Raw genomic sequence first — 71,263 nt, forward strand, 5'->3', positions numbered from 1 at the left:
TCGGATAAAATTTTGAAAAGAATGGTGGTTGTTTATTCAATCTTTGAAAAAATGTTAAGGATGTTTCTTTTGTTTTTGTATATTTATCTTTGATTAATATTTTACTATTTAGTATGTTAATTGTTGGTATATACTTTGAAATAAATGGTATTCCAATGATATTATATTTAATATCGGTGATATGGAATATTTGTTTAAATGGCTTATTTAAAATTTTACTTTGTTCCATTGTTCTGGTAGGGAGGAGAAATAATTGGATTTTTCCGTAGTTTATCAATGTTGATCCTTGTGCTGTCGCTAGTTTGCTGGAGGTTTCAAGAGGTGTTAGCTTTGGGTGTAAGATTTTTATTTCATTCCATGTGGGAATGTTTATTATGTTTGATTCTGCTCCTGAATCAATTAAAAAATCTATTTCAAGGTCTGGTGGTTGAAATTCTTTATTTCTTGGGCTTTCTAAGAGAAATGGTATTGTCCAAATTTTTTCTTTGGGTTGTTCTTTTTGTATATTTTGATAAATGTGGTTTGTATTCAAGCATTTTGTTTTGGTATTTTTATTGGTTTGATTTGTAGTGTTTATCTCATTTGTTTCTTGCGTCGTTGGTGTGGAATTTATGGGTGTAGTGTAATGATTTTGAAGAATTTGTGATTGATTTTCATATATATGTGATGGAAAGGGTTGTTCATATATGACAGATTCATAGTCATTTTCGACTTTTATCATATTGATATCAAGAGTGTTTTCAGTATCACTTTCTGAATCTGATGATGTACAGTTTATTTGATTGAGTTGTAACGTATCAGTTACTGTGTCATCAATACCTGGAGGGTCTGATGTTGTTTCTGGGTTAGCTTGTACTTGATTGATTTGTCTTTGATGTTTAGGTGTACTGCTTCTGTGACGATTATTAGAGTTATTGTAGTGATTATTATTTCGGTGTGGTGATTGGGAATAATTTCGATAGCGATTATTATAACTTGGGTGTCGGTTTTGTGAATTATTTCGCGATCTGTTTTGGTAATTATTGTTTGGTCTGTTATAGTTCGATCTATTATATGAGTTATTCCTTGATCGGTTGTTCGGGTAATTCTGGTTTCGGTTGTTTGAATAACTTCTGTTTCGATTATAGGAGTAGTTTCTATTCCTATTGTATGATGAATTTCGTGATTGGTTGTTTGGATAATAGTTATTTCTTGATTGAGAATTAGATCTAGAAACAAATCGTTGTGTATTTGAATTTGATCTGGAGTAGTTATTTCGACTATTCGGTCTATTGTAGTGATTTTGTGATGAATTATACGTGTTTCTTCGTTCTGGTGATCTTCTTCTATAACTTGAGTTATATGGAGATTGATTTCTTGTATAGCTTGTATTGTTTGGGAGTGGTTTTCCTGAACTGTTGTTGCTGTATACATTTTTGTTTGGTAGGTTTTGATCTTTTTTCATGTATTGATAAAATGATTTATTTGGTTCTTTGTATTTTTGAGGTTTATTTTGACTATCTTGTTGTTTTTGTCTACATTCGGAAATACTATGTCCGTATCGTCGGCAATAATTACACCATTTTTTGAAAGATGGTTTGCCTTTAAAGTTCGGGTTCTTTTCGTAAATATTGAGTATTTCAGTGATTTTTTCAACGAGATCTGTTTCTGATTCTTGTATATTATTAATATTAGTGGGAGTCGTTTCAATTTTGTTAACGTATTGTAATTTCAGATTTTCCGTTTCTTCTAATTTCATTGTGATTTCTGCTTGTTCTAGTTTGTCTACTAGTTTTCTAAAATCTAAATCGGGTTCTCGAATTGAAGAAGGATGTGATGCTCTCTTTTTTATTGCTATTTTCCTTAATTGTGGTGTTAAGGTCATCATTAAGATTTCTGTCATCTTAGTGTTTTTATAGTCATGTGTATTTAGTGAATATGCTTTTCGAACTAGTGTTTCGATTCTTACTGCTATTTGCTTGATGGTTTCGTTTGGTAATCTGCGAATTTCATTACATAAAACTCTTTGTTGTTGTTTGTTTCTTTCGGAGTCAAACATTTTTGAAAATTCTTGTGTAAATCTTTTCCAGTTTGATTTTATTTCTTGAGGTAGTACTGAAAACCATTTTTGGGCTGCGCCATCTAAGGTTGTTTGTATCAACGCTGTGCGTCGATGTATCCAGTTTTGATGTAGTGGCGTGTTAATTGGTTCAGGTCCAATATTTAAAATTAAATTTGCTGTTACTGCATTTAAGTAATCTTCTACAGAGTATTCAGGGTCTGTTCCTGTGAAAACCATTAAGGGTTTATTTGATGTTATTGATGATCCACCCATAAGGTATGGATTCATTGTCATTTGTAATGATTCAGCTGCATTTGGCATTTGAGAAAAATTTGAAAGTTGGTTTCTTGTTATTTCATGTTGTTGAAGATAATACGGGAGTGGTATTTCATTTTGCATTTGTGATGGTTGATACGAGTGTGTAGTCATTGGATTTTGTTGTTGAATTGGTTGAAAAGATTGTATATTAATTGGATTTGGTTGTTGAATTGGTTGTTGATATTGTGCATCTATTGATTGTGGAGAAAAATTTCTATGGTTTGTACGTGTTTTCTGTATTCCTTGTCTACGATATTCTTGAGTATTTGGTGCAAATATATCTGGTTGTAAGAAATCTTCATCTGAGGATAAATAATCCATTTGATAAGATGTTTGTTTTTTATTTTTATTTTGTTGAAAAAATGGGTAATTTTCACTGCGATCCTGTGGAGGATTTGGTTGAAAATTTGTGGAATTATATTGGGCCGTTGGGTTATCCCAGTTTCGAGGTTTTGTATATTGATTAAAATTTCTTTGTGGTTTATAATTTGTTTTTGATGGATGTGTATAATTATAATTATGGTCTGCAAAGTTGTTTCTAGTGAATGTTTTGCGTGTTTTTGATGGTATTGTCATGGGTTTGTATGTTTGGTAATCCATATGTGAATATTTAGGGGCAACCGAAGGTTTAACGGTTGATTGTAAGGTTACCTGTGTTTGTGAAGGATTTGTATTTCTTGGTGTTGTTAAATTTGGGCGTATTGGTGAAATACTTTGTTGTGTAGTTGTTGTGTGTACAATTTCTTCATTTATGAAGTGTGATGGTGTCTGTATATCTTGTTGAGTAAGATTCCTAGTTCCATTGAGGTTTTCATTGTGTATGACTGTAGAGTTTAAACTATTATTTTGTGTATCGGGTAAAAATGTATTATAGTTTAATGGTGTTGCATCAATTGTTAATGGTATTACTCTTACATAATCTCTTATGTAAGATATTGTACCTATTGCTTGACTTGAGATTGATTGTGGAAAGTTTATAAATACGGGATGAGACCATTCGGGGTCCCAAACATAATCTGATTGTTCTGTGATAGCTGTATCATCGTTCGAGTTTTGGGGTCTAAAATTTTTTCTTGCTTGTGCAATTAAATCAATATTGTGTGTAAAATAATCTATTATGAACCATGCTAAAATTTTTTGTAAATCGTGTTTGGTATGTTGTGAAACGTCGTCTTTCGTGAAATTTTCTTTAATGATGTTTAAATAACTAGAGAGTAGTGTGATTTCATGTCGTACTCTTAAATGTTTAGATGTTTCTGTCGGTGAGACATTTGTTAATGGGAGTTCATTTTCTAATATCGAAATATAACTATATATTAGTGCGAAAACTTCATTGGTGAAAATGGAGTTTGCTCTTTGTGAGTTATGGTATTGTATGCTTTTTATATATTCTGAAAAAACTTTTGAAAATTCTAAATCAAGGTCGTCTGTTTGAATAGTGTATGTTCTATTATTATGGTTTGGGGAAGTGAATTCTATAGAGTAGATTCCATATTGTTGTGTTATGTTGCATATATCTTTTAGATAGTGATCTATGATTTGTCTTTTGATTTTTACATCGGGGAACTCTGTTTTACATGGACTGATTCCGGGTTCAAATAAATTTACGAGTAAATTTTGACAAAATATGTGTTGTCCTCTATCAGTATCTGCATCTACTATAAAAGGAAAGATTTCATCATCATCTGGAGTTTCGTCACCTGGGGTGTGCGTTGAACTCATTTTTTCGTTCGATGACTGTTAATATGTAATTATTAATGTGTCGAATTGGTTGATTCCAGTTGTATAGATGTACTGGTTTGTGTTTATACTGCTTTTTTATTCTTCTTTTTCCTCTTTGTGATGAATTTGAAGTTGTTTCTGAGTCAGAAAAATATAATTGATCGTGTTGTGGGTAATTTTTATCTATTGATTCTTTTAGTTTGTAGAGTTCGTCTAAACTGTTGGTTTCTGATTCTGAAAATGCGTTTCGATTTTTTGAAAATCTTTTTCGTGTTATTTGTCTTTGTTTAGTGATTATTTTTCTCTTTAGTGTTTGTCGTTTTGTTCGAATGTATCCAACTGTTTGTGTATGAGGTGTGATTACAAGGTCGTATTTTTTGTTATCTATTTCACAATTGTGTAAAACGATTGTTTGTTTATTCCCTAGGTTTTTAAATGACATAAGGTTTAGGATGACGGGTGCAAAAGGTTGTTAAATGATTTCTATTTTCCTAAACTGTTAGTTCTTACGATTTTTTGGTTAGCTTAACCTGGGTCTATTTGTTTAGGGTTGGAGAGAAAAGTATATCGATTCCGAAGAATGATTTTTACTTTCTCGTGACTAGTATAAGCTAAGGTGTTAACTTACTTAATCTTACTTAGGGGTAGTGATTGTGTTCAAGGGTTGGAGAATAGTAAATCGATCCACAAGGTTCAGGTATAATTAGAACGCGAGTAGTTCGTTAGATACTATTTTAAACTTACTAAGTCTAAGATTTATCCTGGGTCTGGTAAGAGGGGGGATCAAGTGAAGGATGAATAACCGAAGTTCTTCACTGTTTATCCTAATTTGAATGATTAGTTTTGTTTAAAAATTTCTATTAGTCTTGGGTCTTTAGAAAGGGTTGGGTAGTGAATCGACGTTTGAGGTCGTTAGACACTAATTAAGTGGGTGGGGGAGAACAAAGTTGTTCTGTTTGATCCAAGGATAAGCCTTGATGATCAAATTTAAAATGTAATGAAGTAGAAAATGATTTAAGATCCAAGGATAAGCCTTGATGATCTGGTTTTAAAATTAAGTGACTTTAAGTTTTAATGAGGTTTTAAATTTGTGTAAAGGAAAGATTTAGTATTTTATGATATTAGTGAGTTGATGATTGCTGTTATGTTTTAGGTGATGAAGCTGGAACAACAGGATGATTTATGATTACTAACCATTTATTGTCATGCTACTAATTTTTATTTTTATTTTCCAATAAATATTTTTCAAACATGTTTTGTATAATACTGCAGAATTTTAGGAAAACGATCTTAGATCTTTTTATCAATCGTTATTGTATAATATTAATTTTGTTTAGCGCCTGAAATGATTTTGAAGATTTACTTCAAGGTTTTATGTTTGCAAATGGAAATCTAAATTCATTGCAAGTAGTATTCGAAATATAAAAGTTTGTTCTGGCTTTTGCCGAACTATCATGTAACTATACGGCAAGTTTCTACTTTGTCGTATGTCGTCTTTGGTTCGATGTCTTCTTCCAATTCCGGGTAGTTCTATTATGGTTCGGAATATTGGCTCGGATCTATTGAGTCGGAGAGACATTTCAATTAAATTATTGTCGTATAACATTTTGTAAATGTTTTTGTCTAATTTCTAATCTAATTTTGGTTAATTCTAATCTAATAAGGTCTTGTTCGAGACTTATGGTCGCACCAGATGAGTTAGGACTGGAGTGTAACTCATAGAGTAATTTCGGATAGGGTACACCGTCTGCTCGTCACGCTATCTTATTTTCGGCCGGATAGATTCGTGCAACTTCTTAGTCTAATACCGATCCTAATCTTACTCTTATACTATCTAGTCTCAGGTTGTTTAACTAGTCTCTGCTAGGCTCAATAGATCTAGGGTATACTGGTTTATTGCGGCTGCTGAAGTGCTCGGGAGAGTCCAACTAATTTCTAAGTTAAATTCAAATCTCTCTGGTGCTGAAATTACAAGTAACTTCAGCACTTACAAATAAGTGGGTTGTTAGTTAGATGGATCATGATTGGTTAATATTAAATACTTTACATTGGTAAAACATTTAATTTATCCAATCATAAAATATAGTTTAGATCAGGTTCCAACCCTCGTCGGCAACATCATTAATGGCGAATCCTTTTGGCATGACAGCGGGACAGTTGCTGTTTTCAAGGAGCCTGGCGGGAGTGGCATTAGAAGCGTTGACTTCATACGAAAAACCCAGACTGGGCGATGCGGGTACGCGCGTGTACCAAATATTGGTGCAACCCATTGCTCGAGATAACTCGGGATTGAGCAAGCGAGGAGGAAAGATGCCACCTGCTTCTTGAGATGAACAATGTCAGTGATGTCTGACACCACCGTCCAGACAAGCCACCAAAGAGCGATACGAAGTAGGACGATGGAAAGGAGAGTCACCACCGTCATCCTCAATGTGTAACAGAGTACTGGAATCGCCAAGGGAAGGACTCAAGGCAGTCTCTAGAGAACCACGGAAAGCTTGATGAAATAAGGAGGTTCTCCAACAAGAAATTCGTGTACATCGCAACCTGGCTCTGACGGAAGATTACTCGAGGCCCACGAAACGGGGAGAATATCAATTTGTGCCTGGAGTGATGGGGATGGCATACAATCATTTCTTGGACTCAGAATCTGGAAATTTCGAAGTGGCAGAGTTTTTGATGTTCTGAACGGAGAAAATCATTGAGACTGACCCGACGGAAAGGAAAAGACAAAGCTTAGGTCTGCCACTTGAGAAGATGCCGGAAATTATCGGACAAAAAGGTCGAACTAAGACTGGGAAGCGGAAACGACGCGTTGTCTACGAATTTGGGGACCATTTGAAAGTTACTGAGACCATCTTGGTGCCCACATCCCTACGCGAACCTGATTGAGGAAGTTACGGAGCGGGTGAGATTGTCGTCAGCCAAAGATGAAGATCTGGGAAATTTGAATATAGTTCACAAAATAGTCCTGGTGAAGCAAGCTGGCAAAGAAGATGCGGGCAGCTGTCTGGACCTGGCATGTGGAGGCGGAGAGTATTTTTGGGATGGGCGGTCCTGTATCAGAATATAATCCTTCCAGAGGGGGATTTAGCCACTTGGTTCGAAGACATAACGGAGAAGGAGAAGAGCGAGGTGCAGATAATGGCTGAGTGCTACACGAGCACCATTGTAAATGTAGCGACGGCATTGGGATTTTTCTCGATAATGTGCAGTTTACAATCTCTAGAGATGCTGGAGTCCGATCACCATTTGGTGACGGCGTTAAGCGTGGAGTCTTGGCCAGGAGTGTCGCAAATGATCCAGAAGCACTTCAGAGGATGGAAAATTGGTCTTGAGGCGGAGATGGGATTTACTGTGAGCGAGGCCTACAATCTACCCACGAATGCGAAGTCTCTGGTAGGATCAGTCATGGCCAATCTATGCGGAAGCCATTATCCACTACACATGTCGATGGTGAAAGCATCTAGTCAGAGGGTGTTAATCGACAAGGCTTTCGCGGGGCCCAAATGTGTACGACTGGCACGAAAGTCGCACCACTCTCACTAGTTGTTGCGGAAGATACAATAAGCAGTGCCGGGAGATCGAAGAAGGGACGTGAGTGAGATCTGTCTGGAAAGAGCTCTGGAGTCTGGAAAAAAAGAACACGAGCGACTTTGAAAGACAGAATACGATTGGAAAAGCAATGAACAGTGCCCCAGCCATGGACGAAAACTACGTTACTCATGAGAAATTGATGGAGTTTGAACCCTTGTTGGAAGTTTCGGGAGAACCCAACCTCCGGAGCATGAACCTGACACACGGGGAATGCCCATGCCATTGTCTAGCACAGACAGTTTGGTATCCGGAGCACTCGAAGGTCTGCTTGATATGGGACGTGGAAGAAATTCGTTCAATAGGGCTAGCCAGTCACCAGCAGAAGGTCACTCTTTTTGTGTTGAGCACTATGCTGGCGTTGCGACGGATCGAGGAGAATGTGACGAAATATCGAGAGTCGAGAGCACCAACAGTGGAGTCAAAACATGCCTTTGACTACAGCCGGAGGCTTGAGTTGTTCGAGACTGCGTGTAAAGTATTCGCTGTGCCCAAAGAAGTGAGGCACGTGTAGAGTCGCATAAGATTCTTTTCATGGTTTCGAGCGCCGCTGTTGTCGTGGCTGTATACGGTGACGAAGAATCACATGAAGAAGCATAAGAAAGAATATCGACTGTTCCTGGCCGAGATCGGGCCCGAGGCCTTCAAGAGACCCTTGCTAATTCATCGTAATGCGATAACCACGGGTTGGAAAAGGGTTGGTAGAGGGTCTCGAGATAACACCAAAGCGAGGGAATCGATATTGGAGGAGGACTTGGCGAAAAACGTGAGCCTGAATTTGCACAACTCCTTTTGCTTGAATAGGGAGTCTAAAGTGAAGGGTCTACCGAATCAGGCGAAAAGACTATAAGAGCAAAAGGAATGGATGTGGGCCTACGAACACCTGAAGGCATGGGAAGAGATCGTAATCAGTTCCGATGACGAAGAAGAACTGGCAAGGCAGATTACAATGTCGAGCGAGTCAGGAACCAGTACCTCGAAGACATGGGGCACGAAGTGAAGAGGGTGATCAGGAATTGGTTCTTGAGTCGTGAGAAGAGGAAAAAAAGGGGGCTTGAGTGGGAACTCAGGTGAAATTTGAGGGCACGGAAAAGAAAATTTAATAAAAAATTAATGTTATTAGTATACTATATCTACTATGTAAATAAAAATGCTGCATGACATTTTCCTGAATGGGCAAAACAAAAGAAAATTTAATGATAGCTTACAAAGCGGAAAATCAGGGTGCAGATGTATGCAGATTTTGATTGCTGTTTAGCGATAGTGTGACACTTTTTCATGGCTGTGAATTTGGGGTGTAGATAACGTTAAATCTGCTGCAAACTTCTGTAAATGACCACTGGCACGTTATAAGATCGTGATATTCGCAATTTCACCGTGTAAATCGAACGAGAGTAGAGCTGTCTAATTCCTAGAGAAAGAACAAGTCGTGACGAAAAGAGACAAAGAAGAATTGAAGTGGACCAGAGTGAACCTTTGGTGGAAAGGTGGACAGCTGAAGCTGCCCAATGGTCGAAAAAGAAAACTTGTGTCTTGAGGTAAAACTTATTCATTCCATTTTCTCGAGGTAAACTTGATTACTGGATTAATTCTAGAGACGCTTATTAATTTAGTTACGCGATTATAGAAGTCGTGTCGGTATGTAAATACCCAATTTAAATTTCTTGAGTGTGTTTTACATTGTTATGTTGAGTTACGGAAATTTTTATGTTGATCCATCTGAAATGGATCAAATTTCCACTGTCTAATAAAAAGTAACTATATACGTAAGGTTCCGACCCTGTTTCTAAAGGCGTTCGTGTGTTTTGGGTATTTTCAGACCTAAGCATGTGGGCGTTCTTACTTCTAGAAAGGAGGGGGGTTTGGTGGTAGCCTTTAAGCTGTAACGCGGTTTGTAGTCTAATGTCGCAAGTGAACCGAATTGGCTCAGACCGTCTGAGGTAGAGAAACACAAGAGATAGTGTCCCTGACTCTTAAGCCAGTGGTTGTAGGGCCTATTTTTCTTTAACCTCATATGTGACTTAAGTAGGCGACTGTTACAACATTCCTGGTCATTCTCAAGAAATAAAAACCACCGCTTTTCTCGATCTTTGAAAACAGCACACGCAAAACTATAAAAAAAAGTTTTTTCCCATTCATCAAGCCTTGAATTTTTCCAAAGTTTTTTTGTAATTTTAATCAATTTTTCTTCTGAACAGAGAAAAAGGTTTGTAGCAAAACACAAGCGGGAAATTGTAGCTCGATGAAAACTACAGTTTTGTGAGCAGAAACAATAAATATCTCGCGATTTTGTCTGCAGTGTTATAATTAAACGGCTATTTGTACAGTGAAAATATTGCAATATCACTCGAACTTATTTCAATAGAGGTATTCGTTTTTCTCAGCAAATGTTTGATTTCTTTCGGGAAAATACATTCTGTTGGTAACAAACTAATTTGATCTGACATATCGTGAGCAAAAAAAATCGATAAATTTCAGACTGAAAAGTGTGAGTTGTAGGCAGGTTAAGCCTACACCACCGTCTAAAACAAGGGATGTTATAAAACTTCTTTCCTTATGTCGAGTCTGCTTGACTTTTTCACTTCTGCGTTTAATAATTCCTGGCATTTATTAACAGTATCCAAGTTAACTGTAGTATGACGAGCCAAATGAAAAAATTCAGGGAGAACACAAACTGATAGTGTTAATGACTTGGCCCTCGAAAAGTTACCTAGTGAAATTAACCCTCAATGTTTTTGAATTTGAGAACTCAACAATAGTTCAATAATTTCAACTTTTTGGGAAGTGTAAAACAAGACACCAAGTATGGTTGTTTCCTTGACTGTTTTACAGGGTGATAAATCAGGTCCAGAAAGCACTCCACTTTTACTTATGTTAATCATCATATGAGTTTGTTTGCAAAAAATCGATTAAGCGAAACAACCTTTCAAAATCTCGGATTTTGATAAGGCAAATTATGTCGTCTGCATATGAAATTAGTTACATTAACCCGAAACCTTCAATTGCTTCTGTAGATTCAATTGCTTGAAGAAGGGTTTCGATAAAAGCTATGAATAAAAAAGCGGAAATGGGACAACGTTGTCTCACACCGCGATGAATTTTGAAGCCGGCTGAGAAAAAAACACTAATTTAATTGCTGCTTTTGAGTCTAAATCTAAAGTTTCAATAGCTCTAACGGAAAACTCATCAAGGTTTAACCCTCTCAAAATTTTGATGAGAAGTCTTGTTACAACTCTGTCAAATGCTTTAGAAAAGTTCAATTTTACAGCATTGCAGCTAAAAATGAGCACGCAGAAGCTGCTCTGATTGACTTCTAGAACTCTCTGTTGGTATTTTGAGTTTTTGAGTGATTCGTGGTACTTAAAGACATCTTTCATTAATCTTCGTGAAGTTTTTGCGTGCGGGTTGAGGACTTTATTATCAAAGAAGATTCGGCTGAACCAAGAGCCCCATAATCGGTTTGATTTTACATCTAGTCAAGCGTCGTCATGAGTTGTAGTTGAATTGTTGTAAAAGCTCTAGCCTTGCAACGACTCTAGTTTCGGCCCGATTTCAACATCAAAGCAAACCTCGCTCATGAGGTTGGCGAAGGTATCTCTGATGTCGTCATGCCTCATGTGGTTGTATCCACCCTTCGCATATTGAAGGGCGTGGGTAAGGTCGAAAGATAGACCACATGCATGTGTGAGTGGAGTTTTGGGTGGTTCCCATCCATACCTGACCTTTTTGATCGTCTTGCTGAATAATTTGTCAAAATTAACTGGCTAAAAGGAGTTTTTCTTCTTTCATGGTATGTAAGTTATTTATCTGTTTTAGAGCAATGAAATTGGTCTCAACTTATGAAAGCGAGTTTGTTCAAACTCTTTGTTTTTGCTTTTTGATGCTCTACTCTTCAGGGTTATACAGTATTGGGTTTTTCCCTCCGAAACCGCCGAATTACATCAGGAGCGAATGGCACCATCTTTCTACTGTGACCGAAAAATCAACAGCAAGAGAGGAGTTTTCAAACCAACCTAAGTATCGAAAGCTCGTCTCGAAGTTGGTTTTAATGGTCGTCGATGGAATGAGAAATGACATGGCCCAAAATTTGTCCACATTCAAAATGGTGAAACAAAAAAACATAGCTAGTGCCGGGATTATGAAGTTCGTTGCAAAGGCAGAGACTCCGACCGTGACCATGCCCAGAATTAAAGCCATAGTTACAGGTAAGATCTCTTTAAGACCACTCTTTCTTGATGAATACTCTACGGTCCGACCATTTCACGAAGTGGGAAGGAACTATGGCGTAGATTCTATTTTTTTTCCAGCAGATTTCGACTATACTTCGAAGACAGCTCGTAGGGGGTTAGATGAGGTATTATATTTTCAGTCGTGATTTGGATTCATGATTTTTTTAAGAGTTCCGAGTGTCGAGGAAAATTGGTCTGACTTTTTTTGATAATAATAAAGATTCTTAGGAAATTTCCAGGGGAAGTGACTCCCTTTCAAGTCTTACATCAAATCAAAAATTTATTTTTCTAATTCTTATACTGTTTGTGCAATAGCATTCAATCGTCATGATTTCCTTCATTTCAGATTCAACCCTCGGATTTCCTTCATTGAATTTCTCTTTGAAAAATCTCCATGATAAACTCGTAAGGATGTCTTTGAGTATTTTATTAAGATAGCAAGTTCGAGAAACCAATTGGACTTGTTTAGTGTGGGTGAAACGTAATAAGCAATGGGTTAGTTTTTGGTAGGAGCTGATTTCCTAAATTTAGTTCAAGTTAGCTATCGGACTTTCATAACTCGGCTTTTTTGTCGGCGTACTTTGTCCTAAGCTGTCAATGTTCCTCTAGCTGAAGCTAGATTTTATAGAATCGAAAGGCGTTCGGAATTGGTCTTATAAGCTAAATTTTAGGGACCTCTGATTTGGCATGATTTATTTTTTTTCTTATGAACGTTATTTTTTTTTGCTGAAAAGGTTTAATCGGCTCAAGTGGTTTCATTACGTCGTTTCAAGGAGAATAAATGTTTATGCATTAGTCTATTAAGGAGAGGGTAAATGTTCGAGTTGCAAAACTTGATATTTCAAAGTTTTTGGTAATTTTAATTTCGGTTGAAATATCGTCTACTTAAGTTTTGTCGGATTTCAATAAATTGCGCTCAACAGATTTTTCTGATTGTTTATTTAACGCAGCTGACTCTTTATCTCCAATTGGTAGTCTAAAATTTAAAATCATTTGAGACAAACCTATGAAGTCTTCATAGAAGTAATATTTTTAAATGTAGATTTTTTTCGACTTAATTGCCTTCGCCTCGTTTTCTTCGTTTAAGTTGCATCGCAAGTGTAGCAAATGTCAGTTTAATCTCTGTGTGTAACAAACTCACATTAATCGTTGGTAACAGCACGTATGCTATATTGACGTGCTCTTTTTTCTCAATTTCTTGAAAGTCAAATAAAACTACTGGAAATCTGATTGCTGGAACAGCGCAATTCACTATTTGTATTAACACTTTTGACGAAGGAGTTTTTTCTGGAAAAAATAATTTTATTGGTCTTTTATCTGTCTGCTTAGGTTTTGTCGGCTCAGGCTTAACAGTGATATTTTAATACTGATTCCTATTTTTTGTTACTCAAGTTGATAGTTTTGATTGATCCTTGTTAATTGTAAAATTAATGGCTCCGATTTTGTATAGTTTAGTTTTTTTTGTTAAAATATTTGAATAAAATAGTGATGACTCATTTAGCGTCAAATGGAGATTGATTATAGGTTTTAAAAGAGTTATTTGCTTCGGAGTAAACACTTTGGGGCCATGTAAAAAAACTTCGGTATTCGCTTTGGGGCTATGTAAAAACATCATCGCGTTTCAAAATTTCTTTGGTGACAAATTATTTTTCGGCGTCTATCTAATTATTGTCGCGGTGATTATCGCTCGACATATGTTCTTCAATTTGAACAAAATATCGGACGAATATTTCATTTTTCGTAATTGTTTTCTTTAATCCTTGCGACAAGCAAGGGTAGTGCAATCGGGTACTGGACTTTTTTTACCGTAAAAAAGTTTATGGCACAGACTGGTCAAATGTGTAGGAATGGTAAATTTCAGACATGCTCAATTTCTTGAAATTTGGAATAAAACTACCTTCATTTACGTTGTAAATAGGTGTAGTCCGTTTCCGTTTTTAGTTTGTTTTCAAATAAATTTCTTGAAAAAATGATTTTTTTTTTAAAAACGGTTTCGTGGTTTTCGGCCTAGTTTCCCTCGGTTCATTTCCCGTTTTTTAAGTGAAGTTTTTTTTATTCTGTTTTTTCGGCCTTTTTGTTAAGCATGTATTTTTTTTGATTTTGACTTTTTTACTCTCGTTGAAAGTTTGTAACTTGTCATTACCAAGTCTGATTTTTAATAATTTTGTTTTTTTCATAGTTTTTTTTCGATTTAACGGTTTTAGTTTATATTTTATGGCATAATGCTGTAGGCAACTTCCTTTGCACTTGAAAGTGCAAGTGTTGTTCATTCTAGTCTCAGGTGGGACTTAAAGCTGTAAAAAAAAATTTATGAAATCATGTTTTTGTTCTGTCTGCTCAAAGTGCCGGCTTTATTTCCTCTTTGTTAGTTTTGTTCAGTTGCTAATTTAATTTTTTAAATTTCTGGCATGTTAGCTTAGAATAAATTTCTATTGAGACATACGAAAATTTGATTTTTGTTAGAACTAAATTTTTTCTAGGTTTTCCAGTTTTTCCGACTTATGTTTGTGTTTAATCGCAAGTTCAAATTTTTCGACTTTTTGGCTTCAGCATCATTTTCTGCGAGCTAGCTCATAATGTTTTGTTTGTGTAGTATGAAAAGTGGTGCGGTGCGTAGCTCCGACTGCTTTCGCCTCTGTTATTACCAATTCAATCATGAACACTCACTAAGTGCTAAAAAACAACTGAGTTTTATTGCAAAGATCAGCTCGGAAAATTTTGGGCTTTTTAACCGCTAGCGGCTGTCCTTATTAGTTTGATTTTTTTGAGTATTTCGTCATTTTTTAACCTGTTTGTTGTATCTTATGTTTATTTCTTTACCCTTAATGTTTTATATATTTAAATGCAGGCTTCACTATCTCGCCATGTTCAAGTTTTTTCAACGTATTATTTTATGTTTAACAAAAGAATTTTTTTTCACCTTTAAGCTATATCGTATATTGCAACGGTTAAGGTTTTTTTTTTCAATTTTCCCGTTTAAATTCGATGTTTATTTCATCAAGTTTGAAATAGCAACCAAATAGTAGGATATTGTCAGAGTTTTCCCAGGTTTTGCGATTCTAATAACCAAATCATTTTAGTTTACGAGATAGGCAATTTTCGAGATTTTTCAAAAATTTCAAAAAAAATTTAATTCTAAAAAATTTTAAAAATTTTTGAAATTCTCAGCCTGTAGTTGGGTGCTGTCAGGGTTTTCTCAGGGGTTGCGAATCTTGTCTCCAAGTCTTTTTTCAAAAAGTTTTCAAAAAAACGTAAATGTTAAAAAAATTCCAAAACTTTCAAGATCTCAATCCTGTTATTGGAATCTGTGAGGGTACACTCAGTAGATTGCCAATCTTGCCTCTGAATATGGCTGCTGAAATCTTTGTAGTTTTCGAGATATAACTTTTTTTTTTAGGTTCTTTCCAAATTTTTCAGAAAACTTAATTATAAAAAATTTCGCAAAACTTGAAATTATTATCTCTGTAGTGAGGATCTGTCAGGATACTTTCAGGAGTTGCGAATTTTTGCTCCCAGTATGACTGCTCAAATCCTTGTTATTTTCGAGATATGACGTTTTTTTTAGGATTTTAAAATTTTTTCAGAAACTTATTTATAAAAAATTTCGCAAAACTTGAAATTATCATCTCTGTAGTGAGGCTCTAACAAAATAATTCGTTAAAATGAAATTCCCAACCCTGGAGTTGTGTACTTTCAAAGATTGCGAATATTGCCATCAAAAAAGACTGCTCAAATTTCAGTAGTTTTCGAGATGTGAATTTTTTCTGGTTTTCAAGAAAATACCTCTCTTAGAAAACTTTTCTCAAAATTTGATTTTCCCTACGTTGTAGTTGGGTGCTGTAAGAGTACTCTCAGGAGTTGCAAATCTTGCATTCAAATGCGACTGCTCAATTGCTTTCAGTTTCCCAGATGTGACGTTTCTGAATTCATTATAAACTTAGATATAAAAACAATGTCACAAATTTTTATGGTTTTTCAAAATTTGAATTAAAAAAACGAATGAAAAACTTTACAAAATTTGAAGTTACTCTCAGGAGTTGCAAATCTTGCGTCCAATTGCTACTGCTCAATTGCTTTCAGTTTTCCTGATGTGACGTTTCTTAGTTCATTTTAAATTTTTCGAAGAACTTATATAAAACTTCATCAAATTTTATGGTTCTTCAAAATTTATTTAAAAAACTTGATTAAAAAAATTTGCAAAATGTTTAATACGAACCCTGTAATTGGGTGCTGTCAGAGTACACTCGAAGAATAGTTGTTTTTGAGTTGTTGAAAATTCGAAGCACCGGAGGTGCGGTACACGCTAGTAAGAATTGATTGAAATCTAATTGATTGATTTTTATCGGCACGGTGCAATAGGTCACTTCAGGGGCGGATGTAGGTTTTTCTCGAGGGGGCGGATTTTCAAAAAGTTTTCGAAAATTTTGACGACTTTTTTTTAGGTCGACCAAATTGATTTTCCGAGCTCTCCTAAAGCAATAAAAAAAGACGCTGTTTTGGCCAAAGTTTCTGCGCCGCAGGCAATTTTGTAAAAAATAATAAGTCAAAAAAGCCGTTTTTGGGCACTTTTTGGAATTTTTTTTGGCGTTTTTTTTGGCGCGCGCTCCCCTCAAAGTTAGTATATATTGGCGCCAAAGGCGCCTTTAGAAAAATTTTAGGGTCGGTCGGCCAAAAATGGATTTCTTAAAAAGTACCAAAGGGGGGTCGAATCCCGAAGGGGGGGGGCGTCCCCCCTAAATCCGCCCTTGGGTCACTTATAGAATGTTCGTTTGTATAGATTTTGTTTTTATTACATTTGTGATAGCCAGAGTAGTTTGGGTACCGTTGTTTTTTTCCTGGAAACAACAAGTTTTTGTGACACTAGTTCCGTTGCATGTATTCTCTTTGCAATATGGCGAGATCAAAATAGCCTGGAAAAAGCTGCGATCCTATTTTTATTTTGAATGGAATATTTGTATAGGTGACGTCCCTGCGTTTGTGGATGTGTTCGGAAACATGGACGCTAGCCGCTTTGAGGGCGATAGTCTAATTGACCAGTGGTTCGATAGAGGATACAAAGTTACCATGTTTGGAGATGAAACGTGGCACCGTCTATGGGGAGACAAGTTTGTCAGAAGTGATCCTGTGACCTTTTTTGTCAACGAATACGTCCAGGTTGATCTCAACGTTAGTCGCCATTTGGAAAAAGAACTTAAACGTGATGATTGGCAGGTCATGATCCTGCATTTTGGAGGTTTAGATCACATTGGACATCTTTATGGAGCTTTTAGCTCTCTGAGCCCAGGGAAGTTAGAAGAGATGGATAGGTATATAACGCAAATACTGGACGGTCTGAAGAAGAATGACAAAGGAGATAATGATTGGATGTTGGCGGTGACCTCTGACCACGGGCAAGCAGATGCGGGGGGTCACGGAGGGCCAACAGAAAATGAAGTATTGACTCCACTGTTGATTGCATCTCCTTTGATAAAGAGAGTATCAAGTCATCCTAAGGAGACACTGGTTAAGCAAATTGATATAACCAGCACCTTAGCCTATCTTACTGGTGTTCCAGTTCCTGCAAAGAATTCCGGTGAGATGATATTAACAATGAAATTAATAGCTTGATTTTGCTTCGCATACAGTTTTGTGCACCAAATTGTTTCAGGAATGGTTATAATAGATTTAATTGAATCAATTGTCTCTTCGAGGGAAGCTATACTACGCTACCTGAACTACAACAGTCAGCAGTTGAAAAAACTACTGGAAGAAGTTAGTAGTTCGGCTAAGCTGGAAGTGCTAGGTCTTGAACAGGCTATTCAGAGGCACCATTTATGGCTGAGGAATTATCCATCTATCGACGAATCACAGGTGGTGCGTATTGATGTTTATAGTGTCGAACGAAGTGAAGGTAGTTTGTTAAGTTTTTTTTTTCTCGTTCATTCAGGAAAAGGTCATAATGATTCATTCAGGCTCAAGTTTGGTTTTTATTGTTTTTTTTTAGTTCAATTTATATTCGTTTGCCTAAAGAAAGTCAAATTACGCTCTACACTAGCCAAAGTGCAAATGGTGCGAAAAAACGTGAAAAGTTTAGTTCCTGAAGCGGATTTTACTTTTCAGATTTTCCAGCTATTGATACATTCTTGTAAACGTGGGCTATTTAAAAAAAGTGTCAAATCATAAAAGCTTCTGGTAATTTAGAAGAGTCGTGACTTTAGTGTTAATGGAACTTCCACAGATAAAAGAGTTTTTAATCAATTCTTAATTATTCAGGTTGACGAAGTGAGGCAAAATGCTTTTAATAAAGTTCGCTCTGAATATATCTCGGCTCTCAAGGAAGCATCAGATGCTATCGCAAGCCACCTGACAAAATTCGAGCCTTTTTTCATCTATGTTTCTTTATTCACAATTTGGACTTTGCTGATGTTTCTGATCTTGAGAATTTCGACGGCTATCTATGAAGACAATCGAAAGCGAAAAAGAAGCGGAATTTTCTTCAACATCGTAGCGTCAACGCCACATATTTTGACCATAAGTGTGTTTATGGTTTCGTCATCAATATTCGTTACTCTTATTACCGTATCAGGAGTTCGAATCCCGCTGGGCTCAATAATTTTCTTCGGATCATCATTTTTTGCGATACTTTCATTTGCATTTCTCCTTGTTGTGCTAGTGATTATTTTTGTCACAAAGAATGCGGTAGACATCAGGTAAATTGTTCAACCAACAGTTAAATCATATCGTATTAATAGCAAGTTTCCTGGTTATTTTTGTAATTTCTTTTTTTCAGAATTCATCGGTTGATAATCTGGGTAGCTATTCACAGTGTTCTAATGACATCTTCGAGTTTCATCGAAGAGGAGCATCAAATTGTGTATTTTGTGGGAACATCAGCGTTAATCATAATCATCATACAGAGATTAAGTCAGCATAACATAGTTCTTTATATGAAAAAGCTGGAGGATTCGACAAATCCACGAACCATAAATGCAGAAAACAGTACTCGAACCATCGCTTGGGTAAGCAAATCTCGTTAAAATGTATTTGATTATGGACATTTTATATGTGCTGAGTTTAAAGTAGATCCAATGTTTAACTTACTAAGAACGATTTAATTTCTTCGAAGCTTGATAATGTGCGCACAAGATATTGCATCGAAAGCATTTGTAAACGAAATATGTTCTTGCAACGCGGCAAAGATACTACTAAGACTGCTGGTATCAGGGCGAGGCCCTGAATGACCCGACTGCCTCTTAAGGTCTATGGAGCAGTAATAACATGAAAAAAAAATAAATGTAACAAATAAAATTGATTTTTTTAAATTTGAGATTTTATGTGAAATTCATCACCCCACACGCCATATTAAGTACAAAGTGATAGATTTCGCTCCTAATAACAAATCAATTATGGCAAATACGCTTTCTTTAACCAATTTAGAACGATTTCTAATACGGATTTAATCTCCGCTTAATCCCAAATTGGCCATCTTTAAACTCCCATAACTTTACAAAAAATGATCACAGGTAAAATATCTTTTCAAATTTAAGCTCAGGGCAACAATATCTTTTGAATGATATAAAAAATCTTGTAAAAAATGGCTAGTTAAAAAGTCGAAATTTGTCTGAAGAAAAAAAAACCTACCGCGAGCACAAATATTCCGTTACTTTCGTTACAAAAGTCGGAACAATAATTGCTCAGAATATTAAAATCATCTAATTTTTGAAGGTTATCCGATCGAAAGTTGCTTCTGTTTTAGGCTGTTGTCATTATCAACCGTAAATTTGAACTGTTAGCTCTATATAGCCGTTTAATGCTAGCTCATTTTAGGTGGTGCCTAGGGATGTCGTATCAGCAGTAGCTGCTCTCTGTCTGTTTCGACTTATCCGTAAGTTCAACCAGACAGGTGACAAGTGGCTCAGCTATCCTGATATTGGCGATTGGCTTCTGCAAGATGGCAATCAACTATTCTTAGGCTCTCTATATTGCGGCGCGTGCGTTGCTGTGCCTGTTTTGCTGCTCATTGCCTTCAGAAGTATCGCAGTGATGCTGCTGTCTTCACTTGGTTTTGTGTTGGTAGTTGGATACCACGCATCTGCATACAAAATTGGTGAGTGTAAAAGTTGCTCGTATATACAATTGCTATCATAAAAAATTGCTGTCATTCATTCTAATTAACCATCTGAACCGAATAGATTACATAATTCACCTTGATGTTAAAATAGAGCTGCATCATATATTTATTTAACTATGTAAACATTGATGGTAATTAATACCAATCATTGGAGATTTATACCGAGCTACGAATCAATTGAATAGAGATCAACTTAATAAACTATTCCAATCATGCCCTTACTTGCGCCGATCGACTTGCGAAATATCAGAAGCTAGGAATCGGAACCAGCATCCTTTAAAGCAAGATAGGTCTTTACCGCTCGAGACATATCTAAATAATGAATCCAATCTAAATACAATTGATAGCCAGTAGTGCTAAATAAAATTACCAATTGAACAGCTCGCATAACAGTAGACGACAGTATACCCGTATTATCCATCCGCCAGATACGGTATATTATATGGTGATAGGAGTGGGATACTGTCGTCTACTGTTATGCGAGCTGTTGCATACAAATGCCTAGCTCAAGGTCTAAGCAAATCAGTCACGGGCTTTAGTTCATTCATACGGCACTATCTTGACCCATGCTTAGCAGCCGACTTATGTACACAGTTCATGGATGACATAGGAAGTGCAGTGAATAATTTTGATGAACTAATACCGACCCTCTCAAAAATTTTCGAATGTGTAAGGAAATCGGGATTAAAATTATCACCGAACAAATGTGAAATAGGAACACAACGAATGAAATTCCTTGGTAATATAATTACACCAGCAGGAATATCACCTGAACAAGAGAAAATTTCGACGTTCCTTAAGAAAATTAAAATGCCGCAAACTGTAAAACAAGTTAAAAGACTAATCGGATTTGTTCAATTCTTCCGGAATTATATGCCAAGCTTAGGTGAAAAACTGATACCTTTCTATCGCCTACTCAGAAAAGATATAGCATTTCAAACAAATGAAGAGCATCAGAAAAGTCTCGAAGTGCTAAAACATGATCTAATTCAGGCAACGGACATAACGCTCCGCTTACCAAAACCAGGATTACAATATGTAATACTATGTGATGCAAGCTATCATGGAACAGGTTTCGTGCTAATGGTTGAAGACTATGTGAAAACTGACAACAAAGGTGAAATGAAAACGTATGCACCAGTGTCATTTGGTTCAAGACTCTTCAACACAGCACAACTGAAGTTCTCCATCTACTATAAAGAGTTCTTAGCACTATATTTTGCCCTCGATCATTTTTCTCATTTCATCTGGGGATCATCAAAACCAGTGATAATACTGACTGACAATCGAAGCTTAACACAATTTTTCCAAGCGAAGACTATTCCACCCTCGGTTTGGAATTTCTTGGACCGCGTCATGTCATTCAACATCATTATCGCTCATATACCTGGAAAAGCAAACTATGCAGCAGATTTTTTGTCACGAATGCAAACTGACCCATCAGCTTCATTATCACTGAAATTGACGGACAAAATACCAGTGCGTGAGATACAAATCGACACGACAGCGAAAGTACCGGATGCATCTCTCAACCTGATCCACTCAATGGATGATGCATTTCCTGAAAAGAAGAAGATCGACGACAACCTCAGAGCACAACTGCTTGAACTCGGACTGTATGAAAACGTCATGAGAGAGCTAAGCTCACAGGAAGCTAGTGCAACCATTCAACCACAAAACTTTGTCCGAATAACGAGACCAATCATCGCAGCAGTACAACACCCTGATCCTGCTGATGTTTTCAGTGACCTGAATATGAGTCACGAAGTACTCGACTTGAAAAATGAACAAGACAAAGATAATGATATAGTAGAAGTTAAGGATTGGAAACGAAACGAACAAGTTCCCAATCTGACATACGAAAATAGCCGCAAGAAAAAATATGCTAAACAATTCAATAGACTGATAATCGACGACGAAGTACTGTATCGAAACTTCTACGATGACACGGGACACGTAAAACATAAGCAATACTGCCTACCAAAACATCTTTGGAACGAGGTCGTGTACCGACTACACAACTCGCGAACCGGTGGACATCTGGGAATGACAAGGACCACAGAAGAGTTCAGAAAACGATTCTACCTTCCAGGATTCACCGAATTTTTAACTAACACAATCAAAAATTGCTTAACATGCTTGCAACTCAAAAGAGCATCTGCAAAATATCAAATTCCGCCATTGCAACCAATCTCGTCATTGCAATGTTTTCCTGGAGACATGATGCAAATCGATATCGTTGGACCACTGAAGTCACCAGTGTACAAATTTGTATTAACTGGAATCGATGTCTTCTCGAAATACTTGTTTGCAGCACCATTGACAAACGCTAGCGCTGATACAGTAGCAAGGGAACTCACGAAAATATTTTTCATGCACAGCTACATACCGAAAAAGATCATAGCAGATCTCGGAACGACATTCACGTCAGAACTAATGCATGAATTGACAACTCTATTAGAAGTTCAAATCAACCACGCAACGCTGAAACATCCACAATCAATTGGTCTTGTCGAGCGATCTCATGGACCTCTAAAAAGGATCTTGAAGCTGAATACTAATGAACAATGGTCAGACTGGCACAAATATGTCCCATTGGCAACATTCATTCACAATACGTCGTACTCTTCATCAATTGGATGCTGCCCTAGCTCCATTTTTCATGGAAGAGAACCAACAAAACCACTTGATCTTCGCTTTTCGACGAAAGCAATGGAATCAGTAACAGCAGAATCAGACTTCGTTACGGCAATGCAAGACGCGATGCTAGAAAAGTTCAAAGAAACAAAAAAGAACTTGATTTCTTCGTACCACAAGTATCGAGGATATTACGATCAAAAGGCACTTGCGCAGCCTCTCACAGTCGAATCATTTTGTTTACTACTAAATCCTCTGCTGACTACACAGTCAGACTTTGGAAGCAAATCAATGCAAGTCTGGATACCCCTGTACAGAGTTGAGAAAGTGTTAACAAATTCGAACTATATAATTCGGAAAGTTGGAACTAACTACACCCAATGTGTGCACCGAATTCGTCTCAGACCAGTTGATCCACAGCATCAACCAGAAGATCTCAATCCAATAGATCCAACGAAGTTTCAAACGGATCCTTCACTCGGAAAATACCGAAGCGAACCAGGACTTTTCGACGAAAACTTGCCGAAACTCTTAGATGAGATCCAACCTGATAATCCTGACGAAACCGATCAACCAGCCGCACCAGCTAGAATCAGACTATCAGTGCCCTTTGGAGCGCCAGCAGTTGCAGCAGCACCTGCACCGATGCCAATTCCAGCAGCACCAATAGTGGTACCATTACCGGTCCCAGTACCAGTAATACCACCACCGCCGGATCCACCCCCAATCCCAGGAGCAGTACATGTGCATGAATTACCACTCGCTGAACTACCAGCAGCGCCACCAATGGATATCATTGATGAACAGGTCACTGACAGATTAACCAGCAACAACTCTGATCCTGAGGGATACAACCTCGACGAATTGTTTCGCGAACCACAGCCAGTTGTCAGACGAAAAGCAGCAGCTGAAGCTAGAGACCGAATTCACGCCCAAATTCGGTTTAGTAATGATGTTCGATATCACCCAATACCCAGCCGCCCAAAACAACCGCGAAAGTATGGACTCCGAACCGTTGACGGACACGAAGTGGCCCCAGTTACATTCATTCCACGATCAACGCAAAAGGACAATAAAGCAAACATACGAAAGAAAGCGGAGGCGGCGAATGAAGACTTTCCTTCACGGGATTCGAAAAGGAACATTATTATGGACAGCGTTAAACGAGCGAAACAATTCACTAAACAAAAAGATGGACCTGGAAGCAGCAAAGACTCGGTAAATGCAATATATGAACCAAATATCTTTGTGGGATCAGGTGATGTCCTACAGTTCCCTGGCTCTATAGCTCACTGCGTCTCAAGTGACTTTCAAATGGCAAAAGGAGTAGCACAGCAGATCAGCAGCGCCTACCCATGCATCAAACCGACCCTAAAAAGCATTGAAACACCGATAGTTGGATCATCAGTTTCAGTTTCTTTGCCTTGGGAAAACAAGTCAATTTTCAATTTAGTCACAAAACCACAATTTTTTTGACAAGCCAACATACTACGATTTGTCAAGAAGCCTCAACTGCATGAAGCAGCAGCTACTGCAGAAGGGAATAAACGCTATAGCCATGCCGAAAATCGGATGTGGACTCGACAAATTGAAAGAAAGCAGAGTTTTCAGCCTAATTTGCGACATTTTCGAAAAAACGAACATCAAAATCTTTATTTATGTGTGACGAAAAATCACGATATCAGCTAGTAACGTTCATGCATGCATTCTTAACAATGTAAGCTCCAAAACCACCCAATCGATACAATTGAAGTCACGAAAAAACCAAAATAAAACAGAAAAAGTATAAAATTTCGAGAAAACTCTCATTTCCTCAAGTTGAGCTTTTCTGAAAAACTGACACCCAAGTCGAAATATACGTAATGCAACCGCTTTGAACCCGTGGAATACCTTCAAGGCCCAACTAGGACTCAGGCAGGAAGTCGGCTCACTAGGAGAAGTCAACTTCGCGAGATCTCGAAAAATCCACCTGTTGCCCATGTTTAAACATTACGAATAAAAAGATTCTGCTCCCCCCAAAAATATTAGCTAGAGAAGAAAGAAATTTTTTGGGCTCAGTAATCATTAGACCACCAATAAGGAACAGGCAGGAAGTCGATCCACTAACAGATCAAAATTTGGAGAAATACATCAATTTACACTATTCCCACGTATTATGATAGGCAAAACAAGAAAAAATATAAAATTCGAGGGATATCTTCGCAGAAATTCAGAAAGAAAGCGTTCAAATGAGCCAACAAACATCCAATGTGCTTGTTAGGCAACCCTAAAAGGTTGTCAGTGATACTGAAGAACAACACGCGAATCTTGAATGCCAAGAAGATATCAAAAAAAGATAAACGAAATTAATGGAAAAAAAAAAAAAAGTAATTTATCAACTACTCTAACTGACGCCAAATTTTGCTCAGGCGAACCAGCAAATTGTCTGAATAGCCTATAGGAGTGAAGTGCAGCTACAGTAGATGAAAAGAACTGAAAAAAAAAAACAAAAAGCCAGACACTACACACAATACGATGATCGCGATCAATGCAAAAACATCGTAGAAATGTGTAATTTTGACTTTTTCAAAGAAAAAAGTCGATCACCTTCATTCAGGGAGTAAGGCCAATAAAGGCACAAAACGCCCATACGATGAAGACCAGAAGACTTCTGAAAAATAGACAACGAACAGTAAATGAAATATCAACCTTTTAGCAAGTAATATAAAGTACTAATTGCTAAGCTAGTTGAAAATTTTCAAAAGAAATCGTGAAGAAATCAACAAAACATATCACTGTTAAGTTGTTGATAATCAATTCACAATCTATGAGGCAACGATTGGAACCACACCGCCTCATATCAAAAAGACTTCAGCATCAAACGAGCACAAAAAGAATGAAAGGCAACAACGAACGAAGACAGCGATATCAAAAATTAAAACGAAACGACGACCAAAACTATTCAGCTACTCCACACGACAGTTCTTGCCGTGGAAATTTAGTTACAGTTGACAACTGAATACATCATGATATCATTAATTTATCCTTATCATCTATCACTTTAACTCCCATACCCCGACTCAAGGTGGCTTGCTTAAAAATTATCTCCCATTTAAGTTTAAAATAATTTATCTTCTCTCGTTTTATTAATTGAATTAATAAACTGTGCTTCTAATACTATGAGTTTATTAAATTATTGCGATATAACTTTTGATAGACCCATACCATATTGATACTTGTACATATTCTTAATCAAAGCAGTCTTAAATTATTATGTGAATTATTGTAAATGTATCTGATGAAACACTTCAACCACCCGGGAAGACTTCCTCTTGTGAGGTTGTGTGACATCATCCCTTCATGATGTCATTCATTCTAATTAACCATCTGAACCGAATAGATTACATAATTCACCTTGATGTTAAAATAGAGCTGCATCATATATTTATTTAACTATGTAAACATTGATGGTAATTAATACCAATCATTGGAGATTTATACCGAGCTACGAATCAATTGAATAGAGATCAACTTAATAAACTATTCCAATCATGCCCTTACTTGCGCCGATCGACTTGCGAAATATCAGAAGCTAGGAATCGGAACCAGCATCCTTTAAAGCAAGATAGGTCTTTACCGCTCGAGACATATCTAAATAATGAATCCAATCTAAATACAATTGATAGCCAGTAGTGCTAAATAAAATTGCCAATTGAACAGCTCGCATAACAGTAGACGACAGTATACCCGTATTATCCATCCGCCAGATACGGTATATTATAAAATGCTTTGAAAGTATTTCAAAAATTGTATTCTACCGGATCTATCGAAGTAAACGCAATAAAGATAACGCGTGTTTAGTCTTTAAAAAATCTTTAAAAGTCTTTAATATGTAAATTTAACATGGTAATGCAGTGCTCCAAGACATCAAGCTCTCCCAAAGCACTGTTTTGCCCGTATTTTGGCAAAATTTTCTGCGCCGCAGGCAAATTTTTGAAAAAACAGTCAAAAAAGCCGTTTTTGGGCACTTTGAAAAATTTTGACAAAAAAATTGCTTTTTTTTGGCGCGCGCTCCCCCTCAAAGTTAGTATATATTGGCGCCCAAGGCGCCTTTAGAAAAATTTTAGGGTCGTTCGGCCAAAAATGTATTCAAAGGGGGGACCCTTTGGGTCGGCAGAGGGTCGAATCCCTGAGGGGGGGGGGGGGGGGGGGGGGGAGCGTCCGCCCCCCCCCTAAATCCGCCCCTGGAAAGCAGATGTTGTTTTTCTGTTTTCACAGCGAAATAAAAATGTTATTTTTTTAATTCAGTTTTCTCAAATATTGTAAATTTTACCAAAAAAATCATATTGATTTTTTCTTCATTTTTGTGTAATTTACTATTTATTTTGTAAATGCTCTTATTTCCAAAGCAGATGGTTTTTTTTCTGTTTTCACAGCAAAATAAAAATGTTATTTCTTTGATCCAGTTTTCTCAAATAGTGTAAATTTAACCAAAAAAATGCAAATTGTTAATTTTTCTTGAAACTCAGAGAACTTCACATGCACATATTTTTTTGAACTTCAAAAGTTGAAATTTTTCAAAAACGAGTCAGTATTTTTTCTGTTTCCTTTCCTTGATTGGCTCTTTACCAACTATCTGTTGGCTATGTTTTTAGATTAAGTTGCTCCTCACTTTCAATGGTCGGAACACAAACGTATTTTATTAAAGTAAATTAGTGAATTTGTTCCCCACGTGATAATGGCATATTTGTGTTCCAGATTTGATAGATTACATGGCTATGGACGATCACGGCCTGTTTTATGCGAGTTGCCTGCGATGTTACTTTGCGGTTTTGATTGTGTCACAGCTTCTCTCAAACCTGGCAGCGCTTATCACCACCTCTCCAAAGATTGTCGACACCAAAAAGTCACTGAGCGCAATGCTATTTATCTACTCTCTGCTTTTACAGGTTCCCCAAGACTTCTTCGTATTAATTCTTCTTGTGCTATTTACATATCTTCTCAATCCGGTTCTCAGTGCAACAAAATTAGAAAATGTTGATCAATTTTTTATCTGTAACATGTTTGCGAGAAGTGCATTTTTCGTCCTTGGTAATTGTAACTCTTTTACAACTATTGACATACAGGCTGCGTATACTGGTCTCAGTGACCATAACCTGGCAATGGTGGCTTTCCAGTTGTTTTTGGTTATGTTCTCTGGGCCTCTTATAATCTACTCTCAAATGAATGCAAATCCTGTCTTGATAAACATAGACAATAATACAAATACATCTTCAAATTGTGTGCTATTTTTGCTAACTTACCGATGTTGTACATGTGCTGTTGTGTTAACATGTAGCTGGTTTTTAAGATTTCACATAATGACTTGGACTGTCTTTTCGCCCAAAGTCATTTTTGAAATCGGCTGGGCTATTTTTGATTGTTTATTGGCCATAGTTTTTGCAGCGACGGCTGTAATAAAGTCTTTGTGAAGAATGAATGAAAGGCAACAAGTCCTTTTGAAGGCGAAACTATGCAGAACCTATTTAAAACTCTCACAAGGAATATCGAATTTTTAATTCAAAATTTTCCAAATAGTTATTGAACTGAACTTTTGAGAGGCATTTTGTCAAAATAGAGCAGTCTTCAATTTTAAGACATAACCCACATAACTTCAAGTCTTCAAGTTATGTGGGTGAGTTATTTAGAAAAAATGAACGATTTGGCTGATATTTCAGATGTCTTTGAAAGTGTTCTTTTACAATTTGCCTCGTACCACTGGAATCGGCCAGCTGCATCAACATTTTTCCAAATTTGGGCGAATGAATCAAATCAAGCTAAGATATAGAAAAGACACAGGTCTGCCCGAATCCTATGGATTTATTTCAGTTTTACAAAGATCTACATTGAATAAAATCTTAGAGCACGGACACCATGAAATAGATGGTACTAAAATTGGCTTGCGTTTTGAAAACCCTAAGTTGGAGCAAGTCTACAAATCATGGCAAAGTAGAGTAAGAAGCAACTTCTACCAAGGCAAGATTGATGAGCCGGTGAGCGGACCAATAGCGCCTGCGTTCAGAGTAAGCGGCATGGGCTCCTTCAAAGACATGTATTTCAAGATCACAGGCGATCAATTTGTACCAGGTGAGATTCAAGAGAGAAATAACTTCGAACGTTCTTTAAAGCAGAGTTATAAAACTTGACTCTTAATTGCGAAAAAGTAGTTGATATTTGCGCATATCTGGGGCATTCCTTTTTTTTTTAAATTCGACGTAGTGAAGACTTTTACGTATGTCTCGATAATTTTTTAAATTTTTTTTAGGAAAAGTCTTAGAACTTTTCGCGCTCAAATTTGTTTTTTCAATGTTTGACTTTGATTTCTTACTTCAGTTCATTTCCCTTGTCAAACTCCACTATCGAACAGCAAAAAAGGATAGTTCACAAAAAAGTGATCGAATTCTTATTGCGAAAGTGGATTTTAATAGCGGAATTAAATCTTTACCTATTAATCCATGTTTCTAAATTCGAGTGACTTAAACGCTTCCGATTAGGAAGCGTTAGCAAATGGGAATATAGATTTTTATCGGGTTAACAACTAGAGGCTGTTTCAAAGAAACAGTTCTTTTTGAAAACGCTTTAACGGAAGATAAAGAGACAATTTTTCTGCAAATGAAAGACATCAGTAGGAATCTTTTATAACTGCTGAAATTGTAAAATTGGAAATCTGCGCCATTTTTTGCGACACAAACTTTTGATCTTTTATTCAAGTTTTTCAATGAATCCTTAACAATTTTGGGCCGTTATCGTACTGCTAGCATCTTCGACTGTTTGAAGAGTTCCTGAACGCTTCGTCGGTTAGCGCATTGTACGTGTTTCATCAAGTGATCACATATCTAAAAATCGAGGGGTTTAAGATCCGGAATTTGGGGTGGCCAGGGTATACGGGCTTCGCCGACTTATAATTCTGTCGTCTCTTACGGGCTTCAGTTGGGCTTAGATAAATTGAGAATAAACAAATTACCTATTTTTTTCTTCAACTGGGAAACCTTTTCGCTGTTTTCATTAGCGTACGAAAATTTTTTAAAAGAAATGTGTAGCTTGAAAACGTGAAGCAGTTGGAAAAATGCGGGTATTTTTAATCACGTTGATTTCACCAATGCAGCTTTTAAATCACATTTTCGTCAGTTTTGCAGGTTTTTTCCAATTTTTGAAGTCACGGATCAACGGTTATGAATTGACAAGCTTTTATAAAATTGAAGTTTATTTGAAACACCTTGTAGTAATACAAAATCAGTTGAAAAACTTACGATGCTGCTAAGCTCCTGACATGCTCAATTTCATGAAAATTTAGTTTCAACTGTTGAGTACTGGTTACTACTGGTACATTTTATATCTAGAACTCAAAACATTGTGTGTATAATTATAGAGCTTCGATATTAATTTTTTGCGGATGGTCATTGCGGCTTCGTGGTTGTCGATGATGCTCTGTCGGTTTGTTTTCCAAATTATGCAGTTCGCTCTGCATACGGTACTTATTAGCTATCGTGGATCTTATATGGCTGTTACATCCGATTTTTTCAATGTGATTTTTGAAAACTGAAAATTTTGGGCTGAGTTTCACCTTATTGGCTGTCGGCTTTAATTCTGTCGGCTTATTTACAGAATTTTTTTTCTTTAAAGGGCCAATAGTACTTGTGATCGCCCATTTTTTTATTAACTCTGGTGCCAACTTCGAATGACTAGTGTTAGCTTGGACCTTCTTCTAAAAATAAGTGAATTCAAACACAACAAAAAATAATTGTTTTTTGAATTTTTTTACCACTGCGTAACAGCATTCGAAGGTCTGTTTGCTAATTTTAGAGTCTCATGGTGCTGTCATCCCATAATTGTTGTATCGCAAGTGGTGCGAAGCCCAGCCTCGCCTCCGTGTCATAAAAGTGTCAGTCATAACGTTACGTGGAAACTAAAAGCGCTTTAGGGCTACATATTTTTACTTTGAAGTTCGAAAGTCAATTTTTTCTTCAAAATAAGCTTTTCTGTTGCATTCACTGACTCTTTTTCAATTGTCTGTTGGCTATATTTGATTGTCTAAGTGTTATTGATTGTAGTGAGTTTTCATTAATCAAGGACGCGTCGTTTCTTTGTTTCTCGAAAATGTCTTAAATTTTATTCATGCCCAATTTATACTCTGGCGGCTTCGTAAAAGTACACTCAAAAAAGAAATATCTTGAGATTTCATGTAATTGATTCTTTCAAAGCAGCTTGTTCCTAAAACCGTGGATGGGTTTAAAAATCTATGTATGCGAAAATTTTTGATTAATTATCTTCTATCCTTCTTTTTTATTCTGGTTAGTGTGCTACGATATCGGAAAAAATTTTGGGACAATTCTACGCCTGGGTCTTAGAATTGTTTTTTTCCCCAATTGTCCAAAACGCTCTTAGCGAAGTTTTTTTGCCTCCACTTGCTTTTTTCTGACTAAAGATCTGGTACCAGATGCCTATGGCGTGGACCATAATATCATGGGCTTTATGAAAATATATTTTTGCAGTGTTAATGATGATTTTACTCGTTCGTTTTTAACGTCTAACTACTAGTCTAGAAATTTTGCATTGGCCGTATTCGTGCTTGCAAGGTTTCTTTTGCTTCAAGCGAGTGCGTACATTGATAAAGTTACCCTATGTCCAATCAAAATGTGTTGTTGATAAAGTTACCCTTTATCAACACAAGCAATGGCAAGACGGAGACCTGGATGGCCTATGTAAGAAAGGGAAAGCGCTGCAAATGCGCATGACAAAAGGAAATAGAAGAAAAACTGAAACTGAAGCACAACAGTTCAATAAACTAATGAATACTGGTAAAATATGAAGCGCAATAGCAAAATTAACGGACACATCCAAAGGCGTTCTGTCGCTCGACGAGATCGTCAAAGGTAAGACAGTAGAACAGGCTCTTATAGAGAAGCACCCACCATCTGAACCAAATGATTAGAACTATATTACACCAGTCTCAAATGAAACAATTCCCTTCCATCGATATTTGATCAGATAAACGGTCAACATATCAAGAAAGCAGCCATGAGAATGCATGGATCTCATGGACCATCTAGCCTTGATGCAAATGAATGGAGACGAGTTTTAACACAATTCGGGCAACAATTAATGGAGATTTCAAAAACAATTGCTAAATTTGTTAGAAAATTGGCTACCGAAGAACTAAATCCAGAACTAACGGAACCATATAACGCATGAAGAGTAATCCACTTAGATAAAAATCCAGGAGTAAGACCCAGTAGATTAATCCCCTTAGATAAAAATCCAGGAGTAAGACCCATAGGCATAGGAGACGTTATGCGTAGGATAATAGGACGAACAATAACCAAATGCCTAAAAAACGAACTCATGTCTCTCGGTTTAAACTATCATTTCTGTCTTGGACAAAAATGTGGCATTGAATATGCGATTCAAACGCTAAGAGATCAATACAGAAAAACCTCCGCCGATGCTGTTTTATTGATAGATGCCGAAAACGCTTTCAACTCGCTAAATCGAAAGCTGGCATTCAAAAACATCGAAAATACCTGCCCATCTCTTTTAACCGCGATTAAAAACTCCTACTCCAATCCATTTAAACTGTTCGTTAACAAAAAAACCATCTACTCTCAAGAAGGGACAACCCAGGGGGACCCACTAGCAATGGCCATGTACGGTCTAGCCATAATACCCCTCGTAAAATTTTTATCAGTAGACAACGTAACCCAGAAATGGTACACAGACGACGGAAACGCAGTCGGTAATTCAAGCAATCTACGAACCGTCCTCGATAAAATTGTATCACTAGGTAAATTTTTTGGCTACCATGTTAAAGCATCCAAATGCCAACTCATTGTCAAAGATGAAAACCTCGGTGAAGCTCAGAAAATCTTCGAAAATACAGGAATCACTATAAAGGCAGGCGCCCGAGTGCTTTGTTCAGTTATAGGAACAGAATCTGAATGTAAAAAGTTCCTCGAATTTCAACAGACTGAGCAAATCAAAATTAAAAAAAAAAAATTAACGAAAATCGCTTAAACTTCCCCCCAAAATGTTTATGCCTGCTATACTAAAGGAGTTCAAGAAAAACTTTCATTTCTTACCAGGACAGCGCCTAACACTTTGGAAAACTTAGAAGTATGTGAAAAGATTATCAAAGAACAATTAATACCTAACCTAATCGGTAAAGACACATTGAACCCCCAGTTCCGTGAGATATCTTCCTTACTCCTTAAATTGGGCGGCCTTAACATCAAGCTGCCATCTGATCATGAAAGCTATATAGAATGGTCTAAGGAAACATCACTAGCACTGGAATCTCAAGATCCTGTTACAGCCATAACACAGCAAGAAAAAATATGTACGAAAGTTAAAAAATTGAAAACTGATAGAACAAACCGGAAGAAAACAAACCTCATGAATTCCTTAGATGAAACAGATAAATACGCAATCGACCTGGCCTCTGAAAAGGAAGCCTCTAACTGGCTCAACGCTTTACCATTGAACAGATATAACTTCAACCTGAATAAATCAGAATTCAGAGGTGGTATTTACTTAAGATACGTATGGGAACCGACCAAAACCCCACTCACATGTGCATATGGTGCTAATTTTAACTTGAAACATGAGCTACACTATGCAAAAGGCGGTTACACACACATAAGACACAATGAAATCAGAGAGACATTCGCCAAGCTCATGAACGAGGTTTGCCATGACGTCGAGATTGAGCCGAAACTTGAGCCGTTGCAAGGCGAAAGCTTTGTCAACAATTCAACTACAACTGAAGATGAGGCACGACTTGACATTAAGGCAAACAGACTCGGGAGTTCACGATTTAGCCGCGCTTTCTTTGATGTGAAAATTTTCAACCCCCATGCCAAAACATCGCGAAAACTGCATAAAGACGCATATAAATATCACGAAACGCCGAAGAACTCCAAATATCAGCAAAGAATTTTAAACGTGGAGCAGAGTAGCTTTTGCACGTTAATTTTTGGATGCACCGGTGGCGCTGCTCCAAAGACACGCGGACGATGCAACGATTAGCCGAAAAAGTAAGTGAAAAAAGACAAGAAAGCTACCTACAATCGATAAATTACATAAGAACTAAAATAAGCTTCGCGCTCCTGAGGAGCTCTATACTATTTATAATGGGGTGCAGATCGCTGCGCAAAGTTCAATTTATTGACAACTCTATTAGCACTATTGTAGAGGAAGGAAGGCTAAGATAAATTAACTTTACGATTGCAATTTGTCAGAGTAAAATTATCTGTCGAATTCTGGTGAACCGAGCGAGTACAGAGGCATGTGAGAGGCAAGTATAGCTTTTTTCGTTGTTTCTCTTGTAGCAATTTAGAAAAGGCCTATGTGATCAATCCCTGTGTTTTGAACGGGACTGAATCATCAGATGGATCGTCGAATCGATTTGGCGGCAAGTCAGCCGTTACTAGATGTAACCCTCTGCAGAAAGCAATCGTTCTGAGTGGATAACGGAGCCCAATGATGACAAAACTTTTTTGCATTTAGTTGCGAACATACTGTGCCGTGATGCATAAAATGGCATTGAGCGCTCTCGATCATCATGCGCACAATAGGTTCTTATGCGTTCAGGATTTTTGGATGCTTTGTTGCGTTTGATAGAGGTGAGTTCCTTAGTCGTCATCGCGCGCGAATAATATTGTTTTCGAGAAAAGACGAGAACTGTTTTAGTCTGTATTTGTTGTCAATTTTCTTTTCTGTCGTCGAGAAAAGGGGGAACTGTTGTTGTATGTTTTTTTTGTCAACTTGCTGCTTGGTTTGTGGGTTGCTAATAAAGGATAAGCTTGTCTTATTCCTGGTCTTCCATAGTTGCTGAACGTTTCCCGTTTCCTTTAACGCATGGTTTAAAATTACAACGCGAGCCTTGATCAAAACTAATCGAAACCCTCTGAAAACCGGGAAGAATCGATTAGTTGAGCAGTCGGGGGGCTAGTTGTTGTAGCTTTATTTTGTTCCATTTTCTTTTTGATCCCCCGAGTAGCCTCATTGTGGCGTAGAAAATCTCGTGCAGCCAACCAGTGCTTCGTTACGTCTTTGAGTATAATTCCCCTAGTAGCGTTGACTACTGGGCTGAGTTTATTTTTGTGAAGTAAATTGTGTCTGAATTGTCTCTTTGGCTCAGAAGTCAACTTTTTAAAGCTCGCGTAAATCAGGATAATATTTTAATATTTTACAGTTTTTTTTGATAGTTCATTTGAAAGACAATTTGAGTTTGAGTTTATCATAGCAACCTCATTTTGCTTCGTTTTCTGGGCGGAAAAATTTTTGTGATTCGAAAGGCATTTTCATTCTTTTGAAAACATTTTTTTCGGTTCCACAGTTGTCTGCTCGAGTTTTGTCTGCTTTGTTAAGGCTTCTTAACTTTATTTTGATGCACAGTTTTATATTCAATTGTTTCAATTGACATATTTGTCTCGAAATGAGTTAAGTTCAAGTCAATTCGAAACAAATATATCAAAGTTTCTGTAGTTCTAGCTTTTTGAGCCATTTTTTCGACGGAGTTGCTTTCGCCTATTTTTCTGTCGACTGGTTTGCCGTGCTATCTTTGAACGGTATCGCAAGCGGTGCGAAACTTCGCTCTGCTCCTGTCTGGAAACATGATGACCTTGTTATGAAACTTAGAAGTTTGCGGGAGATAATTCAATTCAACCAGAAGAGAATTTCTAAAACTGTAGTATGAATGCGAGGAGGCGTGACTGCAAAGCTTCAGGTCGAGGAATCGATTACAGCTGGAGACAAAAGGATCAATGAATGTAATGAGCATTTTATACGTATTGTTTTTTTTTCCAGGATTAAGTTTTTTTTTAATTGTTAGCTCTCAATTGTATCTTTTTGCGGTTTGAGTTCGGATTCCTTAAGTTCACTATTTTACCTTTGTGTAACGGAAAGCAGACTCCACATCAAAAGCACACATAAACAGCAGTAGTGGTCATGAAAAACGTGATCGAGTTGTACTTTCGAAAATGGAATTTACTTATCAGGTTTTCCAGTGAAATAAAAAATTTTACCTATTGATCCAGTTTTCTCAATTGAATTAATTTTATCTAAAAAAAGCATCACTCTTAAATTGTTAGTGGAATTCATTGACGTTTAAGGGTATTTATTATTTTTTTAAATTCGGAAGTTTTTTCCTGTTTCCTGGCGTTTATTACTCTTTTCATTAATCTTTACTTTTGTCAGTTGGCTATGTTTTATTTTTCTTTTTTCATACGTTACTTTTTTAAACGATTTTTCCGCCTCTTATTGCTTGTGTGTTGCGACGCGCAGCTCAATTTTTTCTCATTTTTTGACCTCAGTTTTTGCAAAGTGTTTTTCCGGCTCTTTGTTTATCTTAGTGTCCGATTTAAAATGAGGTGACCTTCCGTAACAGTCGACATTTTGCAGAAGCATACCGAAGTACAAAAGCATTTTCGCGGCAGTAACCACGTCATGCCTCACGGCATGGCTCAAATCTCGTAGAAATCTTCTTCAAAAGGAACATCGTTGCCCAATTCGTGTTTTTATTCTGGGAACGGAAAAAACCAGCGACTACGTTCACCTACCATACTGAAACCGGGCAAAAGCAAAGATGAAGCAAAAAATTACTGACCCATAGGCCTCTTATCCCCAGTAGCGAAATTAATTAAAAGAATCTTACTGGATAACTTCAACATCCCACTAGCAGGTCACCAGCCCGGATTTCGAAAACAGGTCAACAAACACTGCCTTACACTGCATAGCCACTGATTTAAGAAACGGATTCAATCAACCTCGTCCTCCACACAGGACACTCCTAGTCGCTTTTGATCTTACTGCAGCTTTCGACACAGTGGATCACGGTATCTTGCTGCACGATCTTGAAAAGTCGTCTCCTCCAAACAACACAAATAGATGGATAACATAATTTACAAGTCAGGGCAACTTATGTTGATTTTAGAAACAAAAAATCATAAATGCGACGAATGAAACCAGGTGTACCTCAAGAAGGAGTCTTACCGCCTATTCTGTTCAGTATTTAGATGTCATCAATGCCCCTTCGATCTGCCAAAAACATCAAAGTAACAAGATACACAGATGACTTCTCTATCGCCACCACTGGTCCGAAAACCACTGAATCTGAACTAGAGGTACAGCCCTATCTAAGTACTCTGTGCACTTGGCTTCAGAAACGCAATTTAGCAAACCTGGAACAACGAACTGAAGCAAACTAATGTGATCATTGAAAGCAACCCACTACCCACCATTCAAAAACCTTAAATTCTAGGAGTCACTTTTGATAACCTCTTTACTTTCACTGAACACATTACCACAATGGTAAACAAACTCCAAACACGCAATAACACACTGAAGAAGCTGTTAGGCACAAGCTGGGGATGCAGCAAAGAAACTCGAAGTATCACATGTAAGGCCATTGGACGTAGTGTTTTGAATTGCGCAGTTCCTGTAATGACACCTTCAGTAAAAAATTCTCGTTGGAAAGACCTTCAAACTCGAAGAAACACAGCTTTTAGAATTGTAATCGGCTGCACATAAATGGCCTCATTGAGCACGTTCATTGTGAAACTCAGATAGTGCCAGCAAAAGAACACTTAAGCAAACAATTTCTAACTGACTCATCAACAAGAACGATGTGACCACCACACAACTAAACACAACCCGATATCGAGACTAATAAAACCAACCCTTGCCGAAAAATACTATGGCAACATCAAAAAACATCTTGATGAAAATGATTGCGTAACGCCAGATCAATACAAAGTCGCTCAGAAACCAAACATCCCGCTAAACTGGCGCGCTCTCAAACTCCACAAATAGCTTCGGAAACAAAACAGCCGTCCCAGAAGTTCACGAAGTTCACGACGAGTTATGAAATTGTTAATGAAAGTTTTTAGAATTTGTGTTTTCTTTTTTTATTCATTTTTTGGACACAACTCTTGTCTAATATGTCTAATTCTATTTTGTTCTAATATTCTTCGAACTCGTACAAATCTCTCATCACAACAGGCACAGAAAACGACACGCACTTCAAAAAGAAATTACCTTTTTCTGTAGATTTTTATGAATGTAGTCGGATTATTTTGTGCTACTGGAACAGCAACGGGCTATCCCTGTTGTGAATCGTCGATTGTTGCAAATTTTCAACTGTAACGAATTCTTTCTCCAACCCATTACGAAAGCTCTGTCGGATGCAGATTCCAGAAATAGTTCATTCCATGCATATTTCTGTTTTCGAAAAATTCAACATAGACCGTAATGGATGAAAATGAATCTTCATTTTATCTTTTGTTCATTTTAACAACATAAACATTTGATTAGTAGGCCTACAAAAAGCTTAATTTTTTGCAAAGATATGTTTGGAACATTCTGTGCTATAAACAGCACTCTTCTTGGATTTGCTTTGCGGGCGTTGCACTCAATGCTTACAAGTACACGATCAGAGACAATCATGTAATTGTTTTAGAAGCCGTGAAAGCCCCTGAGCCGAAAGTGGATCCTTCTGCTACATCTGGAACGGTCGAAAAAGTCGACCTTGATGAAGTAATAGAAACGTTTAGTGAACCTACTAGCAGTGAAGAGGATGGTTCTACAATTGAATTGGAGGTCGAAGAAGCGACTGAATCAGAAGATACCGAGTTAATTGACGAAGAAGAGATCTTAGAACCAGGAAAATCAACAGCGTAGAAAATCGGAGCCAATTTTGTTGTTCAATTATTCTTTTTTTTTGTATAAAAATGTGCTGAGCACAGCTGCTAAATTCAAAGTTGAAATTCTGCTGTTTTAATTCTGCAGTATTGATTATTGAGCTCAATTTTTTAAAATCAAAAACACGGATTCTCTTCTAATGAGAAGGAAGCTTCGAAAGCAAGGGTAGAAAAGTTTACGCTTTTGTGAGATGGTATGTCTATTATATGGGGTTGAATTTGTTGACTCGCCCTTAAGTAACGAGCGCGGATCATGGGGAGCCTAGACGACTTATCTTTAAATTGAAACATTTTGGCACTAACTAGGCCTTTGCCTTACTATCCGGTACTTACATTTCTAAGAAATGTTTTGTGTTTGCATTTCAGAGCTAATATGTACAGTTGTTCGTCTGAATCATTATTAAAAATGACTCGCCTCTCGCTTTTTCTGCTGAATGAATGACAGTGAGGGGTTGTCAGTTTGGCCTTTCAAAGGCAAACTCCCCTCCGGTCTCCCATGCATCCCATCAACCGACTTGTTCTATTCCAAAAGTCTTCCTACCTTGCAGACGTCTATCTCTTTTCGTAGTATCAGTTCTTACGCTAGTAGCGTCATCACGAAGTGCAATTCCTTCTCAATACTCAACTGTGCACGTAGCTGACATTCGAGTGCAATCACTTCCATATGAGGAAACTGTCAGACATCGTGCTTACAGGTCAACTATCTACTTGAACAATAACCGCCTTAAAGAACCCCAGTGGACTAACGAATCAGTTAAACATATCTCATTTGAAGCCTTGAACCGAACATTCAATTTAAAAGTGTGGCCGAAAGATCAGTCGGCCGAACATCCAGAACTTAAAATTGATATTTTGAACCAATCAAATCATGTTTTCCAACAAAACAGTCTTCATCATGTTTCTTCAATCTTTCTCGTAGGAATAGATATCAGTCAACCAAAAAACAGTTCAGTATCATTATACATGGACGATTCAAAGTTTCTGACTGGATATATTAGTTACAATGATGGCCTTGAAAATATCTTCATTGAACCGGCGTGGAGACACAAACACAGTGACAGCATAGGAGTGAAAGAGTCTTGCTCCATGTTGGTGTATTATGAGTCGGGACTGGATAGTGAAAAAATGCGGTTCAGTGATCCGCCGTCTGAGGGGGAAAAGTCTGGCCATAGAAGATCTCAACAAAAAGGAGGCGGTCGAGGTTTGTGACAAAAATTAAAACTTTAGTATTAACCCCATCCCCTCAAGTATTTTTGGGTTCCATGTCTTTTTACCCTATTCCATTGTACCCTATACTATCCTACCCTATGTTCCTATCCTACGCAATTTTACTTCATAATTAAAGCAATTCAAACTTACTCCGTCTCTTTGAAGAATCCGAAACAGAAAAGCTGTATCAGTTTCAATTTATTTAATTAATCAATACTAAGACCATTGCTGTCAAAATGTGAACAGTTATATCTGGATTATATTGGTCAAAGAATACATGTTTCAGTATCGCGATCGTCTGATGCATATATGGGCGAACATACAATCATCTCGGACGTAAGGTGTCCCCTTCTGCTTGTGGCTGACTTCAAATTCTTCCGCAAAATGGGAAATTCGAATTGGGAGACAACGGCGTCTTACCTCATTGGGCTCATAGACAGAATCAACCAGATATACTTGAATACAGACTTTAGTTACACTGAGCGGAACGGACGCAAGCATGATATAAAGCGAGTCGGATTCCAGATCAAGAGGATCATAATTCACAGTGGGCCTTCTCTCACGCCTGGACACTACAATGCAGACGAAGTGTGGCGCGTCCAGGACCTACTTGGTGCTTTCAGGTAATTTTTCTCCCTGGGCAACTTTTGAACTAGTAATTGTAAACAGGCCGCGTCCAGATATGTAAATCAGGTATTTACTGTCGTGGTAAATTATATTCTTAAGACCAAGTGTAAATTTAGTAAACTTATTTCGTAAGATCAATGGTAAATTTGGAACCGATATGAATTTAAATGAATTAAACTTTTGAGTTGTTCCTCTCTTTAATGAGTACACAGTCTGAAAACTTATTGTTTTCTTGCTGCTTTGAGAGTAGTAACTTGAAAATTACTGTCACATTTATTGGTGTTGTATTTGTTTATTTTGCACTTAATAACTTTTCTGCAGCATGGTGCGTTCTCCTGACTCGGGACAGCATGAAAGCAAAAGGGACACCTACTTTTCCCACGACCACTTCTGTCTCTGCCACCTGTTCACCTATGAAGACTTAGACGACGGAGTGATGGGCATGGCTTACAGGGCAGAAGAGAATCTGGGTCATGGCATCTGTGCGGGTAGCGGACGCCCGGCACACTTTGAAAAGAGGTTTTACACTCCTGATCCTTTTGCCATGTTAGATTTATTCATACACTCCATTAACTTTTTAACTGTTTTAAAACTACGTTTTTAAAGATGTGAAAGTGTCCTGTAATCGGGAACTAGACTTTTTTTCCCGTAAACAGCTTTTCTTGCATCTGAAGTGAAAAGTGAAGTTTTTTATTAGTGAACCTTAGCAACTGCGAGACTGCTTCCCACTTGGCCTAGAGGTAACGCGGATTTCCCTGTACCCTAAAGGTCCTTGTTTGTTTTTCAGTATCTATGAAGTTATAGAAGAAAACATATTTTCCCCTCACCTTGCATATTTTTTTTGTTTTTAATTCGCTTAAAAGCTTCTTCGGCCTTAATGTTTTCGGTTTATGTTTTATTGGCTTAGTTACCATGATTTGTGCCAATTTAAGGACAAAAATGGTTGATTAAAATTCAAAGTTATAAACCTTAATACTCAAAAAAATGTTCTGTCAACACTTGCTTATGGCATTTTTTTGTTTTCGGATCAATGAGCGGCTTGGCTTTTTTTGGGCTCAATGAACGAATTTTTGGATTAGTTGCCAATAGTTAAAAAATTGAAGACTTGTTCAGTGCTGTTTGTTGTGTTTCTTGACTATTTTTACACTCGCGATCAGCGTAGTGTATTTCTACGAACCTTCTTTTTTTCTAAACTAACTCGCAAATAAAAGTGTTCGTTCAAAGTGCTCACTTATTTGTAAATTTTAGTGTAACATTGGAAGTTCATAGCATCTGTTCTCTGCTTTATTTGTGGCTAGTGTTTGATGCCTATTAAGCGTCCATGGTTTCGTGGTTACTGTGTGAGTCTCTAGGTAGCAAGTTGGAACCCGCCGAGACTAGCTGAATTTTTATTAATTCGAGGCTTATTTCTAATTTTTCATTTTGACTGTATAGAGCTGCTTTTTGTTGTTTTCTCGCTAGTGTTTGTGAAGCGAAGCTTCGCCTCTGAGTTTGAAGTTTTTGACAAAATAGTTTTTTCTATTTTGTTATTTCCGTCTTGTTTTCTTAACGCTAGCTTGCTATGCTGTACTTGCGGTGTATCGCAAGTAATGTGAAACTCCGCTTCGTCTCTGTGTTTTAGCTTTTCTTGGCATTTTTCGCTAATTGAACATTTTTTTACCAAAGTTTTAAGCAAAGATCGACTCATAGATAAATTTCAAAATTCGAATGCATATGCGAATCCAAGGAATCTGCCATTTCATGCATCTACGTAATTTATGTAAACTAGGAAACAATTTAGTTCTCTGAGAACTATTCTGTTTTTAGAACTCGCCGTAACACTGGGCTCACAACGATGTTTAACTGGGGTTCAGCAATTCTGACTCAGGCGGCGGACTTAGTTACAGGACATGAACTCGGGCACAACTTCGGAAGCAATCATGATCCCCCTGAGTGCATTCCGTCTTCTAACCGAGGGGGTGCTTACTTGATGAATGCCAGGGCTGTCAGCGGTTTGCAAAGGAACAACAGATTGTTTTCTCCCTGCAGTCGAGCCTCTATTGGAAGAATTTTAGGTCAGTTGAACACGAGTAGACTATCAGCAGTCCGCTACGATGAGTATCGATTCGGATTGGGCTCGATTATAATAGATACTATAGGTGCATTTAAACCTATAAACTTCTATAAACTACCTCTGCTAAACTTCGAATTTTATGTTGCTTTAAAATAAGACGTTGGTCTAATCAGGGCTGTTTGTTTGATTCACGATGATATTTACACAAACGAAGCGTTGAGTGATAGTGCTTGGCAAATACAGGTGTTCACTATTTTGTGTTCACGTGGCTGAGTGCGTGAGACTCATAATCTCCTGGTTGCAAATCGAGTTCGATACGTTGCCGAATTTTAGCTCATTCGAGGCTAATTCCACTTTTTTTATTGCACTTTATAGAGCTGCTTTTTTGTCGCGTTCCCGCTAGTGTCTGCGAAGCGCAGCTTCGCCTCTGTGTACAAATTGTAACTTGCTACGAACCATCACTCATTACGAACGTAATACGTTGAACTATTTTAGTCTGCGAAAATCAAACACGTCCATTGAAAAAATTACGCTTCTTCTGATGCGAAATAACTGTTAGGCAATGTTATTTCATTTTAAGCGTTTCAACATTTTGTTACGTCCATTTTTGATTTTTCGCGGTTTGGCTTTCGATTTTTTCAAGTTACGTTTTTTTTTTATTAAAAGGATGATAAACGCCTCTATCGAGCAGCAAAACTGTAAATTTCACGATAATGGGTTTCAATTTTCAGGTTTCACAGTGGAATAAAAAATTTACCAAACTGGGTTAATTTTAGCAAAAAAAGTGTCTGTCATTAATCGCGAATGAATTCCAAAGAGCTTTTCTTCGAAATTTGAAAAGAAATTATTTTGATCAAAAAAGAAGTCCGTTTTTTGTTTCGTTGCGTTCGGTATCTTTTTTTCAACTGTATGTTAGCTATGTTTTTACAGAAGTCTTCATGGACTTCTTTGAACTTGACTAGTTTTCTAAAAACTTTTGAAGTTTGCTTAAAGCACTTTGTTTATGTGAAGTTCCTATTTGCAGAAGCATAGCTTGTGTTATAGTATGAACTTTCTTTTTTTCCAACCTAAGTCGCAAATATTGTTGCGACAAAATGTGTTCATTTTGAAGTGTTTGTTTTGATACAGCTATTAAGTACAGCCAATGCTAAGTATATTAACACAGTTTATAATATTACAAATAGCACTTTAGCTTCAAGGTATCATGGATCTGTAGCGTAGGGACCGAGGGGCCAGCAACAAAATGAGAGGGTTCGAACCTGGGCAGGGTCGGATATTTTAAATGAACTTTTTCGTTTTCTTGTTAAAATGTGTCCGCTCTCCTAATTGAGGCATGTTAGTTGGTAAGTTTCCTTTTTTTTTCAAATTGGCTGGTACTACTAATGCGTCATAATTGGTTTGTGTCAATTAGCAATATGTAGACTCATAATTGGCGTGTGTCAATTAAGAAATTTTGTAGACTCAATGTTTTACTCATTCAGTTTTTCCCAGTAGCGTTATCAGTCATATTTTGCTTGTGTATGCGAAGTGCAACTTCGCCTCTGTGTAAAATGAACTTGTTAACTCAGTTGAAAATCGCTTTCCTATATAATAGTGGAAATCAGGGGCGGATCTAGGATTTTCTCGAGGGGGCGGTTTTTCAAAATATTTTTAAAAGTTTTGGCGACCTTTTTTTTAGGTCATCCAAATTGATTTTCCGAGCTCTCCTAGAGCACTAAAAAGACGCTGTTGTGGCCACATTTTCTGCGCCGGATACCAATTATCGAAAAAACAGGCCAAAAAAGACGTTTTTGGGCACTTTTTGGAAAATTGTGGCAAAAAAAATCGAAAATCGTGTTTTTTTTCGGCGCGCGCTCCCCCTCAAAGTTAGAATATATTGGCGCCTTTAGAAAACTTTTAGGGTCGGTCAGCCAAAAATGGATTTCTTACAAAGTACCAAAGGGGGACTCTTTGGGTCGGCAGGAGGTCGAATCACTGAAAAGAAGCATCCAACCCCCCCCCCCCCCCTCACACCTAAATCCGCCCCTGGTGGAAATGATTCGAAAATGGTACCGGACTTAGTTTTTCGACAGGATTTTAATTTTGATAATTTCCTAATTTCCAGGCGAGTAAGTAAATTACCTAAAGATCCAGCTTTTTCAATAAGGTTACTTATCTGAAAAAAAATTGTAAATTGTCATGCATAAAAAAGTCCATTCTATAGAGTTTGAAAAATCTGTGTTTTTTTGTTTCCAGGAGTTCTGAAACGCTTTTCTAACTGTCTGTTGGCTATATAAAAACTGATGCTTGGTTTTAGCAAATAGAGCAGACGAATGTTTCGTGTGGGAGAGTGACTCGCATGTTGGCTACTGTGGGAACTCCAAACTTGATCCAGGTGAAGCGTGTGACGAGGGTCGGCGACTGCTGAGTGTAGATTACGACACTGGATCTAATGTATCCTCGCCAACTGCGCGTTGCTGCAACGATTACTGTCAGCTAATAGGTACCTGAATTCAAATTCTGATGCATGTATATATCAGAGACGATTGGCGTAGGCGAAATAAGCCCACAAGCCTACAATAAAAGTTTTATTTTTTGAGTGAACAAGCGTGGGACGGATCACGATCTCATGCATCAAGAAATCGCTAGCAATTCATGCTTAGTTTTGTATATCACCGCTTAAGTGATTCATTTCGAAATAGTGCTTCCACGATGGTCAAGACAGGCCATTTTTTTCCAAGGATATTACGGGGTACCATGTGTTAATAGATGACTTCCAGTGCTCCGACATGAACGAGAGGTGTTGCAGGGGATGCTACTTCTCCCCGCCTGGTGAGGTGTGCAGAGAGTCCTCTGAACTGTCTTGCACCCATTCTTCCACCTGCACTGGGTCTTCTGCACAGTGTCCAGACGGGAAGCCACACTTGGACGGTACAGAGTGCATTAACCATGGAGTGTGTCATAAAGGACAGTAAGTTCACTGTATTCGGCAAAGTCCTGTTCAAAATAGTTGCCGACGACACAATAGAATTCCAGCGTAAATAAACCAGCCGAAATATAAACCAACCAAAATTGTGCAGTTTTTTAGCCAGCCGAAAAGTTGGATCATGACTTTCGTGACTTACATAGTTTTTCCATAACTATTTTATAACAATTGCGTTGGTTCGGTCGGTTTATACTTTGGCTGGGTCATATACCACCAGGAGTTTCGGCTTGTAGGTTATAATCGAAGTTTTTTTTGAAAAGCTAATTTATTTTTTCAATTCCTTGACATTTCAGATGCTCGTCGTATTGCTACTCAGTCGGACAGGAACCATGTGAATGCAACATGTTAGTTGAAGGCCAATTTACCGTATCTTCCTTCCCGTCCACCACCCGACACAACCATCCGAAGTCGTCGTCGTGGCAGAAACCGTCTCCGCAATGCGTGCTCTGCTGTCAGGATGTTTCATCGAATGGGTCTTTAGTGGGAAATTGTAAACCAGTGGCGGATATCATTGCAGAGCGACTCGTGCAATATTATGTATACCCTGATTACACAATGTGCACTGGTATGTTCACTTCTGTTGAAACACAATTAATTCAATCGATCTACACAATGGCGGACAAACTCCCCCTGATTTCCCATATTGTTGAATAATGGCGGCTTTAAACTTTTTTAATGAGCAAAGAGAAAGCATTGTTGTATACAATCTAGCGCATAATGTGGAAAAGTTCGATCTTGTGATCAGGCTCGGCAGACCTAAAATTTTCTCCGAGGTTCGAGTTCTTCGAAAATTTTGTTTGCTGCAGATTTTTTTTGCTTGACCAAATCTATTTTCGGAGCTCTCCTAAAAAAAACTATTACGATCCTATTTTGACCATATCTTCTGTGCAATTTCTTGAAAAAGGACTGAAAATGTTCTTAGGCACTTTTTTTGAAGGTTTTGACCAAAAATTGCATTTTTTAGGTGTGCGCACCCTCAGTATTAGTATATATTGAAGCCGAAGGTGCATTTAGAAACGTCTGAGACCGTTCAGCGACAAATGGATGTCGTAAAATCATACGATGACGTCCGCACATACATTTATGACCACATAAGAAACATTTTTTTCTTCAAATATGCCGTTTTCGTCAGTGGTGTGATAAGATGATCTGAACGAAAGACTAGGCATATTCTATAGAAATAATTAATTAGGCATATGCGAGGCGACAACCTTTTTCCTCGAAAAGTGAAAAGAAAAACAAAAACATTTTTTAAAAACCTATAACATTTCATTTTATAAAACTTTTCCTTTTTTACCCTTGCGATAAGCAAGGTTATTGCAATCGGGTACCAGACGTTTTTCCGTAAATGACTTTTTAATGAGCAAAGAGAAAGTGTTCAAAGAGTGGTCAAAATTAGAAATTAGGACCTGTTCAATTTTTCAAACGGTAAATATTCCGTTTCGAAAAATTCTCGGCCTCATTGTTTCATTTGACAAGCAAATAAAGTTTCATATGTGTGTTTTGAGGGCGAGGAGTACGTATTAATTTTTTTAAGTCTTAAGTCTTGTTGATTTTTTTCGGCTGAAACGGTTTCTGCTACGGTGTTTTAGGCTTTGTTACCGCGTGGTAAATTTTTTTCCGATGCTAATTTCCCGTTCTATTGCTTTGGCGTTTTTTTTTCCAAACTGGCCTTATTCATTGTGATCGTAGCGTCTTTTTTGTTTTGTATCGCAAGTAGTGCGAAGCTCAGCTTTGCCTCTGTCTTCACGTGAAGGTGCTAAAATGTGGTTGGGGAAAGTAATTTTTTTAAGTTATGACTCCCAAATAAATTTGGAGTAAAACTAAGTTTTTACGTTTCATATAAAAGTTATCTTCCAATATAAGCCTGCTCGCTCGCTCTATGCTCTATTTGCTCGAAAATTAGAAAAAAAATCAAAAATTTTGAACCAATTTTCTTGACTTAGAGAAATTTTGTTAAAGATTTAATTTTAGTTCGGATCGCCACTGAGAGGTCTTAAATAAGACATATCACTCGATCTATTCTGATCATTATATTTGGGGTACCTGAGTTTTGTGGAAAGCAATAAATATTCTTTCTTAATTTCAGTGGTGGGAACAAAATTATAATTCAGAAGATAACAAAAATGAATGCTATATGCCTTGCTTACTTTTAGTTTACCCTGAAAAATAGTATGAAAAACATTGAATGTCGTGTCCAATGAAAAAATAAAAGTTTCAGGAAACAACCTTAATATTATTATCTCCAATACAAAATTTAATTGACAAACAGCAGCCAGTGTTAGTGTTATCAACAATAGTTCTAGGGACATAAAATTGAGTCTACAGGTATTTGCTCCTAAAAACAAAAAGGGAGAAATTGAGAGTACATTTATTATGCAAACGAGCTATAGCGAGTGTCGTGTCATATTACGAAGATTTTTTACAACCCAACTCGCAAATAAAAGTGCGCATTTTGGCACTACATTGGCAATTTAAAATCATCTTGCTTAACTGCTATTTTGTTGGCTCTTGTTTGACAATTGTCATGCGACTATGGCAGTGATGGGAGACTATGAAACTCCAAGCCGAGGGTTTGCTTCCGATACAAGTCAGAAGTTTTTTTTTCATTGTAAAACCTATTTAGAGCTGCGTTTCGCTAGTTTGAAGAGTCGAACAACGTATTTCTGACTATTCTATAGGTCATGATGGTTTTTTTTCTTTCGGTTTTTTAGAATCGGTGAGCGTAGTTCAAACTGTGAAATAGGTCGCGATGATTTTTTCAGGCTCAAATTTACGTTTCAGTGGTTTAATTTTTGATTTCTTTTAAACTTCAGATCATTTTGTTTGTTGAAAGGAAGACAAGCTCCACTATTGAGCAGCGCGCTATCGAACAGGGAAGCGTAAAGTTCACGAAAAACTTGATCGAGTTCTAGTTTTGAAAGTGGAATTTAATTATCAATTTCCCTGCGAAATAAAAATTCACGTATTGATTCAATTTTCTGAAATAGGGTTAATTTAATCAAAAAAAGTGTCAATTGTAAATTGTTTTGGAAATTTGAAGAGCTTTCAGGGCATCTACTTTTTTTTACAATTCGAAAGTTGAGATTTCTTTAAAAAACAAGTCAGTATTCTTTTTTTGTTTACTTGCGTTCATTGACTCTTTTTCAACTATGTTTTTGCTATGTTCTCCTTTGTGCTTCCGAAGTGCAGCTGTGCAATTGTTCGAAATAATAGAGCGAAATTGGTCGTAGATTCAATAATATAGGTATGAAATTGAGACTAAGTTTAACAGTGATCAGCCACACCGCAACCTACAATGGCTTGAACCGATCACTGATCGTATTGTTTAAAGTGACCGTCGCAAATCCGACCTGTAATGATTATGAATTAATGATTTTTCGGTTTTTTGCTTGATCGGCTTGTTACGCCTCATTTTCCATGCCCATATCGGTTTTTGTCTGAATTTTGTTTGTAGTTTTTTTCTAATCTATAGTAATGTAGTCTCATTTTCCTAGCCCCAATAGTTCTATTAGTTTACCTATTATGAGAAGGTTACACTTAAAAGTAATAATGATAATTAATTTTTTACAGTAATTTAAGACTCTCAAATTAAACAAAAATGGCCATATTTTGAAAACAAGAAGACGTCCTGAATTGATGATTTGCGTCTTTCACTAGCTGAAAATTGGAATGTTTTCAATCATGTGTATGAATTAATTAATGAGTTTTTTGAGTTATAGGCGGAACGTGTCAGAGAGGAAGATGTGAGTCTAATATGCACAACGATGTCCTAGACTACGTCTTCTCCGCCTTTCGAGGCGACAATGTCTGGCAGCAGTTAATTAGTCTCTTCTCTCAGAACTGTGTGTTCTCAGTGGTACTCTTAACTCTCCTATTCTACTTGCCAATCTGTCTCTTGTTACACTTCTGCATCGACAGGCCAATTCTGAAAATGAACAGAAAAACTACCAATTCCTATATTCGAAGAAGGGCAATTGAGGATATTCCTAGGTTGAATCCACCAAAGAGTCCCTCTCCCATTTCAGAAATGGATGCGCCTATTGTGGCATTCTTCCACAGGCTGCACTCGACCAGCCACAGTTCGGGCGAGGGATGTCAACCGGTGCTCGAAGTGCAGATGGAAGATGAATTCAATGAAAGTCAATTGTAAAAATTGTTTTTTCTGTCTGTTAACCTTCCTTATATGATTGCATCTGATCCAAATCATGATTTCATTTGTGGAGAAAGTAGTTTAAAAGTTGCGTTTTGCGTAATATAATAGCAGATTAGTCATAAAGTAACGAAAACGTTCTTTGACAACAATTGCATTTTTGCTCGTCGAATTTTTGGTACATTATAGTTTTTTTCTAAATGTTAGGACTCAGATTTCTTGATCGTTTCTTCTGACAAAATGTTTGTTTTATATTGAAAAATGCAGGCATTATTTATGAAATAAGTTATTTGTTTTTTAAATTTTACGCCATACATTTTTCGGTCCGTTTTTTTTCGTTCGAAATTTCTTCAGTATGATACCTCAATCGACTTCAAAAATTTTTCGAAATGATGGGTTTGAAGTTCTTTGATCTTCATGTTAGACTGTCGGAGCATAGATCTGGTTGCTTTGTCGTGATCTAATTTAATTTTAAAATATTAATAGAGAACTAACGCTTTCGGATCTATAACGATCTACCGTGGTATCTTCTGAAAATCTCCCCCAAAATCGCAAATAAAAACAGTAAATTAGCTCTTTTTTTTTCGGGCAAAAATTTTGATTTTACTGCACTCTGATTGATCAATTCACTTAATCAATTTACAGCAAATTCTTGAAATTAGGGGGAGGGAGGATATTGTTAAGTAGATTTAAGTAGATCCCGCTTTCTTCATTTTAATAGTAAACTAAATTCTAGAAACAGTTATTCCGGTAAAAGTATTCTGAGTTAGCTACTAAGCGAAGTTTTTTGTTTAATTTAAGCTCTCAGATAAATATTTCAGGTTGCCGGATGCTATTTTTACAGCTTGGTCCAGTTGTTTTTCAAAATGCAAACCAAACAAAGTTGAAACCAAAAACCGTCCAAGTTTTATGATTCACTTTCATTTCGTGTTTAGTCATTAGTCCTGTTTCTAATACTAATACTGTCTTTTGTTGGCGGCCTTAGATATATAAATTTCAGAATTCATTTTTTATAGCACTTGTCCAATAAAACTTGGATTAAATTGAGGCCCAATTTGGAGTTATTTTGCGTTATTTGCACGGAGCTCGGCATTTTGCTTGCTGTGAGGAACTTAAATTAGGAGTCTATTGTTTCGAATTAAGATAATGGAAGCTATAGTCATGCTGCCTTCCTAATCCTACAGATGCAATATTATACAGAGGAGCAGATAATTAGAATCAAGTGCCATCATTATCGACCAACGTGATAAAGATAAGATGCTTTAGACATTTTTGATTATTTACATCAACTTATGCAGTTCTCGCTGTTATTAAATCGCCAGTATTCTAACCCATCCTCATTAAGATATTCAGCTATTGAAATCGAGTCGCTCAACTACCCCTTAAAAAGTTGAAATGATGCGGTTTATCGTTATTTGTTATTTGGACGACTGGTTGGTCGACCTGGTCCTGATCTGTCCAATGGGATATTCTGTCTTAATTAGCTACGAACCATATGTGCAAGAAAAATTATAATCACTATCTTTCTTTACTTTTTGTTTCCGTATCTGCCTTCGTCGTCAGTTTAGATAGATTCATTTTGACATAAATACAAATCATTTTTCAATTTCAATAATTTTATAATAAATTGACATGTTGAACATGATTTCTGCCGAAAACCGTCTTTTCCTCTAAGTTGCCGTTTGATTCAAATAGCCTTGATTAATGCACATCTGATTCCTTGCTTTTTATGGGGTTGTATTCCAGTTAATATGGCTCCTTCTAGTGACAATGGTCCTGGTTCAGCTTAAGCAGACGAAAGTAAGGTTCCACTCAAAAATCTTCGATAGCTGAACTATGAGCTCTTCGGCGCCGAAAGATGCTGCATCGGGATCGGACGATCCAAAAGCAAAACAGCTGTCCGATTACATCAAGAACACCCACGAGCAGCTAAGAAAGGCTTGTGGTCAGTTAGTATTTACTAATTTTGTCGTCAAATTACTAATTTCGTTAAAAATTACTAATTTATTTAAATAGATTTACGAATTTCGTTGCTCAAAATTTTGCCTAATTTTTCTAAATTTTTTAATGAGCACCAAAAACAGAAAAATATTAACTTTTACTGATTAATACGGCCAAATTGATAAAAACAATTATCAGAATTGTCAATCATACCAAGAAAAGGTATAAATTATTCATGAATTGAATAATTTCGTCAAGTTTTTTTTCATTGATGTTTTTTAAAAAACCTCGATTAAATTACTCTAATAAATATTAGTTTCTTTGGTAATATTGACTATTATTATACATAATTTATCAATCAGCTTATAAAATCAATATTTTTCTGTTTTTCTGCTCTTGGACCCATTCTGCTTATTGACTGGCCACCGATAAAATGCTTAATGATTCTTCAAAATTGCTTGTTTTCAAAATTAGCCAGAAGGTGGAGAACAATTAGATGCCTGAGTTTGATTAATTTTACATGTGTTCACTCCAGTAACGTAGGACGGCTAAAATTTTATGTTCATCATAAGTGATTGAAATGAAATGCTTTTTTTTGTTGTTTTTGTAGGCCAAGGACGAGACTTCTCTCAAGTATGGATTGACCATTTGGCCGACGAATCTGTCAGACGGCAGTATGCGAAGTCCATGCATCAACTAGCTAGTAAATACTGGGAGGGAGGGGCGGAGAATTGTCGTGTGGAATGGTGCTACGAAACTCTGAAAAACTATTTTTCCAATTCTATCAGCCAGCATATCGAAAAAGATCTGAGAATTGCATGCTTTGAAATTGACGCTAAAAGTGACACCTCAATTGAAAACGAACAGATTTTAAGTGAATTTAAACGGAACTTGGATGAATTTCCGGAAAAATCATCATGTAATTCGATCAAAGAAGTTCGAGATAGCTTTAGATCCGAAAAAGACTCGGCAAAAATTGCGCAACTGACAAAACAGGGAGGAGAGTTGCTATTTGGCAGTGCTTTCTCCAAACCTGAGTTTCATGAGGCCAAGAAACTTCTGGACGTTGGAAGTTGCTACAACCCTTTTTCACAGCTAAATGACTGTAATTTAGAAGTAGTAGCAGTTGATTTGACCCCAGCATCGAAGGTAAGTTTTGGATACCTCCTCATCGATAAAAAGCATATTTAGATTTTAAGATTCATTCCAAGCTCGCGACATAATAGCAAGTTGACGTAAATTTTTAAATATGACAAGGACACTGTAGGAATGGAAACTAGGTCTAGATTGAAGCCATTCAATTAGTAACCTATTAATTTCATGCAGATAAGATGGTTCTGCAAAGTTAATCAGCCACTTTCGTTCAAAAAAATCAAATTCTTATGCTAATCAGATAGCGCAAAGCTTCTAGTTTCAATTAGCTTTCTATTCTCTTTTTTCAGTGCAGTCCGTTTTTAAAGTGGATTTTGTGAACATATCAACCAGTTTGGATTGTTCATGCTTCGATTTGAACGAAGAAGATCTTTTGACATGCAATGATGAACGTTGTGTGAAATGTTTACCGGAAGCTGCTTTTGACGTGGTCACATTTTGTTTCCTTCTGAGCTACATACCATCCCCAACTGAGCGGCTGAATTTCTGTGCCAAGGCTCGAAAGGTGTTGAAATTTAACGGACTGTTGATAATTACGGAAACACAGAGCATTACCCCGCACAACAACCTGATGTTTATGAAGCAATGGAGATGTGAAATTGAGCAGTTGGGATTTAGAAGGATTTGCTACGAATCAAAAGCTCATATACATGCCATGGCGTTCAGAAAGGTCCCTAAGTGGCTAAGGAGATGTTCTTTTGTGGGAGATGACGTGCCTAAAACGAAGTTGAACAAGAAACCCATTTACAAAATACAAGGCTATCTATCGATTAATCAGGACATTCACAGTCATATACAGATACAGGGAGATGATGACTCTAGAGAGTGCCCCAAGCCTAAATCGACATCGGTTAAGCATGGGGAGGAGCAACCTAGAAAAGGGGATGATGAGGATGAGGGAGATAGAGCTAATATTCCCCAGCCACCCCACAAGAAACACAGAGCGGAGGGGAGGAAGAAAGGGGCAGTTAAATGGGACTAATTCTGGACTGGCATCCCAACGGGATTGGGTTATATGGTTGGAGGCTTTTACAGACCTCAGAGCAACGCATTGTAAGGGACGAAAAAAGAAGTAAAGATATGGATTGCAGCTCTATCGATATGGAAATGGACCCGAATATACCTATTTCTCTACTCTTAAGTAAGAATGAGGTAAGCAAATTTGGTTATATTTTATATGCAATTTCATTAGATCTATTCGCTCTTCACTTTCCGGCGTCATTGATTGGCAAAGGGAAATAATGCATTAGGCATAGCCTAAATTTAGGTAGACAATAGGTATTTCTTTTCGCTATATCTTGCATGTAATTTAGGATAAGAGTTTGATACGTGTGTTGCGTATTGTGTAATACTGCAAGCGAAGCACCTGATTGCGAGAGATATGTACTTATAGGGGTTATATTTGGAATAATAGAATAATCAAATATCCCCTCTTTGTGCATATTCCTCTAATCGGCGCATGAAATGCAACAAACCCTGCTCGCAACACAAATACCACTCGCAACAACAGCGGCAGTGGTGGGATTGAAGTCAAAATTTAGTGAAAAGTGGCTAAGATCCACGTCTATTTCCTTTCACGCACTCGTTTCTGCTATATTTCTTTTCAGCATTAGCCCTCATGTATGTGTCTATCTCCCCTTCCCTTTTTATGTGCTCTAATCCTACCTTGCCTTTGCCTATTAGCGAGATTTCTAGTAGTAGTTCTGGATTGGCCAAGCTTACAGCGTGTAGAAATAGCTTGTCGTGTGGTGTATCGTATGCAGAGAAAGGATAGTTATCGATCAGAAAATAGAGTGTGCTATATGCTTTTTGCAGAGCTCCTCGCAACGCAAAGCAAGTGCCATTTCCTTTGTAATGCAATTGCGATATAAATTTGGTTAACGTGGACATAAACAGTCACTACTAGCTACATAACCTACCCTACCTCCCGCGAAGGAGAGTTGTACTAGTAGCGGAGTTAGTTAGTTGGGTTGGAGGAATCCCAACTTTTCCATTGGGCAATAACAATCTAACCTGTGCCTTAGTGCAATGTTCTCTCTGTTTCTGGCTCCTTTCATTTACACACAAACTGGAAAAGACAGCAGCACCGTGCGCGTCCGGACTTTTACCCAGTGTGCAATTCCATTAACCTGTTCCTGTACGCAGAGCCAGAGCGTGGACTGCTCAAGCAAGACCGGCAAGACTAAACCGGCGCACGTTAAAAAGACAGGGTAGCAAGAGAAGCAAGCCAACTCAAAATTGCGAAAGTGCATTTCATTTCATTCATTCATTGTGTTTGCTAAATTTACGCATTCCTCAGCCGGCTTTGCTCCTACCGCTACTGCAGCTACTGCAGCTACTGCTATCCTATCAACATATGAACTATCGCCCTGCCGCGCTTTTCTTCAGAATTCTTCTCTCCTGTCGTTTTGTGCTGTGTTGCGTCAAACGACGTCGCTGATCAGAGCAGGAATCTTTGGGGATTGCCCTGTCTTGTGTTGTCTTGCTAACGATTGCCTACCCGCAGCAGCAGCAGCACTGCTCAAATACACAAAGAGATTTTTCTTCTCTGCAGCAGCGCAGGTAGTATTGCAGGTAGAACCGTTTCACTTCACTGAAGGTAATGATTAACAACACTTTCTATTTACAAGCTTAACTCTGCTCCCTGAGAATTTATCAACTTTCTTTCTGCTTAACCCTTTGACAACAATTTCTAAATTCTGTCGCGACCAGCTTTAAAGTTTCACTGCAAATTTTTGCTCGTCAAGTTTAACTGTATCAAAGTTTGATTTGATCTCAAATTTATCAGCGGGTTGATAATAATATTATTGGACTGTTTTCTTATAACTCAGCTAGTTTTTCTAAATGGTCAATTGAATACAGTGATATGTACTTATAGGGGTTATAGTTGACTAAAAAACCATATCGGTAACCCCTCTTAGTGCATATTTCTGTTCTCTGGACACGATAAGAACTGGCAACAGGTTTGTTTTTTTTTGTTTCTCCCTCAGGTAAGTAGTCAGTTTCGCTTCCTCGATCGCATTTTGAGCTTGTGATATGTACTTATAAGGGTTGTGAGTAAAATATTTTCAAAAATCAACCCTTTTTCGTGCATATTTCTGCCTATAGTGCACGATAACTCTTCGTCAGTGCGCCAACTGTTATATTTGATAATTGCAAATAAGAGTTATAGATTTTTGACTGATTTGAAGAAGCACTTTTTTCGTTTGTTTCAGACGTCAGGACAGTATGTTTACGAGATCCGAAGAACTAAACATGGACAAGAACCACCGAGGATCGAGATGATACAAAGAGCGCAAGTCATACAAATGCTGTAATTAAAATCAATCTATTTGTCCTTAAATCTTCTGTTGATGGAATGAATTTTCGTGAATGTATATGTGCCGAAATAGTTCAAAATATAAATTCTATTGATTTTTTTTTCTCGGAATTCATGTCAAGATAAATACTTATGCTAAAAAGATGCACTGAAAACATTTAAACGGAAGTTGCACATATATGGCGAATATATAATATGAACTTTCATTATTGCAAAGCTTTGGAACACATAAGCTAGTCCGTAGTCCTACTTTATAAAAATATGGCGTATCACTGTGCAGAAAGGTCAGTTAGCCGAAAAAGAAAATGTGGCAGTTTGCCGAAAAGCGAAAGCATATCAGTCTACCGAAAAACGCAAATTGTTAGACGTTCCTATTGGCTAAATCTCTGTTGCGCAAAAGCGAAGACATTATCAACAGAAAATGAAAACAATTGGTCAAGAAAATCAATTGTAACAATTGGTGAAGATATTTAAAAAAAGTTTTATTTTTTAAAATCGGTTTGGATTTTTCCATTACCCGGTTTAGATTTCGCATTATTTGATAATTTATTTATCTCTTGATTCTAATCGTTCATTATCAATTTTAGCGGCCTGGATTTATTCGCTCTTTAAGATTTTCCGAAATTTCTGAAAACGTAATTAATATTTTCCCGCCAAAATATGGTAAAATACAAAAACCATAATTATGTCATTCCGCAAATGTTTGATCTAACGTTTCGCCTTTTCGGTAGACTGATAATTCAGCACGATTAAATCTCAAATGGCATAATTCACAAATCGCGTATAAATGAAAAATTCCGAAATGGCATAATTTCTATGCATTGTGCTTTGAAAAATGTTTTGCGGGACCTTTTTTGTGAACAAGGTGTGAAAAGAAATACAATTGTGAAACAAACTTATAAAGTTGTCAACAAACTTAGAAAAGAAAACAAACATTCGTTCGTGTTGAATTTTTTCAGTAATAAAGCAAATTCTTTTTTAGTTGTTTTATAGTTTTTTTTAAAGGAAAGCCAACTACGCTTTTCTATAACGAAATCGGATCAATTGAGCAATCTCCCCCCATCCCCCATTCTCGCTTGAGGGGGGGGGGAGATAAAGCTCAATAGGTTCTTGAGACATGTTTATAAACACTTGAAAATAGTTTGGATGATATGAAATCATAAACAGATTCTCCAACGAATGAGGAAGGCCAAAATTTACAATATCAAAGCTCAAAAATTACAATCAAAGTGAAAAAGAATCAATAAATTTGAGGCAAATAAAGCTACTTTTTTCTGTATTCAAAGGATGAAAAGTGATTTGCACACAATATTAAGGTGCTGCGGAGAGCAATGTTGAATATCCAGATCCAAGGCTAGAGCATCAACCCTGATAATTCGCTTTCTGATGAGGCAATGGTCGCCCAAACAAAGTTTACAAAAAAATTATAGAATCGAATTTTTTTAAATAAAATTTGATTTTTTTTTTTCAAAATTTTTCTCTATAATCATAAAATAAACTTCAATCGGTCAATTGATTGCGTGCTAAGAACATATCAACCATCTTCTTGCGTTTGCTGACGTATTTTTGTAGCGTTGTACCGTTTTCGCGTGGGAGGGAGATAGCTCAATTGGTATTGGTCATTACGGGGGGGTTGGGAGATTGCTCAATTGATCCACGAAATCGCCATGGCGCGAAAAAAGGTGCTTGAAATTATGTTTCGAAAATGAATTTAAGTTTAAAGATTTTCCAGCGGAATAAAAATTTTCATATTGATCCGTCTCTCTCAAATTAGATAAGATTTTATTAAATGTCAATGAACGAAGTGAAAAAACTTAGATAGGTAGTGTACTTGCGTTTTTGTTTTGGAAATGTTCTAAAAGCCGGTACGCTCAATTGTTTTCGCGGTTTGTCTTGATTTCCTATGAAGTGAAAATCAAGTTCATTTGCCAAAACGAAGGAAAATCTCTACAAATACAAAATAGCAAATGAAGAGAAAAAACGCGACTGAACGTTTTTAGGATAAAATTGAATTTAAGTTAGGTTTTTCCAGCGGAGAAAAATATTTACCGATTGATCCTGGTATTCAAATGATTCAAATTTTGAGCTGAAGGGTGATATATTTCTTCAAAATCTGAAAAATTCAGCCTGCTCGATTTTCTTGACTCTTTCAAATGTCTGCTGATCATGTTCAAAAAGAGTCAATCATAAAATATTCTTGATGCTCAAAGAGTTTTATGGTTAAATAAAATAATTTTTTCTTGAAAATGATTTCAAAATAGTGATTTCTCATTCACGCTGTCTATAAAGTCTAGGAATTTGAAGGAGTTTTGAAGGTCTCGTGAAATATGAGGTGCATCAGTTTATGAAATGTAATCGGAATATAGATTTTTTCAGGTTAACAACTTGCTTAACACGATCAGTAAAATTATTTGACAGGTTTTTTTAAATGAAAAATGCAAATATCAAAATTTTTTTAGCCTATTGTTTATCTACTCATGTTTTTTCGACTTCGATAGCATCTCACGGCTTTTTCTTTTGTTTTAAGCGTTTTTCATTAGCATTGAAAATGTTTTTGTTATTTATCACTCTAATTTAAATTTTAACAAAAAATTTTGTTTTCACACCATTGGGACGGCGAGGATTGAAATGGTCATTGTATCGTAGATTGAAAATTTACTTACGTCTGAAATTTCCAAACACGCGTAGTTTAGAAAATATTCCTAATTTCTGTTTGTTTTGGCTTTTGATAAATGTAACTGAATATTTATGCTCAGTGTTTTTTTTTCAAATCACCAAATATTGTATTGTTCAAAAATAGCCTTGTCTATTATTTTCAAATTTATAGTTAAGTTGGAAGGCAGTCGTAAGGTTCAGTTGAAATATACATACAATCGCAAATGGTTCAAATATCGGTGAAATCACTGTGTCGGCAATTAAGGATATATATTCTCAACGACTATATTACAGAAACTTATTACCAGCCATCAAATCTGAATATAAACTTTTTGACTTAACAACTAATTTAACTAAATCACATGAATCATTCGGGGCAGAATATTTTCGAGGCAACAGCATATCTGTTCTGATTGAATCTCTGGCTCACAGGAGGTTTTTGAACATGTCTGCATTTCAAATCAACTTTTATTAGATTTTTTCTTTGTTGAATTTAAATCAGCTTTTAATTTCTTATTTGTACCGACTTTCGAAGAAAACAGAATGTATGCTTGGTGTGGTATTTTTATTAAGTTAATTTTCGGCGATCGAAATATAGTTTTTAACAAAACATTTTTCATGCCCCATTGAAAATATCGACTCCCTAAAATCATATTGTAAACGATATTCTACCTCCGCTTTGCCATGATATACGAGCAGTCTTGTTTCGTTTTCGCCTCTTTTTTCGCTTCAGGTTTTTTCGGCATAACTTTTTTCGGCTAATGTTATCTGTTAATACGCGCTGTTTTTAAAGAATAGTTCTCATTTCTATTTGTTTTGGCTTTTCGAAAATGTAACTGCATATTTATGCTTGGTGTTTTGTTTTCAAATCACCAAAATTTGTATAGTTCAAAAATAGCCGTGTCTATTTTTTTTTCAAAATTATAGTTAAGTTAAAAGGCAGTCGTAAGGCTCAGTTGAAATGAACAGTCGCAAGTGGTTCAAATCTCTGTGAAATCACTGTGTCGGCATTTAAGGACCTTATCAATGATATATATATATATATATATATATATATATATATATATATATATATATATATACTCAACGATAATATTACAGAGTCTTATTACCAGTCATCAAATCTGAATATACACTTTTTGGCTTAACAACTAATTTAACTAAATTACTTGAATCATTCGGGGGCAGAATCATTTCGAGGCAACAGCATATGTTTTGATGGAATGTCTGGCTCACAAGAGAAATGTCTGGCTCACAAGAGAATGTCTGGCTCACAAGAGCATGTCTGCATTTCAATTACTTTTTTTTCGATTTTTTTCATTGTTGAATTTAAATCAACTCTTAAATTCTTATTTGTTCCGACTTTTGAAGAAAACAGAATATTTATGCTTGATGTGGCCTTTTTTGTTCAGTTAATTTTCGGTGATCGAAATATTATTTTTTAACTAAATATTTTAATGCCCCATTGAAGATATCGACTCCCTAAAATCAAATTTTAAAAAATTATTTTACTTCCGCTTTGCCATGATATACGAGCAGTCTTGTTTTTTTTCGCTTCTTTTTTTCGCTTCCAGGTTTTTTCGGCATAACTTGTTTTGGCATATGTTGTATCTCCTAATTTGCCTTATAGGTCGTTAAATTCTTTTGTGCTGCGTGGGGGGGGGGCGTAAAACATATAGTTCAAGCTGTTTTTGTTCACTTCATAACGGTAGTCTACCCAAATATTGTCTGCTTTGTTACTGCTTGATAACTTTAGTTTTTCAATGACTTTTCAACAGCCAGTTTTTCACTGGCATTTGTGTTTCCCAGCATCTTTCCTCAAATTGGACTGCGTTCGATATAAATGTTTAAAAAAATTATTCGATGTTTTCTTTTCGATTTATTGGCTTTTGTCCTAATTTTTGCGGATAGTTGTCTTGCTGGTTTTGTGTTGTATCGCAAGTGGCGCGGAAGCTCTGCGTCGATTCATGCGCAAAGTAGTTCTTAAAAGTAGTTCTTAAAAATAAAAGAGCTTCCAATTGTTTTTAAACAATCATGAGCAATGCCTTTTTTACGCCGAGATCATGATACTTTCAATTAACCGATCTGCTCCAAATTCTTTACACGGCTTCAAAAAGTTTTTTCAGATGGTCATTTTAATCCCGTTTAAATGTTCACCAGTTAATTTATTTAGACCGCACTCTGAAATAATATTTTTTTGCTGTTAATTTTTTGAGCTTCCTGATTTTCGATAGGATGTTTTTTAACCTTGTTTGCGAATGGTATATATGATCAATATGAAAGAGTGTGCTTAAGCATTTAAATACATAGCGACATTACAAGGTTTTTTTTATTGAAAACTGTACCTCGCAATTTTTTGGATTAACTTTGAATTAAGTTTTTTCGGCTTCTAGTGTTTTGAATCTGTCCACTTGGTTTTTTTTTCTAATATCGGAGTGGTTTATCGGTTAAGCATTGTTTTAATAACATAAAGAGAACCTCTTAGCCTAACCTCTTTTCTGTTTATTGACTGATATTTTTATCGTCTATTAGTATTCCATTTGATTTTGATAACATCGTAAAAAGAGTCATAGGAGCGTTGAAATGTGGCAAATTAAGAAGCAGAGAAAAGGTGATCATTTTTCAAATCTCAACTATATGTATGAAAGTTTTTTTTTATGTTAATACTGGGCTTTTCAATTTGAGTTCAATTTCATTCCAACCTAATTAAGTCATTTTTGTGTTCCGTTTCGCGTTCAATTTCAATGTCTCTTTTTAAATAACATTTTTTAATCCGCTTTTTTAAGTGTAGTCACTGCTGCCGGTTATTTGATTTGAGGTGGTGTTAACTTCGAAGAAGTGTTATTTACGAAACGCAGCAAGGCTAGATGGCTCAACTGTAAAGCAGTGAAGGCGAGTGACACATTATCTGAGCATCCGTTTGCCTAATCGCGTAGTTTTTTCATATTTCAAAGCTGGTTTTTTTCTAATGCGCACTTCTGCCGTTTTTGCGCTCTTACATAATTATAATAATTTCTCTTCTGGCTGTAAATCAGTGAATATATCTCGTTAGGCGCTTGCTGTGCTGGGTAAGTTTGGTTTGACAGTTTTGTGCAAATTCCTGTTTGATAAATAATTCAGCAAATTCCGGTTTTATATGATTAATTTTTTTAGACGCCTCGAAAAAATTCACTATTCTCGAAAAACAGTTTTTTTTTCCAAAAATTACTGTACCGATTTTTAAAAACATGGCTCCAATGGCAAGACCGCCCACTACTCTGTGTCACTGCATATTCCTCTAGTATATATTTACCTTACCTCCCATTCTACAGCCTTCGAAAAACAGCATTGAAGTTGTTTAACATATTCGTTTCAACTTAGTGTTATTTACAATTTCTAACAGTGATGTCAGCGATTTCTTAAAATGGAATACACTCCGCGTTTTTCAGATTGCATATCATTCCGCTTCAGGGGGGTGGGAGAGAAGGATGCATTTTGATGAGTGCTAATTCTAATTTTTCTGCTCTGGATTTCGGGTTATTTTTGGAACTCTTCATCGTATTGTATTGACGTATGGGAAACTCAGAGCCCAGCTTGGCGCCGAGAAACCTGGAAAACTGGCATTTCTCTTCAAGAAATTTATAGCTTCTTTATGTGTTCAATTATTTAACATAAATAACAATTTTTTTCAATAGTTAACTGTTAGCTTGTTATGTTGGGAAATAACATAGTTTACCAATTCTGCCGAAAAACTGTGGTGTGAGTATTGACCAAAACTTTTGGATTTTTTTTTCATTTTCTCGAACATTGCCATTCAAATCTGAGATTTTTGTTTTAATGGATAGAATTGCTTGTGAGAAGCTCCCCTTCATCAGCGGCTGCGCCCAATTTTTTTACACAAAAAATTATGGTCCTCCAAAAAGTCAAATTTTGATTTTTGACCGTTTTTTCAATCTTTTTGATTCCTCGAAAACTACCCTCCGAATTCTATTTCAATGGAGAGAACAGGCTGAGGAAAGCTCTCTGCGTTAGTGACTAAACCCACACTTTTTCTAACACAAAGTTATCGTCATCGTAAAAGCCATATTTTTGACCGCTTTTTGAAATTTTTTGACTATTCTCGAAAACTACTTACCAAATCTGAGATTTTGGATTCAATAAAAAACATGTTTAAAGCTCCCCTATAGAAGCGGCTACGCCCAAATTTGTAAAAGAAAAGTTCATCGCCCTCGGAAAAGCAAAATTAAGATTTTTTGACCGTTTTTGATTTGTCTCGAAAACTATAGCAAATCTGAGGTGTTTTGGTTCAATCGAAAAAAGGGTTGTGAAAACTGTATAAGCGGCGTCGTCCAAATTTTCTAACAAAAAAATTTTTGTCCTCAGAAAAGTAAATATTTTGATTTCTTGAAACACTCAGCCGAATCGAGGCAACGGTTAGAAGCCTCCATGCATAAGCAGCTACGTCTTAAAGTTTTCGGGAAAATTTCAATATCCAAAAAAATTCACTCTAATTTTATCAGAGAAACAACTAAGTTTAGGGTAAAGTCCATTTTCGAATTTTTCATCAGTTCAACAAATTCAAAATTCTCAAACACGTACCTCCAGTTTTATCTGGGCAATAGTTGAAAAAGTGAAGGAAGTTATAGACTTTTGTTTCCAACCATTTGAAAAATGTGGAGGAATTTTGTATTCGGGTGTTTTAGTTTTTAAATTTATTGTTTTTTATGCGAAATCAGGTACAAATAATCATCAGAATGAGTCGAATTATATATCATTTTAAAGGCCTTTCAAAGCCCATTTTGAAAAACTTTCTCGTTGTCGAGAACAACCGGTTTGAAGATTTTGATTTCGGTTTAATTTTGAGCTACTACGGTATGTCAAAACAAGGTTTGCAGGCTTACGATTGCTTATTTAAGCTTAATTTCAACCGATAAAATCTATTTTCACAAGAGTAAAGTTAGCTTTTGAATTTTCTTAGCGCCAATGACTGTCGAATAAACCTAGTTTTGTTTTTTGTTCACATCTTGCTATCACATCACACAAAAAAGGATACTAATTTGGAAAAAAAAATTGTTGTTTTTTGAGAGTCGATGGTATGAACATTTCGTGCTGTTTGCGCAGTTTTCGGCTATCCTTGTTTTTATTTTGTAATCATTCTTTCTCTGTATAAGAAGCGTTGAAAAGTTCTGCTTTGCTTATTTTTTAGAAACTGCTAATTTTGGATGCTCGTCACTGATGGTGCATAAATATTGTCGGATATATTTGTTATCGAAAGGATCTTTGATCAGTTAAACAGGTTCCGCTCGAAAGTGATGCAATCAGAAAAAAAAGCTATCTTCAAAATTGTTTTGTCGTCAATACCTTATTAAAGAGGCATTTAACGTGACTTATTTTTGAGAAGTCCTTAAGTTGACATTAATTTGCCAATATATTGCAATCTTTAAAATATTAACTGAAGTCAATTTTTAAAAAAAATTTCACGAATTTTAAAATTCCCAAAACTATGGCGTAGCGGTGTTAACGTGCTCTCAACAGTTGCAGACCTGGCCTCCATGAATGACTGCTCAAATCTTTGTAGTTTCTTATGGTTTTGCTTTTTAAATTCGAAAAACACTGAAAAATTACTTCTCAAATTTTCAAATCTTCGGCTTGATCTTCTGCGACTTGTCCGAGATCAGACATTTTTTTAATATAATTTTCAAAGATTAAAAAAATCTTATTTTTTGAAATTTTCAACCCTATAGTTGGGTGGTGTCAGGGTAATTGCAGGGATTGCAAATCTGGCCTCCAAAGATGACTGTTCAAATCTTCGAGATTTGACATTTTTGAAAAGTTTTCAAAAAGATTTTTCGAAAGTATTTTTCTTAAATATGAAAGTAAACCCTATGGCGTAGTGCTCTGATGGTATTCCCATGCGTTGCCCGTCTGGTTTCTGATTTCGGCCGGTCAAATAATTTAAGTTTCCGAAAAAGACGATTGCTATTGATTTCAAAATTTTCTATGAAATTAATTTTATCAAAAAATGGCGGATATTTTTAAATCAAATAGGCTGGATCAAACGATTGATGGCAGCAAATGATATAGGCACGAGTTAATGAAGTTAAGTAACTAAGTAAAAATCACTTAGGAATGTTGTGATTTTACCCAAAATAAAATTCGTTTTAGATTTTTTAATACGAGTTTAAAATACGAAGACCTAAAACACAGTGATTTTGGACTTAGGACTCCGATATATGAAAACGTTATTAGATGCTCTGTCTGTTCCTAATGTTACATTAAATGTCGTTTTTTTTTTATATTTTAACCATTATATACACCTAATTCAGTGCTGATTTAAATTATCCGGACAAAACTAATACAACTTGAATTTTCAACCATGTTTTTCTCAAATTGGGTTAATATTAGGCTAAAAGTGAAGACAAAAAAACTTGCTTAGAATTTCATCAGGATTAATATTTTTCTCCGAAATTTTCAACCAAAATTTTACCCCAAAAATGGATCATTTTGGCTTTTTTCAGTTAATCAAGAATTAAGCTGAAACTATTTTGTTAATTGATGAGGAATATATATCACAAGAAGCCTCTTTCACAGCCCAACAAAGTTCTAGAAGGGCTGTGGAAGAGGCTTCTTGTGATATATATTTCTCATCAATTAACAAATCTTGATTAATTGAAAAAAGCTAAAATTACCCATTTTGGGGTAAAATTTTGGTTGAGAATTTGGAGAAAAAGTTGCACTATATTAATTCTGATAAAATTCTAAGCAACTTTTGTTCTCTTCACTTTTTGTCTAATCTTAACCCAAACGTGATTGAAAGTTCAAGTTTTGTTCATTTTGTCCGGATAATTTAAATCAGCACTGTATACCGGAGTTGCAAGCCACACGCTAGTTTTCTTTTATTGCTCGTAGCGATGGGAAAGGTTTGTTTTTAGGCGTAGTTCAAATCAATCTCCAATAGCAAAGGTGATTACTGGTTGGAATTTTATCTGCTCGCTTTTCACTCCAATGGCTCCAAGTAAAGAATGCATCAACCTTTAAAAAGTTTTCAGGCCTTGTATTATTTTTGTGCTGCATCTTAAATATTGTGCGAGCGTGTTAGTGAGAAGGTGCTGAGAAGCATTAAAGTAAATTTAAAAGTTTGAAATGTTTCTTTGTTCCGACCATTAAAAATGGAGTGGGACTTTGTATTCAGGTGTGTGTTAGTTTTTTTGTGTGTTTTAGACGCAAAATTAGGCACCACAAATAATGATCGGACTGGGTTGAGTGATATATCATAATAGAGCCCTTTCAGTCGTGATTTGAATAACATTTAAAAACTTCTAAAAAATTCCCAGTGTCGAGAAAAACGGTTTGAAGTTTTTGATTTTTTGTCTATTTTCAATCGAATAAAGCGATCGAGTAAAGTTCTTTGTGTATAAAAATTACCAATTTAGGCCGAAAGTTGATAACTTTTTTTATAGTTTTGGAAGCCTTATTTAGCGCAATATAAATCTCAATTTTTGTTTATTTATTTTGCAGACAATTATAGTCGTTGATGCCTAATTCGCTAAATTTTCGCAGTTGCATAGCGCTATCATTACACAACGTACAAGAAAAGACACTAACTTAACTTACTAAAAAACAGAATGTGGTCGAAACATTGTGCTACTTGCACAGCAACCGGCTATCCTTGTTAAGCTTGCCATTAGCAAGCCTCAGAAACTGAAATGTAGACTTTTTCAGCGTCAAAGAAGTTAGGAAGACACTTAAGTAAGTCATGTTGATTTCTTTTTTTTTCGTTTTTTTTTTCAGTAAAACTATTGAATTTTGATTTTTTTGCGGCTTGATTTTTTTTTCTGAACTTCAGTTCGTTTTTTTGTTAAAAGGAAGACAAAATCTAGTATTGGACAATAAAAATTCAAAGGTAACAAAAAATGATCGACTTCTAGTTTCGAAATCGGAATTTAATCTTTGTATCTAGTTTTCTCAAATGGTGTTATTTTTATCAAGTTTCAGTCATATCTTGCTCTCGAGTTTCAAAGAGCTGCAGAAGCATTTATTGTTTTTATTTTGAAATTTGAAAGTTTTTCAATAAAAATGAAGTCAAATGTTTTTCCTTACGCTCATTGACACTTTTTCAACTGTCTGTTGTCTAGTTTTTAAACAAAATCAGTTGAATCATCTGAGAGCTCGGATTGTGATGAACTCAAACTCCTTAACGTCTCTGGCAAATTGCTTCTAGATGTAATGATTGTATCGGGGATGGCAAAGGTTCTAGGTTCGAATCTGGCCTGTGCCTGCTTTTTTTTCCAACGTGCCTATTGTTTGTCGCTTTAGCTGGTACCTCACTAAAGATATAAACTTAGCTGGCACCAAAGATATAAACTCTCTCTGAAAAGAGAGTTTATATCTTTCGCGACAAGTTCTCTCAAGTAAATCGAAAATATAAATTAAAATTAATTTTTTTATTTATTTTAACTGAGATCAGTGAGGAGTGTTTTAGCAACATAAATTTTTCGATGTTAGTTTTTGAACAGGAGTTTCGATGTTTCGAAAATCGATTAAAATTAAGAGCAAGAAATATCTCTATTTTTCGATACATTGCATAATTTATGATATACCCTTTTGTCAGTTGACTCGAAATTTGCTGAAAACAAAATAATGCACACAGTGGGTTGTGAATGTCTGATTGAAATCGAAATGCAACACAGATAGTGATATGATGTGATTCGACGTTGGCTTACAACACCTGGAATAAGAAACTAAAATATCGCATCTTGTTTTAAGCATAAAAAAGCGCTATTTTTTGGTTACAATAGATGCCTGCAATCTAAGTTTGTTTCAGATCTTTCTGATACCTTAAATACCTTATTGATCGGTTGCCTTAAGCGAGAAATTGCCTGCTCTTTTTCACAATGGAAGAGGAAGATGATGAAGATGTGGATTTTGACATGATGCCTTGTTCCATGTTCGATTTTGATATGGAACCTGTTTTAAAACTGCAAATTGCAACGGAAAAAATAGACTCGGACACCGACCAATGTGACCCCAAAATTGAAACTGTCAAACCCTGTGATCTTCGACAGGAACAACTAAAAAGTGCCTTCGCAGACTGTCGGAATCCAGAGCCGAAAAATGATCAAGCTGAATGCGACTTTTTAGCGAAAGGTGATTGGACGACTGAAGCACACGCCAGTGTATGTATCACAGAAGCTGCAAACGTCAAGAGAATACAATACAATGATAACAACCAGCCATGCAAAACAAATTCTATTAAATTTAAGACACCTGTGAGCTCAGACAATATACAAGCTGAGAATAAAACTATACCATTGACCATTCAGATAGCTGAGCCGGCCTGTGAAACTTACAAAAAGCGAAGTTCAATCATAAAACAGATGCCAGGGGCCTTGGGATCCAGACCTATGATGTTGCAGAAACGACTTAAAGCTGCATTTGCAAAAATTAAGGAAAGGGGCGATCCGTGGAAAGAGTTCCATATTGACGAGCTACCGGGTCAATTAGCAACTAGATATCGCTACAATGCCAAGAAAAAATTGTGGGTCGAGGATCAGATAATAGTGAAGATGGAACCGGAAGCCTTCGCTCATGGGGCGATGCGAGGATGCCACAGGATGAAGAAACTGAGTACGATCCACAGTCAAGATTGGAAAGAGGCTGCGAACTATGTGGCCAAAAAGTACATTGACAGAGTAGCTGATGATGTTTATTTTGAGGATGTGAAGTTGCAGATGGATGCGAAAATATGGGCTGAAATGTACAACAGAATGGGGCCTCCGAAGCAAATAGATATCTTCCAGGTAAAATAGAAGTTCTTTAATACATATAGAAAGGCTGTCTTCAAATCTTTTTGTACATAATTTATGCTAGATTTGAAAAAGTAAATTAAGCGTGGTAAATTTTAAGCAAACCACTTAAATGTTATCTTCGTAATAAAAACAAAAAAGTCGGGACAGAAATTGATTTTATTTTTCATTTTCCTATTCTACTTAAATGCTTATGATTTATGTAAATTGTAATAAACTAGGGCCTTAATGTGTTGCATGCATTAACACATATCACTTATTCGGACATGTCACCATGTTTAAAGATGTGCGTAATTAAAATGGAGGAAGGAGGTCAGCTGTTCCATGTGGAACACTTCATAGAGGGAGAGTACATCAAGTACAACTCCAACTCGGGCTTCGTGGATGAGCACATGAGACACACTCCACATGCATTTAGTCATTTCACCTTCGAACACTCAGGTTCAATTTTTCTTGCAATCTGAATCACATTCCGAAAAAATCAGATCCCCTATGGGATCTTTCCTATATTCCGGCATATACCGGAGTAAGTCAGGCATATACGATTTCAATTGTTTTCAAAAAATAACAAAATCATAAAAATGAAAAAAAAATCAAAATTTTGTTTACTTTTTCAAATTTTTTGCCCTAATTATTTTAAACTGTTAGTAGAATGTTATTTTGCCAGAGAAGCTCTAAATGAAGCTTCTAAAACTATTTTTTCAGAAATTGAAGTTTTTCTACCCAAGTTGCTTATTTATATATATATTACGAACGTTACTCGATCGCTTGACTCGTTCGAAAATGGACGAAAATCAAAAATTTCAAACCGGTTTTTCCGAAACTGGGAAAATGTTTTGGAAGTTTTTAAATGTCGTTCGAATTGCAATTGAAAGGGCTTTAATATGATATATCAATCGACCCAGTCCGATTATTATTTGTTATATGAGTCAACGCAGTCCGATTATTATTTGTGGTACCTGATTTTGTTGTAACATATTTGATACCAAATTTGTTTGAGGCTTGTGATTTTGCTGGAATTCAATTAATTTATTTTTTTTGCGTGGAAAAACTAAAACACACCCGAAAAAACTAAAACCTACCCGAATACAAAGCTCCTCCCCATTTTTAATGCTCGGAAAAAAATAAAAAAGCTAAAACAAACCCGAATACAACGTCCCTCCTCATTTTCAATGGTCGGAACAACCAGGGTTTTGTAATGTACCCTCATTAAATTTATGAAAAGAAAAAACTAAAATTTGTTAGTACTTTTAAATGAAAATAATGGACGTACTGTTATCGTAACTCATTGAGCAAGTAAAGAATCCTTGTTGTTTTCAGGACATAAATTAATAGTCGTTGACATCCAGGGTGTGGGAGACCTGTACACAGATCCTCAGATACACACCTCAGAGGGAACCGATTACGGTGACGGTAATCTAGGCACCAAAGGTATGGCCTTATTTTTTCACTCACATCTCTGCAACCCCATTTGTAAGCTTCTAAATCTCAGTAAGTTTGACCTCAGTGAAGCAGAATTCAACGAAATCAAAACGGGGTCATCCAAAGCCATGTCTCCTGCGACCACTGTTGTTAATCCGAACAGACGCAGTAGATGTTCGGCTTCGGCCTCGAGTTTGTCACCGCATTCAGAACATACCGAGAGGCAGTTCTCATTTGACGGATCTGGTTCTGGATCCGGAATGGTTTTCAACATAGCGCAATCTCCCACAAATGAATCGCCTAGTCGAAACGGTTCCATCGGTTCAATGCCTCAGAGTCCGAGCGAAGGAGAAGAAATGGTAATGAGTCGTCGAATACGTCACGAAGATTCGATGTCGCTCGAGATCGGCAGTCCTTTGGATGAGCATTTTGAGTCGACGATGAGGAATCACAAGCCATCGACTGTCAATGGAATTGAAGATGTTTCGAAAATAGTAGAGTCTTTAGTGACTGATTCGGTGCTGGGACAGATACACTTCGAGCTGGCGAAGTATCACGAGTTGGGAAGATTCGCAAACGAAGGCGAAATTGACGCGGATTCTGCCTTATACCATTTAGGTGAGCAACAAATATAAGACTAATTGTGAATGAAATTAACTGTATAGCTCATATGTCATCCATGGAAGTTGTCTGATTGATCAAAAAATATATATAACACAAAAAGATAATCGCTGGAACGGGAAACTGTCTACTGATTTGTTGCGATTTTTTAGACATCGCCGCACAGCTTGAAAACGAAGAAGCCATCAGATGTCTTGCCCAGATCTACCTCCAAAGAGAAAATGACGTCATCCCTTCGGTAACTGTGCCTGAAACAGACGGCAACACCAACAAAGGAGTCGACTTCATGATCCAAAGTGCCCACAAAGGAGACAGGGTCGCTCAAGTCTACATGGCAAAGGCATTCGAGACTGGATTCGGCCTGGGTACCAGGAAGAGCAAAAACTGGAAAGACGCTGCTGTATTCTATGACATGGCTATCAATTCGTCTTCGGGAGGTTGCGAGGGTATGGATGAACCGAGCTACAAGTTGATGGCGTCTCTGGCTAATTTATACCACAAAGGAGGCTTCGGACTGGAGAAAGATCCAAGTGCTTCTGGCGATTTGTATAACGAGGCAGCGGAAACTGCAATGGCTCAGTTCAAAGGAGCTCTCGCTACCAAATATTTTGAGCTGGCTGAAGTTGCCTGGTCGGAAATGGAGGAAGAGTGAATATGGCTCTGTGCATTTACAATCAATTTTCAGTTCCTTTATTCTGCTTAAACTTGAAACTTTTCAAACACACTCTCAAACTGTTTCTAGTTGCAACTGTATGAACTTAATGCTTTAACGATGGGCTTCGAAAAAATGCTTCTCTAACGGTTATGGATGAGTTTAACTCTAATGTTGGACTGCCTTAAATTTATCATCTGTCTTTTCTTGTACCTGTAAATGCTTCAAAAACATTTTAGAATTATACCATATCTTATGAATCTTTTATAGGATTAAAGCCAGCTGTGCATGCGCGGAGTTGAGCCATGCTGTTAATAATGATGTATTCAGAATTTGTTTGGCGAA

At 36.7% G+C, this 71,263-nt stretch overlaps 4 protein-coding genes across 9 annotated transcripts; all 4 read left to right on the forward strand.

The window, feature by feature from the left end:
- Window positions 1-11,494: 11,494 nt before the first annotated feature.
- LOC134847183 (uncharacterized) lies at window positions 11,495-28,210 on the forward strand. 2 transcript variants are annotated; one of them, XM_063864535.1, is made up of 7 exons: window positions 11,495-11,880; window positions 16,865-17,476; window positions 17,552-17,757; window positions 18,157-18,593; window positions 18,674-18,902; window positions 19,711-19,990; window positions 27,389-28,210. In XM_063864535.1, exons 1-7 carry the CDS (start codon window positions 11,496-11,498, stop codon window positions 28,099-28,101), a joined length of 2,862 nt encoding a protein of 953 aa, XP_063720605.1. In that variant the 5' UTR covers window position 11,495; the 3' UTR covers window positions 28,102-28,210. The 2 variants fall into 2 exon arrangements, with proteins under 2 accessions (XP_063720605.1, XP_063720606.1); XM_063864536.1 differs by having other exon boundaries at window positions 17,552-17,754.
- A 10,524-nt stretch (window positions 28,211-38,734) lies between these two features.
- Window positions 38,735-49,484, forward strand: LOC134847209 (ADAM 17-like protease). 2 transcript variants are annotated; one of them, XM_063864537.1, is made up of 8 exons: window positions 38,735-39,565; window positions 39,860-40,196; window positions 40,522-40,746; window positions 42,007-42,254; window positions 44,550-44,735; window positions 45,002-45,203; window positions 45,512-45,783; window positions 48,941-49,484. In XM_063864537.1, the coding sequence occupies exons 1-8, from the start codon at window positions 38,803-38,805 to the stop codon at window positions 49,369-49,371; spliced, it is 2,664 nt and encodes an 887-aa protein (XP_063720607.1). In that variant the 5' UTR covers window positions 38,735-38,802; the 3' UTR covers window positions 49,372-49,484. The 2 variants fall into 2 exon arrangements, with proteins under 2 accessions (XP_063720607.1, XP_063720609.1); XM_063864539.1 differs by having other exon boundaries at window positions 40,522-40,719.
- Window positions 49,485-49,762: 278 nt separating this feature from the next.
- Window positions 49,763-55,878, forward strand: LOC134847235 (S-adenosylmethionine sensor upstream of mTORC1-like). 4 transcript variants are annotated; one of them, XM_063864540.1, is made up of 4 exons: window positions 50,014-51,316; window positions 51,923-52,461; window positions 52,760-53,616; window positions 55,680-55,878. In XM_063864540.1, exons 1-3 carry the CDS (start codon window positions 51,208-51,210, stop codon window positions 53,444-53,446), a joined length of 1,335 nt encoding a protein of 444 aa, XP_063720610.1. In that variant the 5' UTR covers window positions 50,014-51,207; the 3' UTR covers window positions 53,447-53,616; window positions 55,680-55,878. The 4 variants fall into 4 exon arrangements, with proteins under 4 accessions (XP_063720613.1, XP_063720610.1, XP_063720611.1 ...); XM_063864541.1 differs by having other exon boundaries at window positions 52,760-53,605; XM_063864542.1 differs by having other exon boundaries at window positions 51,207-51,320.
- Window positions 55,879-67,245: 11,367 nt separating this feature from the next.
- Window positions 67,246-71,178, forward strand: LOC134847281 (eukaryotic elongation factor 2 kinase-like). The gene is made up of 4 exons (XM_063864544.1): window positions 67,246-68,217; window positions 68,508-68,664; window positions 69,544-70,263; window positions 70,419-71,178. Exons 1-4 carry the CDS (start codon window positions 67,312-67,314, stop codon window positions 70,916-70,918), a joined length of 2,283 nt encoding a protein of 760 aa, XP_063720614.1. The 5' UTR covers window positions 67,246-67,311; the 3' UTR covers window positions 70,919-71,178.
- Window positions 71,179-71,263: the final 85 nt, after the last annotated feature.

The sequence above is a fragment of the Symsagittifera roscoffensis genome, chromosome 1 (assembly GCF_963678635.1).
Source record: "Symsagittifera roscoffensis chromosome 1, txSymRosc1.1, whole genome shotgun sequence".
NCBI lineage: Eukaryota > Metazoa > Xenacoelomorpha > Acoela > Convolutidae > Symsagittifera > Symsagittifera roscoffensis.

Bases quoted from the DNA above. Each gene is read 5' to 3' on its own strand.
- LOC134847183 (XM_063864535.1), top strand. From the start codon at position 11,496: ATGAAATTGGTCTCAACTTATGAAAGCGAGTTTGTTCAAACTCTTTGT. The intron at 17,758-18,156 runs GTGCGTATTGAT...TTAATTATTCAG, and splicing joins CTATCGACGAATCACAGGTG to GTTGACGAAGTGAGGCAAAA. The intron at 18,903-19,710 runs GTAAGCAAATCT...AGCTCATTTTAG, and splicing joins GTACTCGAACCATCGCTTGG to GTGGTGCCTAGGGATGTCGT.
- LOC134847235 (XM_063864540.1), top strand. From the start codon at position 51,208: ATGAGCTCTTCGGCGCCGAAAGATGCTGCATCGGGATCGGACGATCCA. The intron at 51,317-51,922 runs GTCAGTTAGTAT...TTGTTTTTGTAG, and splicing joins GCAGCTAAGAAAGGCTTGTG to GCCAAGGACGAGACTTCTCT. The intron at 52,462-52,759 runs GTAAGTTTTGGA...TTTTCAGTGCAG, and splicing joins ATTTGACCCCAGCATCGAAG to TCCGTTTTTAAAGTGGATTT.
- LOC134847209 (XM_063864537.1), top strand. From the start codon at position 38,803: ATGACAGTGAGGGGTTGTCAGTTTGGCCTTTCAAAGGCAAACTCCCCT. The intron at 40,197-40,521 runs GTAATTTTTCTC...ACTTTTCTGCAG, and splicing joins GACCTACTTGGTGCTTTCAG to CATGGTGCGTTCTCCTGACT. The intron at 42,255-44,549 runs GTCAGTTGAACA...GCTTGGTTTTAG, and splicing joins CTCTATTGGAAGAATTTTAG to CAAATAGAGCAGACGAATGT.
- LOC134847281 (XM_063864544.1), top strand. From the start codon at position 67,312: ATGGAAGAGGAAGATGATGAAGATGTGGATTTTGACATGATGCCTTGT. The intron at 68,218-68,507 runs GTAAAATAGAAG...CCATGTTTAAAG, and splicing joins AGCAAATAGATATCTTCCAG to ATGTGCGTAATTAAAATGGA. The intron at 70,264-70,418 runs GTGAGCAACAAA...GCGATTTTTTAG, and splicing joins TTCTGCCTTATACCATTTAG to ACATCGCCGCACAGCTTGAA.